The sequence below is a fragment of the Eurosta solidaginis genome, chromosome 3, assembly GCF_040869045.1.
Source record: "Eurosta solidaginis isolate ZX-2024a chromosome 3, ASM4086904v1, whole genome shotgun sequence".
Lineage (NCBI taxonomy): Eukaryota > Metazoa > Arthropoda > Insecta > Diptera > Tephritidae > Eurosta > Eurosta solidaginis.
In genome coordinates, this window is record NC_090321.1 from 122839210 (window position 1) to 122911298 (window position 72089).

Consider the following 72089-nt stretch of genomic DNA (forward strand, 5'->3'; position numbering starts at 1 on the left):
AGGGACGAAACAAATTAAATGGGGTTACACTGAAATGACAGTCCTTGGTCGGGAAAAATCCCGAGTCGCTCCGGTACATAGAACCGACTGCCTTGGGAAGCGAGAAGGACCCGGATTGGGGTCGATACCTTCCCGGAAGAGGAGAGTATGGCGCAGACCCGCTGCAAGGATCTGCTGGGGGTTGACAATTTGTGGGAGAGACGCAACAAATTAAACATGGAGTCCGCCTGCTCATTGCCCTCCACTCCCCTGTGGCCTAGGACCCAGGCCAACAGTACTACGTTGTGTGCTCCTAATTGATTCAGCTTTTCTACGCACTGAAGGACAAGTGCTGACTTTATTTCGAACGCCGCAAGTGCCTTTAGTGGAACCTGACTGCCTGACTGAGTATGGCAATTGTTTCATTGGGGTATCAGCGCTGAAGGTTCAGCGTAGCGCACTAACTTATGGCGAATACTTCCGCTCGAAAATGCTCGGATGTGCTTTTATAGTTACTGGTATTTTGGTTCTGGGTCCGAAAACTCTGGCTCCAATCCCCTCTGGCGTCTTCGAGCCATTTATGTACCTTCCGACCTTGAGCCTAGTAATACATTGCACCCGCCTATACCTATACAGCCGTACCAAGAGACGGAGCAGCCCATTACATATTGGCACAACCAGAGCACTGCTGGACATCCATCCTATATGAAAGCTATACATTCAAAAGTGTTTGTACCAGTGGCTGGTGCACACCGAACTGAACCAATGTATGCTATATTGAGGCCTGCACAAATACCAAGCTATGTTTATGTAAATAATGTTACTGCTAATGTCAATTTGCACGGTTGAGCACATACAGTACCTACGTTTATACAAGGTGGAACACCACACTACCTACATGGCGATGTAGCCACCGATCAGGTTGTTGTAAGAGATTAATTAAAATATGTTATTCATAAACACTGATTCTTATATTTTTATTATCATTAATCTGTAGACTAGACTCATGACGGGTATTCTTACTGGACACTGCCTTCTGGCGTCACATGCCTTTAAATTAGGCTTGGTCAGTGATAGCAGATGTAGGAAGTGCGAGTTGGAGGAGGAAACGATCGATTTCATTCTGTGCTCGTGCCCTGCGCTTGCCGGGCTAAGACTCCAGCTGACAGATGTCAGATCTAGAAGCAGCAAGTGGCTTAAGTTCTAGGAAGCCGCTAACCCGCTGGAGCCATGAGAAGCGTGAGTGCACTTTGGGTGCCCCAAGACAAGTTCCGTACCTGCACCGCATAATTTGATAGATAGATAGATTAGATAGGGATCTGTTCTAGGTCCAACTCTTTGGAATGCGGTGTATGGCGGGGTGCTACAAATCGACCTTCCCGGAGGCACGGAAATTGTCGGCTATGCAGATGATATTGTCGTAGTAGCAGTGGCCAAGAAACTTGATCTCCTCCACGCATTATGTAACGACGCCATGGGAAGAATAACGGAATGGTTGACGAACACGGGGCTGGAGATGGCTAGCAATAAGACAGAAGTGGTTCTGATGAGCTCAAAGCGGACTGTGGATGAGTTTCAAAATCCTCCTTGAAATATCTAGGAGTAATCATTGACTCAAAACTAACTTTTAGGGAGCACTTCAGGGCGGTGGGGGACAAAGTTTCTAGAGTTAGTGGAACCCTAATGCGAATAATGCCCAACATCGGCGGCACAAGCGAAGCTACCCGTCAGCGATTATCCAACGTAACCAGCTCTATAATATTATATGCAGCACCAGTATGGCACAGATCTAAAATGGTCCACCAAAAAGATATACTAGCAGCCTACCGCATTACTGCTATACGAATAGCATGTGCTGTTCCGACGACGCGATCCATGTTTTATCCAGGAAAATCCCAGTAGATCTACTCTCAGGTGAAATGGCCGATCTGTATGGCATTGGATTCAGCCGACCATCTGAAGATGCTAAGAAAAGCGCAAGGTCACGAACAATAGTTAGGTGGCAAGAACGGCGGGAAGATTCGAGAAAAGAGCGCTGAACCTTCATGCTAGTCCGGAATATAGCGGAATGGTACGAGCGAAAACACGGCAAACTAAATTACCATCTCACACAGATATTGAGCGGGCACGGTGGCTTGAAGGAATATCTACATAAGCGTGGGATAGAGGAGGATCCTTTCTGTCCAAGCTGTCCGCCCTCGTTTTCACGGCGAAAGACTGTAAACAGAGTTTTTGGAGAGTAACCTTCCATTAGGAATTTAGTGCAACGAATTTGCGGACAAATAGATTGTTGGATTGCTGTTACCAAGATGGCCTTTATAGTAATTACGAAATTGATGATGCATGCCGAAAGGGAGCGAAGAGAAATGCGCATACGAAGTAGTGGCGACTAAATCGCCTTTGAAGTTACTTTACCAGGTCCTGATTTTAGTTATCTGAAATTTCTCTTGTGCCTTTGGAAAAGAGCTATGTGTGGAGCCCTATTTATGGAACACTTTTCGGCTTATATTAAAAACTTTTAATCTATTCTTACTGATATGAGTTTCTTTTTCATTCTAGGTAATTTGATGTGAGGATAGAAATATCCCAATATTCCCGCTGTGGCTGTAAGAACATACATTTGCTCAAATTAGAAGAAAACTGCACGGTTGAGCACATCCAGTATCTACGTTTATACAAGGAGGAACACCACACTACTTTCACGGGGATGTAGCCACCGATCACGTTGTTGTAAGAGCTTATTTTAAATATGTTATTCATAAACACTGATTCTAATATTTTGTTTTGGTTTTTACTTTAGAGTCAACGTGTTATATAAGCGATGTCAGCTATGCCTGTAACTTAAGCGCCTTCAGATGTAATAATTACCGCGGATGCGGTCACAGGAATAGTTCACTACGTGGGGATTACACTAATCAAGGACTTTCAATATCGGAAGGTTTTCCAGCACTATAACACACCAACAATATGTGCAAACACCCGAATAAATTGTACAACAAACGTTAACACCACATCATCAGCCAGCAACAACAACAACAAACGCAACAAGTTGAAACTTCTAAACAATTAATGACTAGTGAACCACCAACATGTCCGCAATATGCGCAAACATCAACACCAACATGTGTCGCCTACTTTGCAACACGGTGAAGATGGCCAGGGCCATTCTGATTCTAATACTGATAAAGGCGAACCATTGGCAAATTTAAAAACTCAAACAGACCACGAAAAATGTTGATGATGGTATAAATTCTAGTACGGATAGTAAAGAATTTAAGCCTAGGAAAAAAGCTAAACTTGATAAAAACTTAACCGAAGATGACAATGTTTCTAATTCTAATACTAAGGAAGATGAACCTTTGATAAATATGAAGCTTCAAACAGAGTTATCAAAAAATGACGATGATGATAATGATGTTGATGCAAAGTCCAATGTTGAAAATGATGAAAATTATGAAACAGAATCTGAAAATAGTATGAGTGTGGATTATAACCTGAAGCAAAACTGTCATATCCGGTACGACCAGAATTAGATGTTAAGAAGGGAGCCTATGGAAAATTTATCATGAGACAATGCCCAATGTATGTATTTCAATTAAATTCAGCACATTGTTGGAAAAAGCATCTAAACATTATGCATCGTGTAGAGAAACCACAACATTTACAATTTCAATATAACGAACCTGGTGCAAAATGTAAATTTTGTGATATTCAAGCAGCTACACTAAGCTTCAACAAATTATTGGACCATGAGATTTCTCATATGCCTAATAGTCATTATTTAAAATGTAAATTATGCGATTGGAAGACGAAAATACATTCAAGTATGAATTTTCATTTACGTGTACAACACGCTGAAACAATTGATGTAACAACGAAAAGCTTAGAATTGAATGTTTGTCCATATTGTAATCACAATGGTATTTACGCAAACACTTAATACATCTTTTCTATGTTTAGAATGTGGTGAATAATTTAGAACAAATACAAGTTTACGTGTACACCACAAGATTTGAACGGAAATATCTTGAGGGTATGGTTACACCTATGTGGCATCTACAAGCTATTTATAATGACTAGTATGGAATGAATCCGGATATGGAAGAAAACGGAGGTGACGAAATGAATCACCATGCTTCTTTGGATTCTGGTGATACTCCTGACATGCTTCCTAATTTCCCTACGTCTGATGTTATTATACCTACCAAACTAATATGACTGCAAACTGATGAGCAACACTACCAGCGCAGGAAAAATAAGAACTTCAAAACAAGGTTTCGGAAAGGGCACGACTATGAATAGACGTTAATGTATTTATATAGTTTATAAATATAAAAATTCACATATGTAAAGTTCGCTAGAGTAATAAGGCAATATTTTAAATTGTAAAAAAACATAGTATATATGAATAATTTATAATTAAATATTATCTGAACATAAAGGACGCGTTTCATTCATAGAAAAAGCGATTTGACAGAAGGTAACCGATACGGGTAACCGATAGGCCAGTTACCCGTGTTGTTGTTGTTGCATATGTTTTGGTTAGCGATAACGAAAACATAACTGATGAAGTAACTTAAAAATGTAAATAACATCGAGCGAGAAGGAATGTCGAAAACACAATAGGTAAGAGCGAGAAAGCGAGTCACACGTACACTATTTTGAGAGAGCGCATGCGTTACCTTTTTCACGACAGCAATGTAAAAGTCATTAAGACGATAATTGGTGAACAAGTTATTGGTGACGATTAAGTAATCGATTAGGGAACGGGTACCTGTCTTGTAGGGAATTTGTATTGAGTTAATTTTTTGTTTAGTGGACAATTTGTGGATCTAAATAACTGCTGAAATCTATTAGTGCACAATTAAGCATTCCGGGCAAAATACACACAAGGAATTTTTTTACGAACTTTAGTGAATATATTGTAGATGACTGGATTTCTCTTTAGTACACCATTAGCAACTCCCTACCTCCCAGAGCGTGGTGCACTAATGGAAAACTTAATCGAATTCGGGAGGGGTATCAAAATACCCGAACTGACCTTGGTGTTAATAATCTGAAGGCGGAAATAAAAAATCCTTGATATTTCACAAAAACCTTTTAATGAACTACTTGTTTTTGCAAATATTTCCTAACGCAAGTAAAACTTTTATATTCCGACTTCGGATTATTAAAATCGAGGTCAATACGTGTCTTTTGGTACCTCTCCTAAATTTTTTGGGCGCGTTTTAGTGTGTTAGTAGTAGTCGACCGCTACCCTAGAACATTACCACAATTCTACTGACTGTTGTTGGTTGTTTTGACTATTTGCTGAAATTGAATTAAAACTTAATAAATAAGCATAAAAATCATAAAAAAGCTTCTTGAATTTTTAATAGTTGAATTCTGTATTGACGCGCTTGTCGTCACCAAAAATTGTCGACAAACTTTGTGTCGCGTCACGTCAACACAACTTCAATATTGTTTTGGCCAATACCAAGAAAGCGTCAACACCTATCAATAGTTATCGACGTTGACAACGCCGATACCAATTCATGAGCGTCGACACAACAACCGTAATAGGGGTGAATGACGATAAGGGTGATTGGGGTAGAATATACCCTTACGGTAAAAAAGAAGCCGACGAGCATTTGTTCGCTGTTACATCGTTTCTACGGTCATTACAGCTACGTAACGAAACTTTTTAGATATTCACCCTTATTGTCATTGTCGTCGTCGTCACTAAATTGACGACAAAAGGAAAATTTGTAAGTAAAACATTTCTTTTTTAATTAATTAAATATACAAGCATGTAATATGCATTGTTTTATAGATATTCAAAATGAAAATAACAAGTGCGCAACAATTCGAGGTTCTTATAGCTGAGCTAGAAAAAAATCCTTGCCTAACAAAAGGCTTCCAAAGAGGTATGGCACTAGCAAATTTTAAACAACAGTGGAAAGCGATCAGCATAAAATTATATTCTTTGGGACCACCTTTAAGAGACAGTGACGGTTGGCAAAAAGTAATTAAATTAATAGAGCATAGTTTTTAATCAAAATATACTCTGCAGGTATGGCGAGATTTAAAATTTAAAGTGAAGAAAAAACTGGTGAAAAATAGGGAAGAAAGCAATGCAACAGGTGGTGGCATGAATAAACAATTTACGCTAAGTCCGTTGGAAGAGGCAGTGGCCAACTTGCTGCAATTCGACAAGAAGCTGAGCCCGGAAGGGATTGTACAATGTGTGCAGCTGCCGGTTGAGCAAACTATAGAAGCTTAAGTAAATTGTGTTGTCGAGGATGATCAGCAATTAATTTCAGATGTTCAACTGCATCCATCGGATTTTCTTTCCGAATATGGCCCGAGTACTTCAGCGGTCGGAAGAAGCAGATCCCAAACTCCCGCTGCTACTAGGGTACGCAAATCCAAAAAGAAGGGGCACACGATATTTTAGAGAAACACAGTAGCATGCAAGAGACGGTCCTTACCGATGGCACGAACAGGCTAAATTCAATTAAGCACCATTTACGAGATACGGCACGGTACCAAAAAAACAATGCTCGCGATTGAGGAGGAAATGCTAAAGATGCTGAAGAAAAAAGAATGTAGGGAAGTAGAACTTCATAAAATGAATATGGTTTTAAAAGCCATAAAAATTAAAATAGCGAAAACTAAACTAAAGAATTTAGAAAAAAAAGAAGACTGATTTTTATGTACACACATATTTTATTTTTAAGAAAATTATTTTTTTCCGTTTGTTTGATGTACATAGTTATTTTATTTTAAGTACCTGAATTACTTTTTATTTCTGAAGAACTGAATTATTTTTTTTTGTGATATTAGTTATTAAGACGACTGAATTTAATGCATATATGTATACAATAACAAATGAACTGAAATTTTCAGTCTGAAACTATACAAAGCTGGTTTTGATTTGCTCTCTAATTTGTGATGCTTCCATATTCGCTATATTTTCTACATCATCAATATTTTCACAATCAATATTTTCACAATTCTCTAAGTTCTGCTCTTGACTGTGTACATCCTCGTTTGCAGAGCGAGAACAAAAATCAATGCATATGTTGTGAAGTGCTGCACATACATTAGCAATTTGCGTGGCTTTAGATGGCGTATAGTGAAGTTGACGTGCAGCTAGCAAACAGCGAAAACTGTTTTTTAGTACGCCAGTAGTACGTTCAATTATATTTCTAGCTTTGGCGTGCTTGGTATTGTAAATAGCCTTGGGACTTCCTTCTGTTGTGCTTCGATACGGTGTCATAATAAATTGTTCTAGAGGATAGCGCGCATCGCCTACAAATATAAAAAAAGTTTATATAACTTTTACATGATTTAAATTGTGTGTAATTGGTTTTTACCTAAAAGCCAGAAGTTACGCTCTCCAGCATCGTATCGTTCTCGCAGAATTCTTCTAGCATGGCTAATGTTCCATATGAGGGAACCATGGCCCGAACCCGCATGCCTAGCATCCATATACCTTATTCGCAACTTATGATCACAAACCTGTTAAATTGATTGTTAAAAAATTATTATTTAGCCCATTAAAAGTTTATCTGTTCTTACAATCATGGCATTTAAACTAAAAAATCCCTTTCTATTGTAGTATAGATGCTGGTATTGTTTTCTAGGAGCCAAAATTTTTATATGAGTTCCATCGACGCAGCCAATAACTCCTGGAAAGCCAGTTTTTTCGAAAAAATACTCCTTACATTCAGTGTATTCAGCTTCGGTCATGTGAAATTTTATTCAAAGAGGATATATAACGGATTCCAAAACGTCGAGTGTTTCAGCAAGTACAGCGCTAACGGATGGCTGGGAAAGTCCAAGATGGAAATCATTTCCCACACTTAGTTGATAGGAACCTTGCCCCAAAAATCGCAACGTTGCTGCCAATTTTATGGTTTTTGAAATCGCCGTTGTCCTGATTTCGTTTCTCATATGCGGCTGAATTGTTTCCAGAACATATCTGAAGGCAGCTTTTTTGAGACGAAAATAGTCTTCAAATCTGAAATAAAGTAAAATATTTCCAGCTGAAACATTAATACATTCTAAACCCCCGAAAGTTGTTATACATACTTGTCTGGCAAACAAAATACATCGGAGTTATTCTTTATTTTTTTTCTATTTAGTCTAAGCTCCTCTTTATTCTTTTCGTCACTAGAGCTCGCATAAAAAAAAAATAAAAAAACATTTTTGTAAAATCTTGAAATAAAATATTTAAAAAAATCTTAAATCGCGAAAAAAGATATAGTATGAAAAATCGAACAGCTGGTATATTTTCCTTTCGTTTTATCGATAAACTGTCGACGTCGTCTCAACAAGCACAGCCAATACCGATTTGGTGTCGAAGTGACGACGACGTCGATACGATGTGACGTCGACTGAAAAACGACGACGATGTCGACGACGACAATGACAATAAGGGTGAATATATAATGCATTGTACGGTTGACAAAGACAGATGGAGGGAGAACAGACACGCACATAAACATAAATTCAGCGCGTCTCCAATTACTATCACCGCCAAAGTGGTTGAGAACGCCATCGGTCATGCTAAACCATTCAAAGCAGTAGGCCCAGACGGCATAGCCATGCCGATGCTTAAAAGCCTAGGGAAAGAGGGTTTCAAATATTTAGCACATTTCTTCAACCTGCCTCTTGCCTCCTTTGTCATTTCCGAAAAGTTGGAAACGGCCAAGGTGGTCCCGCTAATAAAGCCTGGGAAGCCAGCTAACATAGGATTCATATCGCCCGATATCTCTCCTATCGCCAGTAGCCAAGAGGCTTGAAGCCATTTTGCTCCCCTACTTCGAAGCAAATTTGCGGCTAGCCTGTCATCAACATGGCTTTAGAAAACTCCATTGCACCACCACCGCGCTAAATTCCATTAGCACCCAGATGCATTGCGGTTTAAATCAAAATCCCCACCATAGAACAGTACTCGTTGCGCTAGGCCTATCAAAAGCTTTTGATACGGTCAACCATGGCACGTTACTGCAAGACCTGGAAGGGTCTACCCTTCCCCCATGTTTTAAAAGGTGGCCCGCAAATTATCAGGGTGGTCGGCAGGCATCGGTGCAATTTAGAAAGGAAACATCAAAACGAAGAAGAATTAAACAAGGGGTTGCCACAGGGTGGTGTCCTATCCCCTTTTGTTTAACTTTTACATATCAAAGCTACCTTCGCCACTATCGTTTCGTACGCCGATGACTGCAGAATAATGGGCACAGGCCCAGGCCCACAGATCGATTAGCTTTGCAACAGGATAAATGGCTACCTCCCTGATCTCTCCAGTTTTTTCGTCTCGCGTCCGCGACCTTATTTACAACATGGACTTCCCAAATGTCGACCATTTTGAACATCCACGTAGATGGCACTACCCTACCGACTGTCCTACACCTCAAAATCTTGGGTGTGACGTTTGATCAGGATCTACATTTTGGTGAGCATGCAGCCGCAATTTTACCGAAAATCCAGAGCCGTAATAAAATCCTCAAATCTCTTTCTGGCAACACTTGGGGAAAAGACAAATGAATGCTCATTGCCACTTACAAAGCAATTGGCCAGCCGAGTGCATGCTACGCGTCCCCTATATGGTCGCCAAGCCTAAAAACAACTCACTGGAAGAAGCTACGGGCCTTCCAAAATACTGCTCTCAGAACGGCCACGGGCTGTCTTCTTATGTCCTCAGAATACTATCTACATAATGAGGCGAAAATACTCCCAATCAGGGAGAGAAATGAGATGCTAACCAAATAGTTACTGTTGAATACCCACAAACCTGGGCATCCCAACAGATATCTGATTGATGAGCCAACACCTCCCAGGGGCTTAATGAGTAATCTCCGTAAGCAATATGAGGAAATACGGCACCTGAGAACTCAGCCGTGTGAAGCCAAAAAATATGAGTAGGTCCTCAGTGAATTCTACAAACAAGCACCGGACCTTTATGTCATTAATTGCCCGGTGAATCCAGTACTCAAAGAACAGTACCCAAAACTTGCGGAAGAGGAACCCATACTGCCCAGGGAAACAAGAGTCACTCTAGCTCAACTTCGTTCTGAATATTGTAACAGGTTAAACTCTTACCTATCCAGAAACAACCCCGACATATAAAATGTATGCCCCGCTTGCAATGTGTCCCAACATGCCACCACCCATCTCTTTAATTGTAATGTGGAACCAACGCTTCTAACACCCCTGTTGAAACACCAAGTTTCCTTGGACTCCCGTTAGAGGATATTGATGACAATTTGTGATCGGTCGCACCTATTGGATGGGGCGAAGCACTTCTACAACAACAACAGCATAGATAGTAAAGAGACATGGCAACTACCCTTGCGCTATGTTGACGGCGGGGGTAAAAAGTTCTCTGACCTGGGCAAGAAAAAATATTGCTGCCACCTCTACTGTCGAAGGTGCTGCGGCTTCCTCTGTCATCACAACACCGGCAAACCGGAAGGCGCCGACCTTTCCCAAGAGGAGAATTCTTCAATACAATACTTTAAACTATAGTATCGATAGTCATAAAACATAGATAATACCACCGATAGGTAAAAGCTATCGATATATCGATGCTATCGTCGATAGTTTTTCACCTCTACTAATACGCTACCAAAAATATAGAGAGGTCTCAAACGACGCGTCTTGACATCAGTATTAATAATCCAAACGTGGAAACTAATGTAATAGTGCAGTATACGGTACCCACCGAAATTTGGGCCAAAATTTTCGAGTGAGGTATCAAAAGACGCGTATTCACGTCTAGATCAAGAATCCGAAAGCGGAAGTTAACTTTTTTACCCGTTCAAAAGATATTAACGAAAAACCTAAAAAAGACCCCGGGTCCCTCCGAAACCGGGGGTGGGATCCATAGTATTTTTGCGCAGAACACCTTTCTGCGTTGGCGGCCTTCGGCCGCGCTTATAAAAAATAACCCTGGGCTACGCCATGCCAAGTCCGGGTGTGTGGTATAACTGTGGCTACCGCCACGGTGATGCACAATTTTTTTTGTGGGTATGAACACAACAACAACCACATTAAAATCGCCAACTTCAACTGCAAATATCTCCGGACAGAGATAAAATCTTTCTTTTCCACCTTCGGATTATTGTTCTCGAGATTAATACGCGTCTTTTGATACCTCACTCGAAAATCTTGGCCCAACTTTAGGGTGGGTACCGTAAACTGCACTACTACCGATACTAAAAATTTTAAGTCTTTCAAAAGATATTAGGGAAAAACCGAAAAATTACCCGTGGGCCACTCCGAAACCGGGGGTGCGCAGAACACCTTTCTGCATTGGCGTTAGGAAATATTTGCAAAAAAAAAAACAGTTGCAAGCTTTCAAGTAGTTCATTAAAATGTGTTTTGTGAATATTCAAGGATTTTTTATTTCCGTCTTCGGATTATTAATACCGAGGTCAATACGGGTATTTTGACACCCCTCCCGAATTCGATTAAGTTTTCCATTAGTGTACGACGCTCTGGGAGAGAAATGCAATCATCTACAATATATTCAAACAAATTCCTTGTGTGTATTTTGCCCGGAATGCTTAATTGTGCACTAATAGATTTCAGCAATTATGTAGATCCACAAATTGTTCACTAAACAAAAAAATAACTCAAACAAATTGTAAATAAACAACTATCAAAAATATAGGGATCGTATTTTTATCGATATCACGTCGACATCAATACATTCTGCCCTATCACACAATCCATCGTAGCAAATTTTCGAATGTAAATGTCCGATCCGAATCGGAGTGATTTTTTATCATGCAACCCATGTGAATTCGAAAGAGTTGTTGACATTCCCATGGCTCAATCCACATTTTGTGGCGTATTAAAAGACGTGTTATTCACTCTTCAATGTGATCTATGTCCTCAGTAGGTGAATCTTGATTTGAGCATCGAAGAAAAAAGGCAAGCAAAAATGGACTTTTATCAAAAATATGGATTTCCTGGTGCGATTTTATGTGTAGACGGAACACACATTAAAATTGTTGCGCCGGCTAAAGAAAAATTCCTGTATTTAATCGTAAAGGGTACTATAGCATCAATGCTATGATTGTAAGTCTGGCAAAAACTGATATTTCAAATTTCTTAAACATTTTTTATTTATTGCAGATATGCGATAATAAAATGAGAATTCGTTACGTGAATGCGCAGTATCCTGGCAGCAACCACGATGCTCATATTTGGAACGTAAGCAACGCGCGAAATTTTTTTGAAAATAAATACCTAAACGGCGAACGAAACACTTGGTTTTTGGGTATGTACATACACATATGGACTGTTTGAATAATTTTTTGCTAAAATGATATTATTTATTCCACCTACAACAGGAAGCGCCGAAGGAAACTACAATAAAATACATGCAAAAGCGAGAAGTACTATAGAAAGGACCATAGGTGTATTTAAGAGCCGCTTCAGATGCCTTCTGGGTGCTCGTGAGCTTTATTATGAACCCATGAAGGTTTGCCAAATAGTGAACGTTACCGCAGCATTGCACAATATTTGTATCCATTATCGCGTGGCTGATGATTTTTCTGAAAATGTTGAAGAAAACAATTTTAATCGAACGTATGAAGCTTCCCCTTCAACATATACTGATGCAGCTATTCGGATAAGGGAATCTATATCCTCAACATTAACACGACTATAATATTCAATTAAAAAATAGCAAGAATTATATGAATTAACTCATTCAACTTTTTATTGAAACTTCTGGTATATAAATAAATCTATGTACATATACATATACGTATTAATTAATTTACACTTTTTTATTGAAACTTTTGATAGGCACTTGTATTTAAATAAAGGAATGTACATATACATACTTACATATGTATAAATTTCAGTGTTTTTTGGAAGTCGCATTTAAGCTTTTTTCTTCAATTAATACCATTTGTTTTTTTATTGAATTTTCAGCACTGATCAAATCTTCCATGGATTGGTTGTGTACGAGTTTCTTCCACTTCTGCATTTTTCAGGTCACAGTGCTTTTCCATTGCCCGGTATAATAGTCGTATACCGGAACAAATATCTTCCAGCTTTTGTTCTTGTATTGAATAGTGTGCTATGGTCTTTTCCTGAAATTTCTTTTGAAGCAGAAAATGGTCTTGAAGTACTTCTGCTGTATTTGTATCAGTTGGCTTGCGCGCAGAGAAACACGTCTCGGAAGTGCTGGACTGCGGCTTGATGACGTCATTGACACGTCAGCCTCGATCTCATTTTCAGAGTCGGCTGCAACAGGTAGCCCAACGCTCACAGTGTTTTCAATTCCATTCGTGCTAGTCTCTAGTGATGTCAATCGGATGACAGCTTCCTCCATTTCATTAAAATAGTGCTGCCTGTTTCGACCGCCACCAGTAGTTGTCTGTTATTTTTTGTTTTCCGCTAGCTTCCTTTTAATATACGCCTTCAAGTCTAGCCATACCTAGTAAACACGATATATATACATATATACACACAAGCAAGGCACAGTAAATTACACATTTTACCTTTTTCAGGTAGTGATGTCTTTCTGAGGTGGGCCCATGCTGTTAAGCTCCTCCGCCAACTTTTTCCAAAACTCCGACGCTTCTTCCTTAGAGCACATTGAAAAGCCGTGTGCCATAGAGGGTTTTCTTGCAGGAACTCCAGCAAAGCCGCATACTGTTGCCTTGTTGTTATTTTGGACCTGTATTTTGACAAATTAAATACTGACTGCGCGTTTATTCAATAAATACTTACATTTTTATAATTTTTCAAATTTGTTTTAATTTATTTCAATTTTTCGTGGATTGTCCGCTTACAAAAACTTGTCGTAGAAATATTCACCCTTATCGCGAGTTTTATTTTCACCCGAAAATATTCACAGTTTTTGTTCACCCTATCGCAGAGGGTGGCGAAAAAATGTTTCGTCTTCGAAAAAGATTTCACCTTATCGGCAACTCTTTGTTCGGGCGAAATGAACAGCGGGGAAACCCAAATTTGTTCACTTATATTTTACAGGCGAACGAGAGGAAAACAAAATTTAAGTAATTTTTTGTTTTGAAATTTGATACTCTTGTTCTTTTATTATTAGAAATAAATCAATAAATAATGCACAATCGGAAGCTGAGTGGAAGAAGTGAAATTCCTGTATTGCAGTAAATTCTATTTTTTATGACAACGTATCAGTTGGCCAAGTTATCCATTGTGGACAAAGCAACGGTTCCAAAATATTGAGTACCTCACTGAAACAAGATTGGCTAAGACCCACTTCATGATCCTTTCCGACGCCTTTTCCCTATGCGAAAAAACGAAGACATGTACACAATTTTACAATTAGTGGAACTCCAAATTTTTGCTTCAATGGTGGCAACGAGTGGTAAGAATAACTAGCAAATATTAGAATGCCGACTTGTTTAGCCTGTAATATTGGCGAAAACTAATTGAAAAAAATTAACTTGTTATTCAAAAGTGCTGAAAATAATAATTTTTAGCTTGCAGTGAATGATTTAGCTCCAAAGGGTTAGAACTGTCCCTTAATTCCGAACCGCTTTCATATTTATGTATATTCTCCTCACGCTCAATCAATACCAACCTAAGTGCAATACTAAATATTATTTTATACATTTTTTATTTCTATTTTTGTTGTATTTTAAGGAAATATATGCTTGGTTACAAAATTTACACAATTGTAAGTAAATTATTTTTTCACTGCGAATTCGAATAGTTTCGAAGTGACCTTTTGTTCGCCCGAAATTGCCGATAGGCGGAAAAAGTTCACCCGAACAAAAGAAGTGAAGGCGAACACTTTTCCGCGTGAACTTCGCGATAAGGGAGATTGTGGGAAATTTGACAATTTGACATTTAGAGTGTGTTCAGTGAATGGTATTCTCCGAATTTCGAATTTACGTTCGGAGTTGTTCGAAATGCATGAATGGTTTTGTAGTAACTTTTCCGAAAAACAATATACGATGGAGTGCGTGATAAGCCCGATTGTCTTAGTAAATACCATTATGCATTGACGTGACGTGATGTCGATGACGATACGAAGTGATGGTTGACGTTGACAACCGTAATAGGGGTGGACTGTCTCTACCTATAAAGTGCGACCAAATGCACAGTTTCAATTTTTGTGAAGCTTTTCAGACACAAAATAAAATTAACATTTTCGAATTAAAGAAATACATACATGAATTTAAACCCGTTTCTACCTTAAAATGTTTTCCTATCAAAATGTACATGACATGAAATGTAGGTTGCCATTACTAAAATATTTTCATGATTGAATATTTATTAGCATGAATTTTCTACGTTTCGAGATTTAATTTTGTATGATTTAACGGTATTTTATTTAACTTTGCAAGAATTAACATTAAATCCTTTCAAATGTCTAAATCTTGAATAATGCTCTATGGTATGTAAATATTCGAATTAATACTACAAGTTTTTAAAATAGTATAGTAACTTATGGATGTTTATTTTAGATTTTAAGTTTCCGAAGGCTGCTTTTGTTGTTTTTTTCTTAACCGCTTGGCTCTTCTTTTTGCAGTCTTTTCGTCTGCAATTCTTCGGTTATCATCAAACTCTTGAAACTCTTGGTCTTGCTGCTCCTTCATATTAATAGCCTGTATGTTCTTTTGCCTAGAATATTCCTTTCTTCGCAAATGCCTATATATATGAAATTCACCGGGCTCGCACCAGCGCTGGATTCCGTAACGTTCCTTACGAAAGTAGGGACTGTTTGATTATAGTCCCTTTCCTTATTGAACTCGGGCAGCACAACTGATTTGTTCTGTCAATTGATGAAATGAAATATATAAATTTAATATATTAGTTGAAAAAAAAATATATATATAAAGTAGCACACTATTCAGCTTAATAAAGATATATTCATAGTGGTATAGCCAGGATTTTGTAAAGGGCGAGGACACATTTTTGGAGGGAAATTGAAATTGAGACAAACACCAACAAACTGTATACTTTTTATAAATTAGCATATAAAATAACAAAAAACCAGACAGAATATTCTGAAAAACAATGCTCAATCTTTTCGTGGGTAAAATGAGAGGACCGATAAAGTAAAATTTCATGTGCCTAAAAGGCACCTGCTTTCATTCTCACCATTTATTTTGCACGCTTGCAAAAAGTATTATTATCATTTTGACCCGACTTTTTGAGCTCTCAAAGACTCTTATAATTGATTGTTATATGTCGAAAAATAATTTCAAGTAAACTCTTGATTGAATTTTTTAAGAAAATTGTATGTACTTTTATAGTTCGTAGTGAACCAAATGACAGGATTAACCACCAGCGTGTTAGCGGGGGTTAGATTATACCCGCGGTAGGTATGCCAGTCGTAAGAGGCGACTAAAATACCAAATAGATTCTAGGGGTTGTCAGCGCAATATATAGCTTCTCCAACCCAATTGTCAACCTCACCTATCCGTGGCGAATCCCGTTTCATTAACAGCCGAGATTCTGGCTTCATGGATCTAGGGCGTGGGAGGGCGGTATGGCCTAGGTCGCATGTGGTCATACCAAATCGTTTCCGAGATTGTCGGGCTTCGTATCGGAACGTACTGGATCTGCATCCTGCAAAGGATCATAAACATCGATGTGACTCCCCAAGGCCTTCGGGGATAGATAGCAGAGCGCTTCCCAAGGCAGTCGGTTCTATGTACCGGAGCGACTCGGGATTTTTCCCGACCAAGGACTGTCATTTCAGTGTAACTCAATTTAATTTGTTGCATTCCTCCTACTACTTGTCATCCTCCCAGCAGCTCCTTGCAGCGGGACTGATCCATATTCTCTTGCTCCGGGAAGGTGTCGAACCCAATCCGGATCTGTCTCCTTACCCCGGTTCTGAGAAATGGTTTTGTTGCGTCTGCCGGAAAAGAATGTTTTAGGACGGTCATACTCCAATCAGTGTGTCTCGTATACGGAATGGTTGCATCGAACAGGTTGTTCAGACATCCACGTAAATTCTATAAATCTTTTGTGGCTGCTTGCTGTTCACGTCCAAGGGCGTTCCGAAGTCAACGCCCCCCCCCCCCCCTCGCCTCCCCCACCAGCAGCCGCGCAGCTCAGCAAGCCACAACAAGTACCCGCTGCTGCACCCAATTCATACGGCTGCTCCCACTTATACCTACGATCTCCGTAGTAGAGTCGGTAGCAATGCCGATTAGCCCCTGTCCCCGTCTTCTCCCCTTCTTTTCCGACAGCAATCGTGTAGGACATGAAAACAGACTCTTAGTCCCTACCTCCTTTTGCAACATTTGCCAGCACAGAATATATATGTTTGGGACATCCGCCCTGTTTAAGCGACTTAAACTATGAACATTTTTCGTTCGTTTGTTTCAGTAGCCATTGAGTGTGCTTGTAATTCTCAACTGGTTAGTGAAATATTCTAAAGACATAGTTTGAGTTTTTTTAATTAAAATCGAGGTTCTTTGGATGGTGTGCTAATACATCAGAGCCCAGTGCTCGCCTCCATATCACACTTTGAAGGGGTTCTTCAAATAGAAGATGAGGTGGCTCATTAGAGCGAAACCTCAGAGTGCCCAACTCTCGCCCCAAATTAAATAAATAGAGGTTTTTCTTGTAGAAAATGGGGTGCCAATACCTCAGAGCCGTCCCGTGCTCGCCTCCATATCACATTTTAAAGGGTTCTTCAAATAGAGGATGAGGTGGCTCAGTAGAGCGAAGCCTCAGAGCCCCCCAGTGCTCGCCCCCAAATTAAATAAATAAAGGTGTACTGATGCTATGCATCCTCCCATGACTTAAATACACCAATAACACTAAAACTACCCAACTCAATAAATGGAATACATTAAATCAAAAACCCCATAAACTCAATACAGTCCATTAATAATAATAATTTATAAATTTAAAAAAAGGAATGCTTGGTGGGAGTTGAACCCGCAACCCCGGGCGTTTGGTCGGGTACGTCAGCCACTGTGCCACGACTCATACGCTTACAAGCACATAAAATTACTCATTTATAACTCTTATTAAACTGCTCGCCCTCAATTGCCCAAAGCTTAGACACGCCCGATGCAGCTCCTTGGACGGTGCCACTTTCCTAGATGTTCTGGTCTCTGCGACGGCAACCTCCCGACGGGTTTCAATGCGCAATTTTGCCAGGCCGCATACCCAAATACACCGGGTACCCCAATGCTTACCCAAGGACGTCTAGTCCAAGGGCCACAACAGTAGCCGCGTCCCGGCCTTCCACAACCCAGGCGTAGTCACCCGTCACTTACCCCCACAGTGGCGACGTCTCACCCTATGCACTTCAGAATTCTGCAGTTAAATTGTAATTGATGAACTGGGAAGATCACGGAGATAGTCGACTTCATGAAGCGGCACAACATCCGCATTGCTGCGATTCATGAGACTAAACTCACAGAAGGATCTGCATTGCAGACCTGTTCTGGGTATAATGTCCACAGAAAAGATCGCGAGAGCAGAAATGGAGGCGGCCTCGCGTTTTTCATACACCACACTGTGCAATATCATATATTTGATCCCGACATCGACCGCAGGGACAGTATCTTAGAACATCAAGGATTATCTGTCCGGCCGGGCGATGCAAACCTAGAAATCATCAACATCTACATCCCTCCTGCCACCTGTTGCCCCAGTGGATACCGCCCTGATATCAGCGCTGTACTGGAAACAATCGCATTATCTTAGGTGATTTCATAGCCCATGACGATCTATGCCATTCAAACTTGCGGGTGGACAGTTGGGGTGAGATGTTAGCGGATCAAATAGAAGAAACGACGTTTTGCACAATAAACGGAGAGGCCCCACACGTATGGTAGGAAGCTGTCATAGTTCGCCGGATATTTCAATCGTGAGCGCAGAACTCGTTAACTGCGTCAACTGGCGGCCGATGGTAACATTGGCAGTCGACCACCTGCCAATACTTATATCGCTCGGGCGTTCCGTCGACTTCATCTTCGCAGAAAAACGCACTTTCATTAACTTTAAAAAAGGTAAGTGAGATGAATACAAATCCTTTACAGATAACCGCTTTGCTGCCCTCCCTATCCCAACTGATGCCCGCCAAGGGGAGCGTGCTTTCCGCAAGGTCATTGAATCCGCCACGGCTCGTTTCATTCCCGCCGGTAGAATTCCCGAAAGTCGGCCCACTTCCCGGCAGAGGCCGCAAGTTTAGCGAGAGAACGTCACCTTATAAGACAGGTCGATCCCGGCGACCCCTAAATAAGGGATATAATCCAACGCATCAGATTGCTTGTGGATGAACACAAGCGGGCGAAATTGGGAGGAGCACCTAAGCGGTTGTAACCTCTCTTCCGGTGTAGGTAAACTTTGGTCCACCGTAAAGTCCCTATCGAATCCGTCTAGGCACAATGACAAAGTTTCCATCGCCTTTGGCGATAAAGTGCTGTCGGATGCGAAAAAATGCGCGAGCGCTTTCTGCCGACAATATATAATATATTCTACGGTCTACAAAGATAGACGGAGGGCCAACAGGCACGCACATATACATAAGTTCAGCGCGTCACCAATTACCATCACCGCCAAAGAGGTTGGGGATGCCATCGGCCATGCTTAACCATTCAAAACAGTGGGCCCAGACGGCACAGCCAGGCCGATGCTTAAAACCTAGGGAAAGAGGGTTTCAAATATTTTGCACATGTCTTCAACCTGTCTCTTTCCGCCTTTGTCATACCCGAAAAGTGGAAAATGGCCAAGGTGGTCCCGCTACTAAAGCCTGGGAAACCAGCTAACATAGGAGAGTCATATCGACCGATACCTCTCCTATAGCCAGTAGCCAAGACGCTTGAATCCATTTTGGTCCCCCACTTCAAAGCAAATTTGCAGATAGCCTGCCATCAGCATGTCTTCAGAAAACTCCGTAGCACAACCACCGCGCTAAATGCCATCAGCAGCCAGATAAATTGCGGTTTAAATCAAAACCACCACTATAGAACAGTACTCGTAGCGCTAGACCTAACAAATGCTTTTGATACGGTTAACCACGGCACGTTACTGCAAGACCTGGAAGGGTCTACCCTTTCCCCATGTCTAAAAAGGTGGACCGCAAATTATCTGGGTGGTCGGCAGGCAAAGGTGCAATTTAGAAATGAAACATCAAAACCAAGAAGAATTAAACAGGGGGTGCCACAGGGTGGTGTCCTATCCCCACTTTTGTTTAATTTCTACATATCTAAGCTACCTTCGCCACCAGAAGGAGTTATTATCGTTTCCTACGCCGATGACTGCACAATAATCGCCACAGACCCAGGCCCAGGGATCGATGAGCTTTGTAACAGAATAAACGTCTACCTCCCTGATCTCTCCGGTTTTTTGCCTCGCGAAACCTGGCATTATCACCGGCTAAATCCTCCGCGGCCTTATTTACAACATGGACGTCCCAAATGTCGACCATTTTGAACATCCACGTCGATAGAACTGCGCTACCGACAGTCGTACACCCCAAAATCTTGGGTGTGACGTTTGATCAGGATCTACATTTTGGTGAGCATGCAGCCGCAATTGTACCGAAACTCCAGAGCCGTAATAAAATCCTCAAATCCCTTGCTGGCATTACTTGGGGAAAGACAAAGAAACACTCATTACCACTTACAAAGCAATTGGCCAGCCGATTGCATGCTACGCGTCCCCTATATGGTCGCCAAGCCTCTCCATCAGGGAGAGAAATGAGATGCTAACCACACAGTTCCTGTTGAATACCCAGAAACCTGGGCATTCCAACAGACATCTGATTGATGAGCCAACACCGCCTAGGGACGTAAGGAGTCATCTCCCTAAGCATTTTGAGGAAATACGGCACCTGAGAACTCAGCGGTATGAAGCAAAAAAAAGGACGTGTGGCACTCGGGGACTGCCGCGGTAAAGCTATTGCATATTATCAACTTATGCAATTATAATATTTATGCAACATTTTGTTTTCTTTGATATTAATTCAAGTTAACATTTTTAAGCGTGGTGGCCGATAAGAAAACAAATTTTTTACTTTTATTGAATAAATGAGAAGTTAATATTTAACTTTCACTTTAACTTTAACTTTATTTTTAACTTTAACTTGAACTTTAACTTTAACATTCACTTTAACTTTAACTTTATTTTTAACTTTAACTTTAACATTCACTTTAACTTTAACTTTAACTTTAAATTTAATTTTAACTTTAACTTTAACTTTAACTTTAAATTTAACTTTAACTTTAACCTTAACTTTAACTTTGACTTTCACTTTAACTTTAACCTTAACTTTAACTTTAACTTTAACTTTAACTTTAACCTTAACTTTAACTTTAACTTTGACTTTAACTTTAACCTTAACTTTGACCTTGACTTTAACTTTAACCTTAAATTTAACTTTAACATTAACTTTAACCTTAAATTTAACTTTAACTTTAACTGTAACTTTAACTTTAAATTTAACTTTAACTTTAACTTTAACCTTAACTTTAACTTTAACTTTAACTTTATCTTTAACCTTAACTTTAACTTCAACCTTAACTTTAAATTTAACTTTAACTTTGACTTTAACTTTCATTTTAACTTTAACTTTAACTTTAAATTTAACTTTAACTTTAACTTTAACTTTAACTTTAACTTTAACTTTAACCTTAACTTTAACTTTAACTTTAACCTTAACTTTAACTTTAACCTTAAATTTAACTTTAACTTTAACTTTAACTCTGACTTTAACTTTAACTTTCATTTTAACTTTAACTGTAACTTTATTTTTAACTTTTAACTCGCCTCCCCCACCAGCAGCCGCGCAGCTCAGCAAGCCACAACAAGTACCCGCTGCTGCACCCAATTCATACGGCTGCTCCCACTTATACCTACGATCTCCATAGTAGAGTCGGTAGCAATGCCGATTATCAGCCCCTGTCCCCGTCTTCTCCCCTTCTCTTCCGGCAGCAATCGTGTAGGACATGAAAACAGACTCTTAGTCCCTACCTCCTTTTGCAACATTTGCCAGCACAGAATATATATGTTTGGGACATCCGCCCGATGCAGCTCCTTGGACGGTGCCACTTTCCTAGATGTTCTGGTCTCTGCGACGGCAACCTCCCGACGGGTTTCAATGCGCAATTTTGCCAGGCCGCATACCCAAATACACCGGGTACCCCAATGCTTACCCAAGGACGTCTAGTCCAAGGGCCACAACAGTAGCCGCGTCCCGGCCTTCCACAACCCAGGCGTAGTCACCCGTCACTTACCCCCACAGTGGCGACGTCTCACCCTATGCACTTCAGAATTCTGCAGTTAAATTGTAATTGATGAACTGGGAAGATCACGGAGATAGTCGACTTCATGAAGCGGCACAACATCCGCATTGCTGCGATTCATGAGACTAAACTCACAGAAGGATCTGCATTGCAGACCTGTTCTGGGTATAATGTCCACAGAAAAGATCGCGAGAGCGGAAATGGAGGCGGCCTCGCGTTTTTCATACACCACACTGTGCAATATCATATATTTGATCCCGACATCGACCGCAGGGACAGTATCTTAGAACATCAAGGATTATCTGTCCGGCCGGGCGATGCAAACCTAGAAATCATCAACATCTACATCCCTCCTGCCACCTGTTGCCCCAGTGGATACCGCCCTGATATCAGCGCTGTACTGGAAACAATCGCATTATCTTAGGTGATTTCATAGCCCATGACGATCTATGCCATTCAAACTTGCGGGTGGACAGTTGGGGTGAGATGTTAGCGGATCAAATAGAAGAAACGACGTTTTGCACAATAAACGGAGAGGCCCCACACGTATGGTAGGAAGCTGTCATAGTTCGCCGGATATTTCAATCGTGAGCGCAGAACTCGTTAACTGCGTCAACTGGCGGCCGATGGTAACATTGGCAGTCGACCACCTGCCAATACTTATATCGCTCGGGCGTTCCGTCGACTTCATCTTCGCAGAAAAACGCACTTTCATTAACTTTAAAAAAGGTAAGTGAGATGAATACAAATCCTTTACAGATAACCGCTTTGCTGCCCTCCCTATCCCAACTGATGCCCGCCAAGGGGAGCGTGCTTTCCGCAAGGTCATTGAATCCGCCACGGCTCGTTTCATTCCCGCCAGTAGAATTCCCGAAAGTCGGCCCACTTCCCGGCAGAGGCCGCAAGTTTAGCGAGAGAACGTCACCTTATAAGACAGGTCGATCCCGGCGACCCCCAAATAAGGGATATAATCCAACGCATCAGATTGCTTGTGGATGAACACAAGCGGGCGAAATTGGGAGGAGCACCTAAGCGGTTGTAACCTCTCTTCCGGTGTAGGTAAACTTTGGTCCACCGTAAAGTCCCTATCGAATCCGTCTAGGCACAATGACAAAGTTTCCATCGCCTTTGGCGATAAAGTGCTGTGGGATGCGAAAAAATGCGCGAGCGCTTTCTGCCGACAATATATAATATATTCTACGGTCGACAAAGATAGACGGAGGGCCAACAGGCACGCACATATACATAAGTTCAGCGCGTCACCAATTACCATCACCGCCAAAGAGGTTGGGGATGCCATCGGTCATGCTTAACCATTCAAAACAGTGGGCCCAGACGGCACAGCCAGGCCGATGCTTAAAACTTAGGGAAAGAGGGTTTAACTTTAACCTTAACATTAACTTTAACTTTGACTTTAACTTTAACTATAACCTTAACTTTAACTTAAACCTTAACTTTAACTTTAACTTTGACTTTAACTTTAACTTTCATTTTAACTTTAACTTTAACTTTATTTTTAACTTTAACTTTAACTTTCGCTTTATCTTTAACATTCACTTTAACTTTAACTTTAACTTTTACTTTAACTTTAGCTTTAACTTTAACTTTAACTTTAACCTTAAATTTTACGTTTACTTTAACTTTAGCTTTAACTTTAACTTTAACTTTTAATTTAACTTTAACTTTAACTTTAACTTTAACATTCACTTTAACTTTAACTTTAACCTTAACTTTAACTTTGACTTTAACTTTAATTTTAACTTTAACTCTAACTTTAATCTTAACTTTAACTTTAACTTTAACTTTAACCTTAACTTTAACTTTAACTTTAACTTTAACTTTCGCTTTAACTTTAACATTAACTTTAACTTTTACTTTTACTTTAACTTTAGCTTTAACTTTAACCTTAAATTTTACGTTAACTTTAACTTTAACTTTAGCTTTAACTTTAACTTTAACTTTTAATTTAACTTTAACTTTAACTTTAACATTCACTTTAACTTTAACTTTAACCTTAACTTTAACTTTGATTTTAACTTTAACTTTAACTTTAATTTTAACTTTAACTTTATTTTTAACTTTAACTTTAACATTCACTTTAACTTTAACTTTAACTCTGACTTTAACTTTAAATTTCATTTTAACTTTAACTTTAACTTTATTTTTAACTTTAACTTTAACGTTAACTTTCACTTTAACTTTAACATTCACTTTAACTTTAACTTTATTTTTAACTTTAACTTTAACATTCACTTTAACTTTAACTTTAACCTTAACATTAACTTTAACTTTGACTTTAACTTTAACTTTAACCTTAAATTTAACTTTAACTTTAACTTTAACTCTGACTTTGACTTTAACTTTCATTTTAACTTTAACTTTATTTTTAACTTTAACTTTAACGTTAAATTTCACTTTAACTTTAACATTCACTTTAACTTTAACTTTATTTTTAACTTTAACTTTAACTTTAACATTCACTTTAACTTAAACTTTAACTTTAACTTTAACTTTAACCTTAACATTAACTTTAACTTTGACTTTAACTTTAACTTTAACCTTAACTTTAACTTTAACCTTAACTTTAACTTTAACTTTGACTTTAACTTTAACTTTCATTTTAACTTTAACTTTATTTTTAACTTTAACTTTAACTTTCGCTTTATCTTTAACATTCACTTTATTTTTAACTTTAACTTTAACATTCACTTTAACTTTAACGTTAACCTTAACATTAACTTTAACTTTGACTTTAACTTTAACTTTAACCTTAAATTTAACTTTAACTTTAACTTTAACTCTGACTTTGACTTTAACTTTCATTTTAACTTTAACTTTATTTTTAACTTTAACTTTAACGTTAACTTTCACTTTAACTTTAACATTCACTTTAACTTTAACTTTATTTTTAACTTTAACTTTAACTTTAACATTCACTTTAACTTTAACTTTAACTTTAACTTTAACTTTAACCTTAACATTAACTTTAACTTTAACTTTAACTTTAACTTTAACTTTAACCTTAACTTTAACTTTAACTTTCGCTTTAACTTTAACAGTCACTTTAACTTTAACTTTTACTTTTACTTTAACATTCACTTTAACTTTAACCGTTACTTTTACTTTTACTTTAACTTTAGCTTTAACTTTAACTTTAACATTAACTTTAACCTTAAATTTTACGTTAACTTTAACTTTAACTTTAACATTTACCTTAACTTTAACTTTAACTTTAACTTTAGCTTTAACTTTAACTTTAATTTTTACTTTTACTTTTACTTTTACTTTTACTTTTACTTTAACTTTAACCTTAAATTTTACGTTAACTTTAACTTTAACTTTAACCTTCACTTTAACTTTAGCTTTAACTTTAACTTTAACTTTCGCTTTAACTTTAACATTCACTTTAACTTTAACTTTTACTTTTACTTTTACTTTAACTTTAGCTTTAACTTTAACTTTAACCTTAAATTTTACGTTAACTTTAACTTTAACTTTAACCTTATCTTTAACTTTAGCTTTGACTTTAACTTTAATTTTAATTTTAACTTTAACTTTAACTTTAACTTCAACTTTATCTTTCGCTTTAACTTTATTTTTAACTTTAACTTTCGCTTGAACTTTAACATTCACTTTAACTTTAACCTTAACTTTAACTTTGACTTTAACTTTAACTTTAACTTTAACTCTAACTTTAACCTTAACTTTAACTTTAGCTTTAACTTTAACTTTAACTTTAATTTTAACTTTAACTTTAACTTTAACTTCAACTTTAACTTTAACTTTATTTTTAACTTTAACTTTAACATTCACTTTAACTTTAACTTTAACTTTAACCTTAACTTTAACGTTAACTTTAACTTTAACGTTAACTTTAACTTTAACATTCACTTTAACTTTAACTTTAACTTTAACCTTAACTTTAACTTTAACTTTGACTTTAACTTTAACTTTAATTTTAATTTTAACTTTAACTTTAACTTTAACTTTAACTTTAACCTTAACTTTAACTTTAACTTTAACTTTCGCTTTAACTTTAACATTCACTTTAACTTTAACTTTTACTTTTACTTTAGCTTTAACTTTAACTTTAACCTTAAATTTTACGTTAACTTTAACTTTAACCTTAACTTTAACTTTGACTTTAACTTTAACCTTAACTTTAACTTTAACTTTAACTTTAACTTTCGCTTTAACTTTAACATTCACTTTAACTTTAACTTTTACTTTTACTTTAACTTTAACTTTAACTTTAACTTCAACTTTAACTTTAACTTTAACATTCACTTTAACTTTAACTTTAACTTTAACTTTAACCTTAACATTAACTTTAACTTTGACTTTAACTTTAACTTTCATTTTAACTTTAACTTTAACTTTATTTTTAACTTTAACTTTAACTTTCGCTTTATCATTAACATTCACTTTAACTTTAACTTTAACCTTAAATTTTACGTTAACTTTAACTTTAGCTTTAACTTTAACTTTTAATTTAACTTTAACTTTAACTTTAACATTCACTTTAACTTTAACTTTAACCTTAACTTTAACTTTGACTTTAACTTTAACTTTAAATTTAACTCTAACTTTAACCTTAACTTTAACTTTGACTTTAACTTTAACTTTAACTTTAACTTTAACTTTAACCTTAACTTTAACTTTAACTTTCGCTTTAACTTTAACATTAACTTTAACTTTAACTTTAACTTTAACTTTATCTTTTACTTTTACTTTAACTTTAGCTTTAACTTTAACTTTAACTTTAATCTTAAATTTTACGTTAACTTTAACTTTAACTTTAGCTTTAACTTTAACACCTTAACTTTAACTTTAGCTTTAACTTTAACTTTAACTTTAATTTTAACTTTAACTTTAACTTTAACTTTAACTTTAACTCCAACTTTAACTTTAACTTTATTTTTAACTTTAACTTTAACATTCACTTTAACTTTAACTTTAACCTTAACTTTAACGTTAACTTTAACTTTAACGTTAACTTTAACTTTAACATTCACTTTAACTTTAACTTTAACTTTAACTTTAACTTTAACTTTAACCTTAACTTTAACTTTAACTTTAACTTTAACATTAACTTTAACTTTAACTTTAACTTTCGCTTTAACTTTAACATTAACTTTAACTTTTACTTTTACTTTAACTTTAGCTTTAACTTTAACCTTAAATTTTACGTTAACTTTAACTTTAACTTTAGCTTTAACTTTAACTTTAACTTTTAATTTAACTTTAACTTTAACTTTAACTTTAACATTCACTTTAACTTTAACTTTAACCTTAACTTTAACTTTGATTTTAACTTTAACTTTAACTTTAATTTTAACTTTAACTTTATTTTTGACTTTAACTTTAACATTCACTTTAACTTTAACTTTAACTCTGACTTTAACTTTAAATTTCATTTTAACTTTAACTTTAACTTTATTCTTAACTTTAACTTTAACGTTAACTTTCACTTTAACTTTAACATTCACTTTAACTTTAACTTTATTTTTAACTTTAACTTTAACATTCACTTTAACTTTAACTTTAACCTTAACATTAACTTTAACTTTGACTTTAACTTTAACTTTAACCTTAAATTTAACTTTAACTTTAACTTTAACTCTGACTTTGACTTTAACTTTCATTTTAACTTTAACTTTATTTTTAACTTTAACTTTAACGTTAACTTTCACTTTAACTTTAACATTCACTTTAACTTTAACTTTATTTTTAACTTTAACTTTAACTTTAACATTCACTTTAACTTAAACTTTAACTTTAACTTTAACCTTAACATTAACTTTAACTTTGACTTTAACTTTAACTTTAACCTTAACTTTAACTTTAACCTTAACTTTAACTTTAACTTTGACTTTAACTTTAACTTTCATTTTAACTTTAACTTTATTTTTAACTTTAACTTTAACTTTCGCTTTATCTTTAACATTCACTTTATTTTTAACTTTAACTTTAACATTCACTTTAACTTTAACGTTAACCTTAACATTAACTTTAACTTTGACTTTAACTTTAACTTTAACCTTAAATTTAACTTTAACTTTAACTTTAACTCTGACTTTGACTTTAACTTTCATTTTAACTTTAACTTTATTTTTAACTTTAACTTTAACGTTAACTTTCACTTTAACTTTAACATTCACTTTAACTTTAACTTTATTTTTAACTTTAACTTTAACTTTAACATTCACTTTAACTTTAACTTTAACTTTAACTTTAACTTTAACTTTAACCTTAACATTAACTTTAACTTTAACTTTAACTTTAACCTTAACTTTAACTTTAACTTTAACTTTAACTTTGGCTTTAACTTTAACAGTCACTTTAACTTTAACTTTTACTTTTACTTTAATATTCACTTTAACTTTAACTTTTACTTTTACTTTTACTTTAACTTTAGCTTTAACTTTAACTTTAACATTAACTTTAACCTTAAATTTTACGTTAACTTTAACTTTAGCTTTAACTTTAACTTTAACTTTAACATTTACCTTAACTTTAACTTTAACTTTAACTTTAGCTTTAACTTTAACTTTAATTTTTACTTTTACTTTTACTTTTACTTTAACTTTAACCTTAAATTTTACGTTAACTTTAACTTTAACTTTAACCTTCACTTTAACTTTAACCTTATCTTTAACTTTAGCTTTGACTTTAACTTTAATTTTAATTTTAAATTTAACTTTCACTTTTACTTTTACTTTTACTTTTACTTTAACTTTAGCTTTAACTTTAACTTTAACCTTAAATTTTACGTTAACTTTAACTTTAACTTTAACCTTATCTTTAACTTTAGCTTTGACTTTAACTTTAATTTTAATTTTAACTTTAACTTTAACTTTAACTTCAACTTTATCTTTCGCTTTAACTTTATTTTTAACTTTAACTTTCGCTTGAACTTTAACATTCACTTTAACTTTAACCTTAACTTTAACTTTGACTTTAACTTTAACTTTAACTTTAACTCTAACTTTAACCTTAACTTTAACTTTAGCTTTAACTTTAACTTTAACTTTAATTTTAACTTTAACTTTAACTTTAACTTTAACTTCAACTTTAACTTTAACTTTATTTTTAACTTTAACTTTAACATTCACTTTAACTTTAACTTTAACTTTAACCTTAACTTTAACGTTAACTTTAACTTTAACGTTAACTTTAACTTTAACATTCACTTTAACTTTAACTTTAACTTTAACTTTAACTTTAACTTTAACCTTAACTTTAACTTTAACTTTGACTTTAACTTTAACTTTAATTTTAACTTTAACTTTAACTTTAACTTTAACTTTAACTTTAACCTTAACTTTAACTTTAACTTTAACTTTCGCTTTAACTTTAACATTCACTTTAACTTTAACTTTTACTTTTACTTTAGCTTTAACTTTAACTTTAACCTTAAATTTTACGTTAACTTTAACTTTAACCTTAACTTTAACTTTGACTTTAACTTTAACCTTAACTTTAACTTTAACTTTAACTTTCGCTTTAACTTTAACATTCACTTTAACTTTAACTTTAACTTTAACTTTAACTTTAACTTTAACTTCAACTTTAACTTTAACTTTAACATTCACTTTAACTTTAACTTTAACTTTAACTTTAACTTTAACTTTAACTTTAACCTTAACATTAACTTTAACTTTGACTTTAACTTTAACTTTCATTTTAACTTTAACTTTAACTTTATTTTTAACTTTAACTTTAACTTTCGCTTTATCATTAACATTCACTTTAACTTTAACTTTAACCTTAAATTTTACGTTAACTTTAACTTTAGCTTTAACTTTAACTTTTAATTTAACTTTAACTTTAACATTCACTTTAACTTTAACTTTAACCTTAACTTTAACTTTGACTTTAACTTTAACTTTAACTTTAAATTTAACTCTAACTTTAACCTTAACTTTAACTTTGACTTTAACTTTAACTTTAACTTTAGCTTTAACTTTAACTTTAACTTTAACCTTAACTTTAACTTTAACTTTCGCTTTAACTTTAACATTAACTTTAACTTTAACTTTAACTTTATCTTTTACTTTTACTTTAACTTTAGCTTTAACTTTAACTTTAACTTTAACTTTAATCTTAAATTTTACGTTAACTTTAACTTTAACTTTAACTTTAGCTTTAACTGTAACACCTTAACTTTAACTTTAGCTTTAACTTTAACTTTAACTTTAATTTTAACTTTAACTTTAACTCCAACTTTAACTTTAACTTTATTTTTAACTTTAACTTTAACATTCACTTTAACTTTAACTTTAACCTTAACTTTAACGTTAACTTTAACTTTAACGTTAACTTTAACTTTAACATTCACTTTAACTTTAACTTTAACTTTAACTTTAACTTTAACTTTAACTTTAACCTTAACTTTAACTTTAACTTTAACTTTCGCTTTAACTTTAACTTTAACTTTAACCTTAAATTTTACGTTAACTTTAACTTTAACTATAACCTTAACTTTAACTTTAACTTTGACTTTAACTTTAACTTTAATTTTAACTTTAACTTTAACTTTAACTTTAACTTTAACTTTAACCTTAACTTTAACTTTAACTTTAACTTTCGCTTTAACTTTAACATTCACTTTAACTTTAACTTTTACTTTAACTTTAGCTGTAACTTTAACTTTAACCTTAAATTTTACGTTAACTTTAACTTTAACTTTAACCTTAACTTTAACTTTGACTTTAACTTTAACTTTAACTTTAACCTTAACTTTAACTTTAACTTTAACTTTCGCTTTAACTTTAACATTCACTTTAACTTTAACTTTTACTTTTACTTTTACTTTAACTTTAACTTTAACTTCAACTTTAACTTTAACATTCACTTTAACTTTAACTTTAACTTTAACCTTAACATTAACTTTAACTTTGACTTTAACTTTAACTTTCATTTTAACTTTAACTTTAACTTTATTTTTAACTTTAACTTTAACTTTCGCTTTATCATTAACATTCACTTTAACTTTAACTTTAACCTTAAATTTTACGTTAACTTTAACTTTAGCTTTAACTTTAACTTTTAATTTAACTTTAACTTTAACTTTAACATTCACTTTAACTTTAACTTTAACCTTAACTTTAACTTTGATTTTAACTTTAACTTTAAATTTAACTCTAACTTTAACCTTAACTTTAACTTTAACTTTGACTTTAACTTTAACTTTAATTTTAACTTTAACCTTAACTTTAACTTTAACTTTCGCTTTAACTTTAACATTCACTTTAACTTTAACTTTAACTTTATCTTTTACTTTAACTTTAACTTTAGCTTTAACTTTAACTTTAACTTTAACTTTAATCTTAAATTTTACGTTAACTTTAACTTTAACTTTAGCTTTAACTTTAACTTTTAATTTAACTTTAACTTTAATTTTAACTTTAACATTCACTTTAACTTTAACTTTAACCTTAACTTTAACTTTGACTTTAACTTTAACTTTAACTCTAACTTTAACCTTAACTTTAACTTTAGCTTTAACTTTAACTTTAATTTTAACTTTAACTTTAACTTTAACTTCAACTTTAACTTTAACTTTAACACTAACTTTAACTTTAACTTTGACTTTAACTTTAATTTTAACATTCACTTTAACTTTAACTTTTACTTTTACTTTAGCTTTAACTTTAACTTTAACTTTAACTCTAACTTTAACCTTAACTTTAACTTTAGCTTTAACTTTAACTTTAATTTTAACTTTAACTTTAACTTTGACTTTAACTTTAACTTTAACTCTAACTTTAACCTTAACTTTAACTTTAGCTTTAACTTTAACTTTAATTTTAACTTTAACTTTAACTTCAACTTTAACTTTAACTTTAACACTAACTTTAACTTTAACTTTAACTTTCGCTTTAACTTTAACATTCACTTTAACTTTAACTTTTACTTTTACTTTAGCTTTAACTTTAACTTTAACCTTAAATTTTACGTTAAGTTTAACTTTAACCTTAACTTTAACTTTGACTTTAACTTTAACTTTAACCTTAACTTTAACTTTAACTTTCGGTTTAACTTTAACATTCACTTTAACTTTAACTTTTACTTTTACTTTAACTTTAACTTTAACTTTAACTTTAACTTCAACTTTAACTTTAACTTTAACATTCACTTTAACTTTAACTTTAACTTTAACCTTAACATTAACTTTAACTTTGACTTTAACTTTCATTTTAACTTTAACTTTAACTTTATTTTTAACTTTAACTTTAACTTTCGCTTTATCATTAACATTCACTTTAACTTTAACTTTAACTTTAACCTTAAATTTTACGTTAACTTTAACTTTAACTTTTGCTTTAACTTTAACTTTTAATTTAACTTTAACTTTAACTTTAACATTCACTTTAACTTTAACTTTAACCTTAACTTTAACTTTGACTTTAACTTTAACTTTAAATTTAACTCTAACTTTAACCTTAACTTTAACTTTGACTTTAACTTTAACTTTAACTTTAACTTTAACTTTAACCTTAACTTTAACTTTAACTTTAACTTTCGCTTTAACTTTAACATTCACTTTAACTTTAACTTTTACTTTTACTTTTACTTTAACTTTAGCTTTAACTTTAACTTTAACTTTAACTTTAACTTTAACTTTAATCCTAAATTTTACGTTAACTTTAACTTTAACTTTAACTTTAACTTTAGCTTTAACTTTAACTTTTAATTTAACTTTAACTTTAATTTTAACTTTAACATTCACTTTAACTTTAACTTTAACCTTAACTTTAACTTTGACTTTAACTTTAACTTTAACTCTAACTTTAACCTTAACTTTAACTTTAGCTTTAACTTTAACTTTAATTTTAACTTTAACTTTAACTTCAACTTTAACTTTAACTTTAACTTTAACATTAACTTTAACTTTAACTTTAACCTTAACTTTAACGTTAACTTTAACTTTAACGTTAACTTTAACTTTAACATTCACTTTAACTTTAACTCTAACCTTAACTTTAACTTTAACTTTAACTTTAACTTTAACCTTAACTTTAACTTTAACTTTCGCTTTAACTTTAACATTCACTTTAACTTTAAATTTAACTTTAGCTTTAACTTTAACTTTAACTTTAACTTTAACTTTAACTTCAACTTTAACTTTGACTTTATTTTTAACTTTAACTTTCGCTTTCACTTTAACATTCACTTTAACTTTAACCTTAACGTTAACTTTAACTTTAACGTTAACTTTAACTTTAACTTTAACTTTAACTTTAACTTTAACTTTAACTTTAACTTTAACTTTAACTTTAACTTTAACTTTAACTTTAACTTTAACTTTAACTTTAACTTTAACTTTAACTTTCAGTTTAACTTTAACTTTAACTTTAACTTTAACTTTAACTTTCGCTTTAACTTTAACATTCACTTTATCTTTAACTTTAACTTTAACTTTAACCTTAACCTTTAACCTGCCTATACTTATATCGCTCGAGCGTTCCGTCGACTTCATCTTCGCAGAAAACGCACTTTCATTAACTTTAAAAAAGGTAAGTGAGATGAATACAAATCCTTTACAGATAACCGCTTTGCTGCCCTCCCTATCCCAACTGATGCCCGCCAAGGGGAGCGTGCTTTCCGCAAGGTCATTGAATCCGCCACGGCTCGTTTCATTCCCGCCGGTAGAATTCCCGAAAGTCGGCCCCACTTCCCGGCAGAGGCCGCAAGTTTAGCGAGAGAACGTCACCTTATAAGACAGGTCGATCCCGGCGACCCCCAAATAAGGGATATAATCCAACGCATCAGATTGCTTGTGGATGAACACAAGCGTGCGAAATTGGGAGGAGCACCTAAGCGGTTGTAACCTCTCTTCCGGTGTAGGTAAACTTTGGTCCACCGTAAAGTCCCTATCGAATCCGTCTAGGCACAATGACAAAATTTCCATCGCCTTTGGCGATAAAGTGCTGTCGGATGCGAAAAAATGCGCGAGCGCTTTCTGCCGACAATATATAATATATTCTACGGTCGACAAAGATAGACGGAGGGCCAATAGGCACGCACATATACATAAGTTCAGCGCGTCACCAATTACCATCACCGCCAAAGAGGTTGGGGATGCCATCGGTCATGCTTAACCATTCAAAACAGTGGGCCCAGACGGCACAGCCAGGCCGATGCTTAAAACCTAGGGAAAGAGGGTTTAACTTTAACCTTAACATTAACTTTAACTTTGACTTTAACTTTAACTATAACCTTAACTTTAACTTAAACCTTAACTTTAACTTTGACTTTAACTTTAACTTTCATTTTAACTTTAACTTTAACTTTATTTTTAACTTTAACTTTAACTTTCGCTTTATCTTTAACATTCACTTTAAATTTAACTTTAACTTTTACTTTTACTTTTACTTTAACTTTAGCTTTAACTTTAACTTTAACTTTAACCTTAAATTTTACGTTAACTTTAACTTTAACTTTAGCTTTAACTTTAACTTTAACTTTTAATTTAACTTTAACTTTAACATTCACTTTAACTTTAACCTTAACTTTAACTTTGACTTTAACTTTAATTTTAACTTTAACTCTAACTTTAATCTTAACTTTAACTTTAACTTTGACTTTAACTTTAACTTTAACTTTAACTTTAACTTTAACTTTAACTTTAACCTTAACTTTAACTTTAACTTTCGCTTTAACTTTAACATTCACTTTAACTTTTACTTTTACTTTAACTTTAGCTTTAACTTTAACCTTAAATTTTACGTTAACTTTAACTTTAACTTTAACTTTAGCTTTAACTTTAACTTTAACTTTTAATTTAACTTTAACTTTAACATTCACTTTAACTTTAACTTTAACCTTAACTTTAACTTTGATTTTAACTTTAACTCGTAACATTAACCTTAACTTTAACTTTAGCTTTAACTTTAACTTTAACTTTAATTTTAACTTTAACTTTAACTTCAACTTCAACTTTAACTTTAACTTTATTTTTAACTTTAACTTTAACATTCGCTTTAACTTTAACTTTAACCTTAACTTTAACGTTAACTTTAACTTTAACGTTAACTTTAACTTTAACATTCACTTTAACTTTAACTTTAACCTTAACTTTAACTTTAACTTTAACCTTAACTTTAACTTTAACATTCACTTTAACTTTATCTTTAACTTTAACTTTAACTTTAACCTTAACTTTAACTTTGACTTTAACTTTAACTTTAACTTTAAATTTAACTTTAACTTTAACCTTAACTTTAACTTTTTTTTTTTTTTTTTTTTTTTTTTTTTGCGGGGAAGCTGAAAAATGCCTAATGCACCATAATTGCTGCCGTCGCAGCAACCGTGTGTCCGTAGACTAAAAAACAGCCCCGTTCTGGAACCGTCGCCCACCCCGGCACCACTTTACTTCAGGGTGGCGTTACATATTTCTCATTTTTTAAGAGCCTACTGTTGTCCCTGCGTCCAGGTTCCCGCTATTTGCGCTGAGTGTCCATTTAATCGCCACTGCTTCGCATGCTCATTTCCCTGCGCTCCCTCTCAGCATCCATCAGGCGTGTCATTACTATAAATGCCATTTTGCTCACTGCAGTCCAGCATTCTTTCCTGCTGCACATATGTGAAACTAAATTTCTCGTGGTAGGTTTCTCCCCAAAGACTCCATGCAAGGTGAGTCTTTCTTCGTGGAAACGGGGGCAGTAGAACATGACGTGTTCTGCGTTTTCTAACTCTGTGGTACACATTGGGCAATGAGGATCTTCCTCTATCCTACGCTTCCATAAATACTCTTTGAAACCGCCATGTCCACTCATTATCTGCGTGAGATGCTAGTTCAGTTCGCCGTGCTTCCGCTCATTCCATTGAGCTACGTTCCAAACTAGTGTGAAAGTCCAACGCCCTTTACTCGAGGCCTCCCACCGTTCTTGCCACTTAGCTATTGTTTGTGTCCTTGCTCTTTTCATGTCTTCTTCAGATGGTCGCTCGATATTAGTGTTATACAGATCGGCCATTTCGCTTGCCAGTAAGTCCACTGGGATTTTCCGGGTTAGAACCACGATCGCGTCGTCGGACACCGTCCGATAAGCACTTGCTATTCTTAAAGAAGCAAGTCGGTACGTTGCTAATATATATTTTTGATGGGTCTGTTTAGATCCATACCACACTGGTGCTGCGTATAGTATTATTGAGCTGGCTACTGTGGACAATAGCTGACGTATAGCCTCGCTCGGACCACCAATGTTAGGCATTATTCGCATAAGTGATCCATTAACTTTGGTAATTTTCTCCCCCACCGCTCTGAAGTGCTCTTTGAAAGTTAACTTAGAGTCAATGTGCACTCCTAAGTATTTTAAGGAATCCTTTGAGGTGATTTGATGATCCCCGACAGTTAAGACTAACTCGTTCGCCGACCGTTTGGAGCTTACTAATACCACTTCCGTCTTTTGGCTATCCAACTCCAGTCCTGTATTGGTCAGCCATTCCTTTATTCTTGCTACGGCGTCATTACATAATGCTTGAAGCAGGTCCAGTTTCTTGGCCACTACTACCACTGCAATATCATCAGCATATCCCACAATTTGCGTGTTTTCTGGTAGATCAATCTTTAGCACCCCATCATACATTACATTCCAAAGCGTTGGACCGAACACAGATCCCTGTGGGACGCCTCCTGTGATTTTATACTCTTTAGCTCCTTGATCCGTGTCAAAAAGAAGTACTCTGTCTTTAAGATAGCTACCTATAATTCTGCGTAATTAAGCTGGAGTGCCGAAGCTTTGCAGCGCTGCCATTATCTGCATCCAGTTCGCAGTGTTAAAAGCATTCTTGATGTCCAACATAATCAGTGCACAGAACTTCCTTTTATTTTGGCCTCCAGAGATAGCTTCTCTAGCTATATTGACGACTGTTTGTATTGCATCTACGGTGGATCTTGATTTGCGAAATCCATATTGACTATTCGATAAGCCACCTGGTCTTTCTAGAGTCAGCTGTAGGCGCTCACTAATTATACGCTCGAAAATCTTCCCTAGGGAATCCAGCATACAAAGTGGCCTATATGAGGATGGTTGGTCCGGCTGTTTACCACGTTTCAGCAATAGGACAAGTCTTTGTCATTTCCACGGGCGAGGGAACACGCCTTCTTGCATACAGGCATTAAAAAGATCAGTAAATAATGTAGCCCTAGTTGTAATCGCGGCTTTAGGGGCTATGTTTGGTACTTCGTCGGGTCCTGGGGATTTGTTATCAGCAACTCTTTTTGCAGCGTCCAGCACCTCTTGCTCTGTAATTTGCGGAATTTCCGTACTTTCTAGATCCTCGCTTGGATAAGTCCAGCGATCTTGCGCCGGGAAAAGTGTTTCAACAATAACATTCATCAGTATCGGGCACGTAGGTTGCTGTGATATCGGTCCTTTAACTTTGGCCATCACAGTTCTGTACTAACTTTAACTTTGACTCTAACTTTAACTGTAACCTTAAGTTTAACTTTAACTTTAACCTTAACCTTAATTTTAACTTTAACTTTTACTTTAACTTTAACTTTTACTTTAACTTTAACTTTAGCTTTAACCTTAACCTTAACATTAACTTTAACATCAACTTTAACTGCAAGGGAAAAAGCGTCGGTCAGCTCACCCAGTGTCGTTGGACAGCGCGCTGTGGGTAAGGAGAAACGTGCGACTCCGCCAAGAGGCTCACTCTCATACACAAGCCTCGAGGGGAAGAGCCAAGGCGAACTGCTGGAGTACGCGGTATCAGTGCTGCGCGAGATGCAGGAAACCGCTCTTAAGCAGAAGACCGTGTCCAAGGACATAAAAACCGGTATGGCTCTTCTCGAGGAAGCGTTAAGCTGCATAGGATCGTTAAGGGGCCAAAAGGTAGATGAGAGCAGAGAATCGGGCCGAAAAAGCAAGAGGGCGCGAACGAGCTCAGATTCCCACTCAGAGGACTTGGAAGCCAAAAAGAAACGAGATGAAAGAACAAATACGCTTTCACAAGGTGAGTCTTGGTCCAATGTAGCGCGCCGGAGGCTGAAACAGCGGGCCCAGCCAGCCAAGCAGGCAACCCCCGTCCAAGCTCATATAGCTCAAAAACGGGCGAGAAAGAGGAGACAAGCAGCAACTTTTGTGGTAAAACCTGTGGAAGGCAAAAGCTATGCCCAGGTAATAGGGGCCATACGCAGCCAGCTCCGCCCTAATTACACAGGTACGGTGGTAGGGTCAGTACGAAAAACCAAATCTGGTAACGTACTGATTGAAACGGCGCGCTGCAGTGACCAGACGGCCTTCAGAGCAGCTATAGGTAGTGCAGTAGGAGGGGTCGGTGAAGCACAACAGCTTTCCAAGTGGATGAAGTTGGAAGTACTTGGCATGGACTATCTCACAACTGAAACAGAAATCGAAGATGCAATAAGGAGGGAGGTCGGAAAACAAGAAATCACTAGACCTCTCCGTGTCTCTGTGTTCGCAGCAAACCAAAGAGAACAGAAAATGACGGTCGTCGAAGTGGACGAGAATATTGGCAACGCCCTACTCAAAAAAGGTAAAATTCCTATCGGATGGATACATTGCCGAATCAGACAGCGAGCAGAAGTACAACGCTGCTTTAGGTGTCTCGGCTACGGACACCGGAAGGCTGAATGCAAGGGTCCATACAGGGGTAACGCCTGCTGGAAGTGTAGGCAAAGCGGCCACAAAGCTTCGGCCTGTACCGCAGCTCCAAAATGTTACATGTGTAATACACAGAAGCTCGATCATGTCCCTGGATCTGGAACATGCAGCATTTTCAGAGCGGCACTCGCTGTTGTAAAGGCCAAAGTCTCAATTCAATAGTGATTAGTTTTATCCAAGGCAACCTAAACCGGAGCAGACCTGCTGATGAGCTACTACAACAGTTGGTCTTAGACCATAAAGCTAACTGCGTTATCATCAGCGAACCCTATAGAGCCCGAAATGATTGGCATATAGACAACACCGGCACCGCCGCAATCTGGATGACAGATGCAAACGCCAATATTGTGAACCGTGTTGCCGGACAAGGCTACGTCCCCCTAATTACGAATAATACCACAATAGTAAGCTGCTACTTGTCCCCGAATGATCCCATTCAAACGTTCAGGGACAAGCTTTAACTTATTGAAGACGACCTGAGGGACTTAACTAGTAGCCTGGTTGTGGCGGGAGACTTTAACGCAAGAGCCGTCGAATGGGGAATGCCGCAGACTAACACCCGTGGAAGATGGCAGCCAGGCTCGGTTTGAACGTGCTTAACACTGGTACGACCCCTACATACCGACGGCCAGGCTTTGGATACTCGATCCCCGATGTAACACTAGTGTCAGAAAGCCTGCTGCTGACCGCTGCTGGATGGAGAGTCATAGAGGATCTGACTGGCAGCGATCACAACTACATCACTTTCCACCTAAGCGATCCCGGTCAGAGGCAGATTCCGAACGGGCCACGTAGAACAAAAGCATGGGACGCATCCAAGGTCGACTCTGCCACGTTCTCCGCATCAGTACTGGGGGATGCCCGACGGATAATCAACAACTCCAGTCCGACGGAAGAGATGATTGAAAATACAATGAGCTGTCTTCGCCACGCTTGCAACCTCTCTATGCCACGGAGGGGAGTGTGGAGGGGTAAAAAGCAGGTATACTGGTGGAATAGCGAAATCGCGGAGCTGCGGAAAATATGCCACAGGATTCGAAGGCTAGGAACTCGCGCGCGCGGCAGGCCTGAGGCTCTAGAAAAGTCGGAAGCGTACAAAGGAGAGAAGAAAGCTCTTAGTGCTGCCATTAAGCAAAGCAAGCTTAAGTGCTGGAAAGCGCTTTGCGAGGAAGTGGATCGAGACCCCTGGGGGCAGGGATATAAGATAGTAATGAAGAAGTTCCGTCCGCCAAACCAGCTGATGGACGAGAACCAAATAATGAACATCGTGGATGGCCTGTTTCCCACCCAACTGCCTAGGAAGGGCGGGTACGTTACCCATGAAGATCGCAACGTGGAACCATTCCAAGAAGAAGAGCTTAAAACTGCCGTGCGAACTATGAAACCTAGGAAAGCATCTGGGCCCAACGGAATACCCGCGGAGGCAATTAGACTAGCTGCAAATAACTGCGCAGAACTTATGTTGCACATGTACAACAAATGTCTCGAAGAAAGAACTTTCCCCACCATATGGAAGACAGCACGACTGGTTCTCATTCCAAAAGGGAAAGGAGATCCCAACTCTCCATAATCCTTAAGTCCTCTATGTGTTGGACACAGCAGGGAAATTGATGGAGAGTCTCCTGAAGCAACGCCTCACCAGAGCGTTACAGGACGCCGGAGGACTGTCGCCCAGACAGCATGGTTTTCGGAGGGGGCACTCCACAATCGATGCCATAGCAGAAGTTATAGGCGCAGTCAAGAAAGCCGAGACAGCGTGCCACAGAGCAAGACCTATAGTGTTGCTGGTCACGCTAGACTTCAAAACGCTTTTAACTCAGCTAGGTGGGAGGACATGCTTGAGGCAATAGAAAGCACTTTCAAAGTACCGCAATATTTGTAAGAAATTTTAAGGGACTACCTAAGAGGGAGGTATCTAATATATGAAAGTACTCACCGCCAAAAAAAGGTAAAAATAACAGGTGGAGCAGCCCAGGGTTCGGTACTAGGTCCCGATCTCTGGAATATAACTTACGACAGTCTTCTTCGATTAGACATGCCAGAAAGCACCTTCCTCGTTGCCTTTGCAGACGACGTGGCAGCTGTGATAACAGCACCAAGCTGCTAGCTGGCACAGCTAAAATTAAACCAGGTCATGCGTAATGTAAATAGGTGGATGGCTGAGCACGGTCTCCAGTTAGCAACAGCCAAGACGGAGATCGTCATCCTCACAAAGAGACGTATTCCCACTACCAGGAACATGATGGTTGGGGACCAGCCAATAGAAACACTCGCTTCAACGAAATATCTGGGAGTGAGGTTAGACAGCAAACTCAACTTCTCGGATCACATACGAGGGGCCTGCGAAAGAGCTGCGCGCATAATAGCGCAGTTGAGTAGATTAATGGCAAACACAGGTGGTCCAAAGCCATGCACAAGGAAGTTGCTTGCATCGGCCTCGGATTCTATACTCTTATATGGTGCAGAAATCTGGGCGAACGCAATGAAATATTGGAAGAACCTAGTCGCCCTCACCTCGGTCCAACGCAGAGGGGCGCTGCGAATATCTTCGGCTTACCGCACGGTATCAGCTGAAGCTGTCCTGGTCGATGCGGGAACCATACCGATATATCTTCACGTTGAGGAAAGAAAAACAATATATGACAACGGATCGCAAGCAAGTAGAGCTGCTGTTGCCATGCAGGCGTGAGAAGAATCGATCCGACGCTGGAAAGATCAGTGGAGCAACAGCATCGTAGGAAAGTGGACTAGGCAACTAATCCCTGAACTGAATCCATGGTTGAAGCGACCGCACGGAGAGGTAGACTTTTACCTGACCCAGTTTCTAACGGGACACGGTTACTTCCGCAAATACCTACACAGAATGGGTAAGGTTGATAGCCCGAGCTGCCTGTACTGTGGGAAAATAGACGATGTACGCCACACCTTCTTCGAATGCAGGCACTTCTCCCATCAGCGAAGGAGGGTAGAAGAGGTACTTGGCGACCTATCCCCGGGCAGTGTCATTAATAACATGACCTGTCGAAGAGACAGATGGGATACGGTCAGCACATATGTGAGGCATATACTTACCAGTAAACGAGAAGACGGATGCCTAGCCCATTAGCGTGAGAGTAGCCATAGGGCTCACGTAGCGCGCACCCGTACCCGCAGTAATGCTAAACGCCGTCCCAGGTACGGGGATTTGCGCGGGCCGTGGGAGGTTAGGTTTTAGTGGGTAGGCCTTCATGGAAGAAGGAGTCCTACACTCGGAGATTTTCGCAGTGAGGCTTAAATATCCCGGTCAGTGCATAAAGCATTTCCTCCTTCCACGAAACACAACATTTTAACTTTAACTTTAACTTTAACTTTCGCTTTAACTTTAACATTCACTTTAACTTTAACTTTAACCTCAACTTTACCGTTACCTTTAACTTTAACGTTAACTTTAACTTTAACTTTCACTTTAACTTTAACATTCACTTTATCTTTAACATTCACTTTATCTTTAACTTTAACTTTATGATCCGGGGTGGGCGTGAGCTTAGCAACTGCTAACAAGCCAACCTAATATAAACGCACGCAAGTCATTTTCTGTCAAAAATGTCTCATGCACATACAGCTTGTATGAGAGCAACTTAAATTGAATTTGCTGCGTGAAAACCTAACTCGATTTCCAATTTTTGTTCTGTATGACATTTAGATTTGACGTTTGCACACATGCTTTACATTGTCGCAACGCATGCTTATTTGGGTTAGGGCAAAAAACGCCGGTTGTTTGCGTGCGCTAAAAAAACGCAGTGCGGTTTTATTAGGTTGGCTTGTAAGCGACCATATATGTATACGATAAGCGATAGCACAATGGCTACTACGTGAAAATCAACGACAGCTCTTTTAGTTTGATTTCGATGGTCGTACGTTGAGGAAGTGTCGCACGCGCGCTTAAAACAGAGTACCAAAGAGTGCGTGTGACACATGTTCACCGTTAAAGCATTGAAATCAAACTAAATAAATCATTGATTTTGCTTTCGTGCTCGCTACGCGTTCGTGTTTACTAAAACATTCTCAATTTGGTAACCGTGTAAATGTAGTGGTGCCCACCGCTGTTTATGATAGATATCCAATTTTATGTATTTGTCCTGTTGCTAACACCGAACTTTTACGAACCTTTTCGAATCTTTTCGAACCTTTTCGAGCCTTTTCGGATCTTTTCTGACAAATATCCGTTACGGTTTTTTTTGATTTAGTCGCCAAGCCCGCCATAAAATCTATGCAATAGCTTAAAAACACAAGCAGGTCCTTGATGAACTCCACAAACAGGCGTCGAACCTTTATGCCAAGGATTGCCCGGTGAATCCAGTACTCAGGGAACAGTACCCAAAACTTGCGGGAGAGGAACGCATACTCCTCAGGGAAACGCGAGTCACTCTGGCTCAACTTCGTTCTGGATACTGTAACAGGTTAAACTCTTACATATCCAGAATCAACCCCGACATACAAAATCAGCCGTATGAAGCCAAAAAACATAAGCAGGTCCTTGATAAACTCCACAAACAGGCGTCGAACCTTTATGCCAGGAATCCAATACTCAAAGAACAGAACCCAAAACTTGCGGAAGAGGAACGCATACTCCCCAGGGAAACGCGAGTCACTCTGGCTCAACTTCGATCTGGATACTGTAACACGTTAAACTCTTAGCTATTCAGAATCAACCCCGACATACAAAATGTATGCCAGTTAGAGGATATTGATGACAATTTGCAGGGCATTTTTTAAGTAATACGAACGTGGCCAAATGGCCACGTAGTAGTCCGCCGAGGCCACGTAGTAATCATAATCTGGCCACAACTAAATTTCGAAAATGCGTGAACAACATCTAACTGAAATAATGTCAGAAATTTTCTGAACATACATGATTTCCCCAAAATGTCAAAAAATATATAACTTGCTAATTCTAATGAAGTTTTTGGTACTAATCGAAGAAATTTATCAACGAATGAATGATAGTTAGAGATGGGAAAGGGGTAAATACCCAAATTGTAAATACACGGTAAATTGGTTATACATGGTAAAAATGGGTAAAGTCCCAAATATTTACCCAAAATAAATACCCACGACGGCCACCGTGGTGTGATGGTAGCGTGCTCCGCCTACCACACCGGATGCCCTGGGTTCAAACCCCGGGCAAAGCAACATCAAACATTTTAGAAATAAGGTTTTTCAATTAGAAGAAAATTTCTCTAAGCGGGGTCGCCCCTCGGCAGTGTTTGACAAGCGCTCCGGGTGTATTTCTGCCATGAAAAGCTCTCAGTGAAAACTCATCTGCCTTGCAGATTCCGTTCGGAGTCGGCATAAAATCATGTAGGTCCCGTCCGGCCAATTTGTAGGGAAAATCAAGAGGAGCACGACGCAAATTGGAAGAGAAGCTCGTCCTTAGATCTCTTCGGAGGTTATCGCGCCTTACATTTATTTATTTATTTTTAAGGGTAAAAATAATCTTTTGGAAAATATGGGAAACCAACACACAAATTCATTCCAAAATGTATCCAATTTGTCCTATATTGGTGGGTAGTTATCCATTATGCTATCGGTTGAATTAGTTTTAATCTGTAATCCAGCGTTTTTCAAAAATATTTAGCCAATAATGCATGCCGTTGCAAATATTTAAGTTTACCCAGTAAACATTTTGAGTCGAAAAAGGGTCGGAAAAATATCTAAATTGAAGCCTTTACAGCCGGTATGTGCTCATTTGGGAGGCCGAAACCAATGTATTTCCTTCTTGCAATGGTCGTCCTATATGAGCCTATTAACGTAAATCATTTGAGCCTAAAAAAGATGCTTATACAATAGGGCGGGTCGATTTAAAAATCGCTCATTGCTCTGTGAAAATCGTATTCTAGGGATCAAAATAAGGAACTTTGACGAAGGAACCATACCTCTAAAACGAATTCTGATGTCCCCCCCTTTGGGTCGAACTTTTGGGTAGGGGAAATTTTAATTCTACCTGCTGTGTCTTGTGGTGGCTTAAAAACAACAACACAAGTAATTTTACGATCTGCAATTGTGTCACAGTGATACCTTCATTTTTTAAAATGGTTGAATAAAAAACCCACACAACTATGTTTACGACATGCAAATGCATCACAGTGATGCCTTGCTTTTAAAAGGGGGTTGTAAAAACGCTAATTTCTAATAATTTTTTAATTTCTTTTCTATTACTAAGTTAAATTCATTTTTTCATTTACATATGTTCTGACTAAATAAATTTCTAAAGAGAAAAATAAGCTCCAAAAAGAAAAAAAAAACATAGGCATTTCAAAGTGGGATTTTTCAAAATTTGCAAGTTCGACCCAAAGGGGGGGCATCAGAATTCGTTTTAGAGGTATGGTTCCTTCGGCAAAGTTTCTTATTTTGATCCCTAGAATATGATTTTCACAGATCAATGGGCGATTTTTTTGCCTCCCCATAAATCGACTCGGCCTATTATACAATAAAAGAATAGGCAGGGTAAAAATAATGTACATATGTAATTCATTTTGTATTAAAATGAACAGTGATCGTAACAAAGTTTCAAAATTTGTTCCAAACTCGCTGTGACGAACATAAATAGTTGATAAATGATAATTTTTGCATGCAAGATTAGGAGCTTTTAGGCCGTTAAATAAAAGGCAAAAATTAAATTTTCTTTTACCCTCCTACGCGTTTCAACGCTTTTCTGATTCCTATATTGCCCACTTATTTTGGATTCGTTTCGGATTCTTAAATTATGAGCGCCGTGAGCCTGTTTGTTTGGGTAAATATGTGTCCCTTATAAATATTTTCTTACAGTTCTGGAGTTTAATATGGTTCAAAAGCTTCAAAAATGCTATCACCTTAGAGTCTTTTATGACTCCGATTTGATGAAATTATAAACAAACGAAAAATATTAGAATTAGTAAACTAGGCAGCTCCGGAAAAAAACTCTGAAATTTTTCTGCGACAATTTATTCTAAATAAATAATTAACTCAACTAATACTTATTTCATTTCTATCTTATCCTCATGTGAGTTTTATGACATTCTCACCTATGTTTTCCGCTTCGGATATATGTCAAAAATTCTTCCTAAAAGCCCTGAAGTAGTGTCATTAAAAGGCTCAAAATTAGCAGTATATGACGCCAATAAGGCTCATATATGATATCGGAAGAAGGTCTGTATAAGACTTATGTTAGAGGCAAAATATAAGCATATAGCATTCGCTTCAGGTTCCTAAATGAGTTCATAACGAGTGCAAGCGATCCAAAGTTTGGACTCCTTTCAGACTAATTGTTGACTCCGAGTGTTTGCTGGGTTGTTTGTTTAAAATCAAAACGAAATTTTTTTAATTTCAAATGGCGTATAAATTTAATTGCTGAATTGTAATTCCGAGCAGCCTCGATTCAAACGATTTTTAAATACGCAAAAAAAGATACAAAAAAGGAATATTCCGGGTATTTTCCCGGTATTTACCCATGAAAATGGTAAATACCCGGTAGAATCCCAACTCTAATGATAGTTCATCAAATATACTTTCAATGAGGATTTATATGGAAAAGAACATAGGTACTCACGACTTCCGTGACATATATAAATTCTACAAATTCAGCACGTGCTCGAAGGTTTTTTGTCAGCATATAATAAAAAAATTTTGGCCAAGTATGTAATAAGTTGGATATGAAAAATAACTATTCCTGGAATTACTTGTTTTATTGCAAATGTTTTGGTATGAGTGAGTCACAACCACGGTTGCCACAGCATGTTTTTTTTCTTTTTTTTTTTCTTTTGGCCACCTAGTGAAAAATCCTTAAAAAATGCCCTGACAATTTGTGATCGGTCGCAAAATCAATAGCAAACGGTAAAACGGTACGGTTGTGTTTATTTCTGCTCCTTGAATTTTACATTTTAAAATGGTAAAACTATATTCAAATACTTCTTAAGAATAAATAATGTGTGAGACAGAGACTCAAAAAGCGGAAGCAGAAGTTGGTTTCAAGAATATTATACCAAATAAAGTTTGATTTTTTAAATTTAATATATTTGGGAGAAAGTGACTCTAAATAAAGAAAGCAAAACGCATACACTTACAAAGTTTGATACATATATATACATATATTCATTCTATATAAAATATGGAGAGTAAATGCGACAAGTGCAAAAGTACAATACGTGGAGAAGTGTCAAAAATTCGTTGCGAAGGGGTATGTGGGAGATATTATCATTTAGCACCAAAATGCTCTGGCATAGACCAATACAGTGTTAATAAATTAGACGAATGTGAAATGCTTAGATTTATGTGTAATGATTGTGTGCAGTATGTGCATAACGTAGATGACATTCTAAAAGATATGCAGATGGTAGTGAGCAAAAATGGCAAACAACTATCTGAGTACAGGAATGAATTTGATGATGCTCTCAAGAAACATGAAAGAGAAATAAAGCAAGTTTTAAAAGCAGTGGAAGTTGCATTTAGCGACAGAATTAAGGCAGTGCAAAAAGCGCAAGAATCATGCGAAAAGAGTGTTGTAGAAGTGAAGAAAATACGGGAAATTGCTGAAGGCTTCAAGCGAAGCAGCGAGCAGGTCTCTGATAAGTTGAAAACAAACAAGGATGACAATAAGAAAATGATTGAAGAAATAAGTAAAGAGAATAAAAAATGTGCAATGAAATAAAGAAAAATGTTAATAGTGTTGAAGCCAAAGTGTCATACGCAGCGATAACAAAAAATGATGGACAAAAAAAAAGAAGTGTTACCAGACATTAGAAAGAAGCATCCCCTAATTGTCAAGCCGAATAAAAAGCAAAATATGGAAATAACCAAAACTGACCTAAACTCGAAAGTTGATCCTAAAGGGCTGCAAATAACTAATATAGTAGCAAGGCAAAGCGGAGTTGTTATTGTTGAAAGCGAAAATTACCATGAGCGTGACAAAATAAAAAATGCCATTGAGAACAATCTGGGAAATAACTATGAGGTTAAGATTCCCAAAAAAGTGAAACCAGCAGTCATGGTGACTGGTATAAATTTTAAATATAGCGACGAGGAACTGGTGCAAATAATTAAACGACAAAACATTTGTTTAAGTGAAACGGACATCAAAATTGTTAAGCAATATGAAGTGAAAAAGAACGCGAAAAACTATTATAATGCTGTGATAGAAATGAATGTTGAAGCGTTCGCAAATGTACTAGCTGGAGAGAGGCTTAATGTAGGTTGGGAACGTTGCCGAGTGTATGATGCAGTGCAGGTATTGTGTTGTTTTAAATGCAAAGGCTTCAATCACAAAGCGGCTGACTGCAAGGAAAAGGAAGTATGCACAAAATGCTTGGGTGAGCATAAGCATACACAATGCATAAAGGATGCAGTAAACAAGTGCATTAACTGCATACGAGCAAACAAGCAGCTGAATCTAGGACTTGACGAAAACCATGATACTCTGGATAGAACTTGTCCCGTATACCAACAAAAGCTAGATGCAAGGAAAAGGAAAGTTGTTTATTAGCAACCAAAGAAAATCCTTACAGCAGCGCAAAAGTCAAAATATTATTCAAATCGAGATAGCAATATATACAACTTGGAATGCATTTATCTTAATATTAGTAGTATCATAGCAAATAAAATCGAGCTGGAACGTCTTATTGAAATAAGAAGACCAAGTATTGTGTTATGTACGGAAACGTGTACAACAGAACATATCTTGGATTCTGAACTTAGTATTCCGACATACAAATGCATTCGTTGCGACTCTCAAAGTAGGCACACTGGCGGTGTTGTCATGTATGTGAATGAAAATATACAATTTAGCATAGTTTGTAATAAAGCTATCAACATGAATGTGTGGTGCATTATTGTAAAAATAAACAAATGCGCGTTAAAATGGAAAATCGGTGTACTATATCACTCACCAAGTAGCAGTGACTCCACCTTTATTACTTATCTAAATGAAATCATCACTGAACATCTCAAGGAGGCGGATAATAATTTAATAATTGGTGATTTTAATATCAATGTAAATGTATCGTCAACATACTCAAACCAGCTAACAAGTTTATTTGCACAAATGGCAATGATACAAAGGATAAACTTCGACACAAGGATAACAGAGTACTCGTCTACAAGAATTGATTTGCTATTCAGTAACAATGATAAAGTTAAAGCAGTAAATATAGGTGAACATCGCATTTCTGACCATGAGACAATCCACTTCGAAGTGCCAACAACAAAGCTTTGTAAAATGAGAAGGTATGCTACTGTTACATGTTAGGAGTACTATAGCGCTGAAAATCTTTTAACTTTGCTACGAACATGCGATTTCAGCTTTATGTCAATTTCCGGAGTAGAAACTAAAACTAAAGCCCTAAACGAAGTTTTAACTGTGGCTATGCAAGCACTGACTTATATAAAGAGGACCCAAATACAGATAAGAAATAAGTGGTATGACCGAGAATTAACAAACCTGCATAAAAGAAAAATAGAATCTTATAAAACTGCTCGAAATACTGGATTTTGGGACGAGTATAACGTCATTAAGAAAATATATAAAAGAACCATAATTTATAAAAAAAAGAAATACATGGAAGATAGAGTAAATCATAACAATGGCGATATGAAACGTATGTGGAAGTGTCTAAAAGACCTCGTCGAGCTTAATGATGTTAAAAAACATATCACTAAAATTGTAATTAACGGTGAATGCCTGGAAAATGAATATGATATAGCTAATGCCCTAAATAACTTTTTTATACAAAGTATTGTTGAAATTAATGATAGCATCGAAGAAATTGTAAATGGGGATGAAATAAGCGCAAATCATAGTAATCCATTTGAAACATTTAAATTTACTGACATTGTAGTGGACGATATTATTATTATCACAAAATCACTTAAAAACAAATATGGCGGCGACAAGCTTTTATCGGAGGGTATACTGCTAATTTCTACAAAGACATAATTAACGAATCCTTAAACAGCAGTATTGTACCTAGTTACTGGAAAATTTCAACAATAATACCTGTTGAAAAAGTAAAAAATACAATGAAACCCGAGGAACTACGTCCAATTAACACGTTACCTACAGATGAAAAAATTATGGAGACAGTGGTGAAGGATCAACTTGTGACATACTTAGAGAAGCACAATGTGATTATCCCAGAACAATCGGGATTCAGGACGAGCCATTCTTGTGAAACAGCGTTGAATATGGTAATAGCAGACTGGAAAGAAGACATGGCGGACAAAAAATTTACGGTGTCTGTCTTCTTGGATTTAAAACGGGCTTTTGAAACTGTCGATAGATCTGAGCTATTGGACGTTATGTTTAAAATTGGTATAAGAGGAAAGGCTTTGGAATGGTTCCGGAGTTATTTGGGTGACAGAAAACAGAGAACGATAATTGGAAAGGAGGTTTCATCAGTGGTGGATGTTAACATTGGTTTGCCACAAGGCTCGGTCTTGGCGCCAATATTGTTTACATTGTATATCAATGATATCAAAAGATGCTTAAAATATTGTAAAATACGTCTATTTGCGGATGATGCATTGCTTATCATAAGTGAAAAATATGCAGAATGTGCCATGCTGAAAGTACAAGAAGACCTGGACTCGCTATACAAATGGTTATGCCTTAGAAAACTGAAATTAAATGTCGAAAAAACTAAGTTCATGATATTTTGTAAAAACACTAATATCATAAGTAACAATAGTTTAAATAATATTACGCTGAAGGTAAAAAACATGGAAATCCAAAGAGTAGACAAAATTAAGTATTTAGGAGTTTTGATTGATGATAATCTAAATTTTGGAGGGCATGGCCCCTATTATGAGCATCTTTCGATCTTCGATCTTCGTTGGCTATCGAACATCGAAAATCGAATTAGAAGTTGGTATTATGACACCTCATCTCTGTCGAAATTTTCGTTGTGTACCGAATTTTGTAGCGAATAGAAATTTGTTGTCGACGCTGTATCGAACAGAAAAAGAATTGTTTAAAATGTAAGTTTTTTGTATTTATGTTCTAATTTTTTACTACCTAGTAGTAATTTTAAAATATTTGAATTAATTTTATATAGGTCCAAGGTCGTGAGTACAAAACAACAGCTTGAAAGACTGGTTTCAATTATGGAAAAAAATTCCCATATAGCAAAATGAACTTGCACAAAGGTTCAGGTGACAAAAAAGTGGGATCATATAACAGTGGAGCTGAACTGTTAGGACCACCAGTAAGAACGACGGAAAAGTGGATTAAGGTGAACTAAAGAACCATAGAAGTCAATTCTGTATAATACAACTTTATTTTTGTCGTCTCAGGTGTGGGCTGACATGAAGTCAAAAACAAAAACAAAAATGTCGGAGAACATAGTGGAATACCGTGGAACTGGTGGTGGACCAAACAGGTTAAATATCTTTACGCATTCAGAAGAGTCTATAATGGGTTTGTTAAGTCTTCAGACCAGTGTAGATCCAATGGACAAGAGCATGGCCTTAGTACTAATGCGAATGAAGAATGTGAAGATATGATTGTGGAGCGATTATATAGTGATAACTTAGAATCGGATGAGAATTTGGAAGTAAGTGGACAAAGTGGTGCACCTGATGAGGAGAGGCCACGAAAAGCAAATCGAAAAAGTGCAGCAAAAACGATAGGCTCAAACTATTGCAAGAGCAGACAGCAAATCAAAAAAATGTTTAAGAAGAGATGCTGAAAACATTGGAAGAGATCAAAAAAGTGCTCTTGAGACAGAAAAGTATGCGAAGAGAACGTATAGCTTGGAGTACTATTATAAACGTGATTTTTTGAAATTGAAACAGGAAAAGCTGGAGTTCTATAAAAGCCAAATGAAAAAATAAGGCCATCACAAATTTATGCTTTAAGTGCTGACCAATACCTGATTTTTTTTTTTAAAGAAACATATGAAACTGAAGTGATATTTTTTATACCAAATTTATAATAAAATTTAAGACCGTATTATGAAAACTGAAAATCTTTAGCTTTTAAGAACCATAATGAATTTACCAAATATTTTTTTATATATATACATGTATATGAATTTTTTATTTCAATAAAATGAATTATCTACAAAACTCGCAATATTTAGTTTCTGATTTCTTCTTCTTCCGAGTTGGTTGTGGATTCAATTTCGGCGAATGGGATATCATGGTCGTCCTGTTCATTAGATAACTCTTCTACAGAAATTTGTATTGTGCAAAGCCGCACACACGTTTATAATTTGTATTGCTTTTTGTGGTGTGAAGTGAAGGGCTCTTGCTGTTCCAAATGTGATTTCAAGGCCGACATATTGAACACACAAGAATCATGTGTTGCTCCCGGATATTTTGCATTTATGTATCGTATAGTAATAGAATGGTCACAAACCTAAAAAATATTTGTATAAAGATGTAAACTTATGTATTTACAACCTGAAACTAATATCAAAATGGTATACTTACAAACATAGCATTAATGCTGTAGAATCCTTCTCTGTTGTAATATAAATTCTGTAATTCTTTTTTGGCAGCAACAATTTTAATGTGTGTGCCATCAACACAGCCAATAATCCCTGGAATTCTGCTAACATTATAGAAATGCAACTTTGATTGATGTAGCTCAGCCTCCTCATAGTTGAATTTTATCCATCATTCACAAATAAAATTTTCCAAGACATTCAACACCTCTGTTATAACCATAGACACATTCGGCTGGGCAAGTACGAATGCATTTTCGTTCCCAATGCTCAGTTGGTAGGATCCCCGAGCACAAAATCGGAGAACTGTTACATATTTTAGAATATTAGAAATATGCTTGGCTCTTGTGCATTGCTGAAGCAGTTCATCTGTACTGGACAACAAGTCCATGAACGCTTCTTTGGACAGTCTGAAGTTTTGAATAAATCTATAAAAAAAACTTATAATTTCAACAATTTAACAACTTATTTAGAAAGCTACACTTACGTGGTGGAATTCATTTTCAAAGTATTTGAAGCATCCCTCACGCGTCTTCTACTTCTGGCTAGCTCCAGTAAGCTTTTCTCTTCATCTGACGAATCATAAAACCACAATTCCGTCGTAATCATACTTTTATTTTCAATATTTGCATTTAATAACTAGTTCTGCTTTTGTCTATTTATTTTATTTTATTTGAAAGCTGAAGGAAATGTGCAATTGTGAACTTTTGAATTTATCGAAATTCACAATAATGCTTGCCTTCATCGAAAGTGCGTCATAATACCGAATGAAAATTCATTCGATCAGCTCTTTCGACCACAGTCGAAGATCGAAAGATGCTCATAATAGGAGCCCATGTAACTTATCTGGAAAGGAAAATTGCACAGAAAATAGGCTTCATGTATAGAACATGTTAACATAAAATATTGGTATATCGTTCAATTATTGAACCACACTTTATTTATTGTCCTACTATTCTGCTATTAAGTAATGATATATATATTAAGAAACTTCAAATACAGCAAAACAAGGCAATGCGATTTATTTTAAAATGTCCTCCAAGAACGCCAAAAATTGTAATGCTCAATAGATTAAACTGGCTTAGTATTAAACAGTCAGTTAGTTATTTCACATTGAAATTTATACACCAACTTAGGTTAGGAATGTTACCGAATTACCTGAGTAGTAAAATACATTATAATCATGAAATCCACAATTAGGGAACAAGAAATTGCAATAATATAAGACTGCCTAGAATAAGAACTGAGTTCGCCAAAAGGTCTCTTGAATATTTAGGGTATAAAATGTATAATGAGTTACCTTCTGATTTGAAAGACTGTGAAAATATTAGTAAGTTCAAAGAAAAATTGTTTTTATATTGTACGTCACTAAATGTGACATGAGTATTTATGTTTAATCTCTTATTTTAACCTAAACTAGGTCTTAAAGACCGTAATAATAAATAAAAAAATAAATAAATAAATAAAATATTGGATGGGGCGAAGCTCTGCTACAACAACAACAACATAGATAGCAGAGAGGCTTGGCAACTCCCCTTGCGCTATGTTGACGGCGGAGGTAAAAAGTTCTCTGGCTTGGGCCAGAAAAAACATTGCTGCCAAGAACAACAGTAATAGCACCCCTGCTGTCGAAGGTGCTGCAGCCTCCTCTGCCATCACAACACCGGCAAACCGGAAGGCGCCGGAAGGGATCCACGGTATTTTTGCAGCAGAACATCTTTCTGCATTGGCGGCCTTCGGCCACGCTTATAAAAAATTACCCTGGGTGCGTCCAACACCGCTTTTGAGACCAGAACTATATCCGCCCAAAACACTTATGTTCACAATTTTTTTTGTGGGTACGACAACATTACAACAACCGCACGAAAATCGCCAATTTCAACTGCAAATATCTCCGAGCAGAGATAAAATTTTTCTTTTCCTCCTTCGGATAATTGTTGTCGAGGTCAGTACGCGTCTTTTGACACCTCTCGATATTTTTTGACACGTATTAGCAGTCGACCCATCAACTACACTTTTACCATTCTTTCACTCAAGCTGGAAGCGCAATACAGGATTAATAACTTATCTCCACCTAGAGCTTTAACTGGTAAGATTTATTGGATCTCACATTTTAGCCTGCACTCACCCCTATTACGGTTGTCAATAGTGAGAAAATTAGTGTCGCGCTCATGAATTGGTATCGGCGTAGCCAACGTCGGGTGTTAACGCTTTTTTTGGTATTGGCTAAAATAATGTTGAAATTGTGTTGACGTGACGCGACACAAAATTTGTCAGCACAGTTTTTGGTGACGACAAACGCGGCGCTTCCCAAGGCCGTCGTTTCTATGTACCGGAGCGACTCGGGATGCCATTTCAGTGTAACCCCATTTAATTTTTTGCGTCACGTAGTCTGCGCCTTAGCGCCCCCCCCCCCTCCTCTACCACTACCTTCCAGCAGACCTGCTGCTCAGCAAGCCACAACAAGTACCCGCTGTTGCTGTTGTTGTTGTTGTTGTAGCGATAAGGTTGCTCCCCGAAGGCTTTGGGGAGTGTTATCGATGTGATGGTCCTTTGCCGGATACAGAGCTGGTACGCTCCGGTACCAAAACACCTTTAAGGTGCTAGCCCGACCATCTCGGGAACGATTTATGTGGCCACATTAAACCTTCAGGGCATTCCCTCCCTCCCCACCCACAAGTTCCATGAGGAGCTTGGGGTCGCCAGAGCCTCGCCTTTTAGTGAAACACGATTCGCCGCGAATAGGTGAGGTTGAAAATTGGGTTTGGAGGAGCTATATATTGCGCTGGCAACCTGAAGGGTTGCGCTACACAGCCCTTTGAATCTGGTATTTTAGTAGCCTCTTAAGACAGGCATACCTACCGCGTGTATATTCTTATCCCCTAATCCGCTGGGGTACCCGCTGTTGCTCGCGCCCCACGATGCCACAAACTCACACGGCTGCTCCCTCCCATAACTACAATCTCCGTAGTAGAGTCGGGAGCAATGCCGGGCATTGTGTAGGTCAGGGAAACAAATTCTTAATCCCTACCTCCGTTTGCACCGTTTGCCAGCACAGAATATATACGTTTGCGACATCCGCCTAATGCAGCTCCTGCCATGGACGGTGCCACTTTCCTAGATGTTCTGGTGTCTGCGACGGCAACCCCCCGACGGGTTTCATTACGCCATTTTGCCAGGCCGCATACCCAAATACACCGGGTACCCCAATGCTTACCCAATGCTTACCCAGGGCCACAACAGCAGTCGCGTCTTGGCCTTCCACAACCCAGGCGTAGTCACCCGTCACTTACTCCCAGAGTGACGACGTCTCCCCATATGCACTTCAGAATTCTGCAGTTAAACTGTAATTGATGAACTGGGAAGATCACATAGATAGTCGACTTCATGAAGGGGCACAACATCCGCATTGCTGCGATTCAAGAGACTAAACTCACAGCAGGATCCGCATTGCAGACCTGTGCTGGGTATAATGTCCACAGAAAAGATCGCGAGAGCGGAAATGGAGGCGGTCTCGCGTTTATCATATGCCACATTGTGCAATATCATATATTTGATCCGGACATCGACCGCAGGGACAGTGTCTTAGAACGTCAAAGATTATCTGTCCGGTCGGGCGATGCAAACCTAGAAATCATCAACATCTACATCCCTCCTGCCACCTGTTGCCCCAGTAGATACCGCCCTGATATCAGCGCCGTACTCACTCGAAACAATCGCATTTTCTTAGGCGATTTCAATGCCCATCACGATCTATGGCATTCAAACTTGCAGGTGGGCAGTAGGGGTGAGATGTTAGCGGATCAAATAGAAGAAACGACGTTCTGCACAATAAACGGAGACGCCCCCACGCGTATGGTAGGAAGCTGTGATAGTTCGCCGGATATTTCAATCGTGAGCGCAGAACTCGTTAACTGCGTCAACTGGCAGCCAATGGTAACATTGGCATCCGACACCTGCCTATACTTATTTCGCTCGAGCGTTCCGCCGACTTCATCGTCGCAGAAAAACGCACTTTCATCAACTTTAGAAAAGGAAAGTGGGCCGAATACAAATCCTTTACAGATAACCGCTTTGCTGCCCTCCCTATCCCAACTGATGCCCTGGTGGGAGCGTGCGTTCCGCAAGGTCATTGAATCCGCCTCGGCTCGTTTCATTCCCGCCGGCAGAATTCCCGAAATTCGGCCCCACTTCCCGGCAGAGGCCGCAAGATTGTCGAGAGAACGTGACCTTATAAGACAGGTCGATCCCGGCGACCCCCAAATAAGGGATATAAACCAACGCATCAGATTGCTTGTGGATGAACACAAGCGGGCGAAATGGGAGGAGCACCTAAGCGGTTGTAACCTCTCTGCCGGTGTAGCTAAACTTTAGTCCACCTGAAAGTCCCTATCGAATCCGTCTAGGCGCAATGACAAAGTTTCCATCGCCTTTGGCGATAAAGTGCTGTCGGATGCGAAAAAATGCGCGAGCGCTTTCTGCCGACAATATATAATGCATGCTACGGTCGGCAAAGATAGACGGAGGGCCAACAGACACGCACATAAATATAAGTTCAGCGCGTCACCAATTACCATCACCGCCAAAGAGGTTGAGGATGCCATCGGTCATGCTAAACCATCCAAAGCAGTGGGCCCAGACGGCATAGCAATGCCGATGATAAAAATCCTAGGGAAAGAGGGTTTCAAATATTTAGCACATTTCTTCAACCTGTCTCTTTCCACCTTTGCCATACCCGAAAAATGGAAAATGGCTGTTATAAATACACCTACATACTAGCCTTAAGTATTAAACTCAATACTATTAATAAGCATAATAATCGATACTAGCATTGAACTGTTATCTCTATTATTGAAATAAAGTAAGTGATTCTACAGCACTACAACAAAGTGGCGCCGAGGACGGTAGAATTACACGTTATTTATTATTGTTCATTTTTCGAAATTTATTTCCTACATCATTATACAAAATTAAAATGACTCAACCACAGCAAAGTCCTATAAATGTTGACAACACGAGGAAGTCAGCGTTTTTTCAACTCGAGGAATATGACAAGGAAAAAATACAATGGAGTCGTTGGCAAAAACGCTTAGAAAGCGCGTTTGCTATAAATAAAACGCAGGAAAACAAAAAAGTTCATTTGCTTCTACATCACATCGGCTATGCAACGTACAATACATTGTGCGACGACTTAGCGCCGGCCGAAACTGAGAAGAAAAAATACGACGAAATTTGTAAGACACTGGCTGAAATATTTGAGCCAAAGCCGCTAGAAATCGTGGAAAATTATCGTTTCCACCTTAGCCGGCAACATGACCATCAGTCGGTGGACGAATTTTTGATTGAACTGAAGAAAATAGCTACGAATTGCAATTTCGGTTCATATCTCGAGACAGCCTTAAGAAATCAACTAGTTTTCGGGTTGAAAAGCAAAGTTATGCGAAATCGGTTGCTAGAAAAAACGGATTTAACACTCGAGAGCAATGGAATTGTCTGAAAATGGTAATGCCGAAATGAAACATAACCTCAAAGATGTTTGGCAAGTATCACTCAAGGAAAGACAATTCGTGCATCGGGAGGAAATCGGTCGAAGGATACCAATAAAATAAAAAAACCAGGAAAAGAATCGAAAAAAGCTGTTATCGTTGTGGCGGACCACGTATTTCGCGACAATGTACAGAAAAAAATGTATACTGTACGGAATGCCGCATATCCGGACACACAAAAAAGTTTGCATCAAAACGAAACGGAAGCAGAAGGACCAAACGGAGGCTAACTACGCTGAGCATCGGGAAGTGGAGGAGATCTGCCATATCATCGGAAACAAAGCTAAGCACACACCAAGGGACAAATTTTGGATTACAATGCAAGTAAACTCTTTCGTTATAGATTTTGAAATTGACAGCGGCGCACCGGTCGCAATTATGAGCAAACTCGATTACAATCAGCAAATTGGAGGCATTGAAGAACAACAACTACACGAACCGGACATAGACCTGGTCAGCTACACTGGAAATTATATCAAAGTATTCGGTTTGGTATATGTCAAAGTCGCTTCTAAGGGGAGAACGTATGAGCTACGATTATACATTGTCGAATCAAAACGCCATCCATTATTGGGGCGTGAGTGGCTAAACCTATTGCCGTTGGACTGGAACAAAGTTTTTCGTGGCGAGCATACACTCGCGAAAATCTATGACAAAATATCTTTAGAAAGATTGAAGCACAAGTATCCACGAGTGTTCGACACAAGATCAATGGGCAAACTAGCCGGGTTGAAAGCACGTATTCACTTGAAATAACGTAACACCAATTTTCAAGAAAGCAAGGCGACCAGCGTTCTCAATGCGAGCACGAATCGAAAAAGAAATTGACGACTTGGTACAAAATGGCGTATTAAAAAAGTTGACACCAGCGAATGGGCAACACCAATTGTTCCAGTACCTAAAAGTAACGACAAAGCTAGAATTTGCGGCGATTATAAGATCACCATAAACCCTTGCATTCTCATCGGCGAACATCCATTGCCGTCTATCGAAGTATTGTTTTCACAAATGTCTGGTGGTCAGAAATTCACGAAAATCGACCTCACCAAAGCGTATCTTCAAATGGAAGTGCACGAAGAAGATCAAAGGATTCTCACACTTTCAACACATAAAGGACTATACCAGCCGACTAGACTAATGTACGGAATTTCAACAGGGCCGGGAAAATGGCAATGCGAGATCGAGAACCTTCTTAAAGACATCTATGGTGTTACGGTTTTTCTGGGAGACATCAAAATAACAGCACCAAACGCTACATTGCACATTCAACGTTTAGAAACCGTACTACAACGCCTTGAAAAACACAACATGAGGGCAAATTTCAATAATTGTGAATTCATAGCAGACTCGATCACATATTGCGGTTATAAGATCGATCGTCACGGCATCCACAAAATAAAAGAAAAAATGGAGGCAATACAAAAGATGAAAGAGCCAACAAACAAGGATGAGGTACGTTCCTTTATCGGTTTAGTAAATTATTACGGCAGATTTTTTGAAAATTTAAGCACGGTACTGTATCCGCTAAATAACTTACTCAAAGACAAAGTGCCATTGGGATGACAAATGCAAATTACCTTTTAATACGGTCAAACAAAAAATGTAATGTCCAATTTATTTAGTACATTATATTCCAAAGTTACCCTTAGTACTGGCAACAGACGCAAGCCCGGTAGGAGTTGGAGCGGTGTTAAGTCACATTTACCCATACGATACCAAACGACAAATACAATTCGCCTCGCAAACTCTGACAGCTGCGCAACAACGTTACATCCAGTTCGACAAAGAGGCATATGCTATAGTGTACGGCGTAAAGAAATTTTACCAGTACGTCTATGCCAGACACTTAATTCTACAATGTGACAACAAACCAGTTACACATATTTTTTCAACACAAAAGGGTCTCCCTATATTATCAGCAACACGGATGCAACATTACGCAATTTTTTTCTCTTCGTTCGACTACGAAATCAAGCACCGAAAATCAGCCGAGCATAGCAATGCAGACGCATTCTCCCAGTTACCACGAGCACACTCGGTAGCAACAATTTCTGAAATTGATATTATAGAATTAAACTGCATACATAATATGCTTGTCACAGTGGACGATTTGGCTAGAGCTATTAAAGACGACAAAATAGTAAGCAAACTTGTGCAAGGACTAGAAACAGAAAGAACAGTTGCTAAAGAACAGCGTTTTGGAATAGACCAACATGAATTTGCACTTCAAGAAGGAAGTTTGTTGAGGGGGACACGCGTTTACATTCCACCACTACTGGGAAAAGCTGTGCTTGAGGAACTACATCAGGCACATTTTGGTACATAAAAAATGAAAACACTGGCACGTAGCTACATTTGGTGGCCTGGGTTAGATTCGGATGTTGAAAATATCAGTCTAAACTGTAGCCCATGCCAACAAAATCGGAAAAATCCCAGCAAAATTTCAACACACATTTGGGATCCACCATCAAGTGTCTTTGAAAGAGTTCACATCGATTTTGCAGGACCGTTTTTGGGGAAGTATTTCTTCATAGCAAATGGCCAGAAATACATATATTGAATAATATCACAACACAGTCGGCAAGCAAAGTTTGCTGCCAAATTTTCGCATGAGTTTAGGCAATTTTTGCGAAGCAATGGTATTACACATAAACGAAATGCACCATTTCATCCAGCGACAAACGGACAGGCCGAAGGGTCTGTGCAGACGCTGAAAGATAAGCTCAAAGCTATGCAGTACGAAAGACATAGACACAAAATTCGCACACATTTTAATGTGTCACCGTCGAATGGTAAATACATCCACGGGCGTATCACCAGCACAGCGAATGTTTGTAAATACACCTACATACTAGCCTTAAGTATTAAACCCGTTACTATTAATAAACATAATAATCGATACTAGCATTGAACTGTTATCTCTATTATTGAAATAAAGTAAGTGATTATACAGCATTACAACAATGGCCAAGATGATCCCGCTATTAAAGCCTGGGAACCAGCTAACATAGGAAAGTCATATCGCCCGATATCTCTCCTATCGCCAGTAGCCAAGACGCTTGAAGCCATTTTGCTCTCCCACTTCAAAGCAAATTTGCAGCTAGTCTGCCATCAACATGGCTTCAGAAAACTCCGTAGCACCACCACCGCACTAAATACCACTAGCAGCCAGATAAATTGCGGTTTAAATCAACACCCCCACCATAGAACAGTGCTCGTAGCGCTAGACTTAACAAAAGCTTTTGATACGGTCAACAATGGCACGTTACTGCAAGACCTGGAAGGGTCTACCCTTTCCCCATGTCTTAAAAGGTGGACCGCAAATTATCTGGGTGGTCGGCAAGCATCGGTGCAATTTAGAAATGAAACATCAAAACCAAGAAGAATTAAACAGGGAGTACCACAGGGTGGTGTCCTATCCTCACTTTTGTTTAATTTCTACATATCTAAGCTACCTTCGCCACCAGAAGGAGTTACTATCGTTTCCTACGCCGATGACTGCACAATAATGGCCACAGACCCAGGCCCAGGGATCGATGAGCTTTGCAACAGAATAAACGGCTACCTCCCTGATTTGTCCATTTTTTCGCCTCGCGAAACCTGGCATTATCACCGACTAAATCCTCCGCGACCTTATTTACAACATGGACGTCCCAAATGTCGACCATTTTGAACATCCACGTCGATAGAACTGCGCTACCGACAGTCATACACCCCAAAATCTTGGGCGTGACGTTAGATCAGGATCTACGTTTTGGTGAGCATGCAGCCGCAAATGTACCGAAAATCCAGAGCCGTAATAAAATCCTCAAACCCTTGCTGGCAGTACTTGGGGAAAAGACAATGAAACGCACATAACCACTTACAAAGCAATTGGCCAGCCGATTGCATGCTACGCGTCCCCTATATCGTCGCCAAGCCTAAAAATAACGCTTTGGAATAAGATACAGGCCTGCCAAAATACTGAGCTCACAACCGCCAACAGCACTGATACAACAACAACAACATAGATAGCAGAGAGACTTGGCAACTCCCCTTGCGCTATGTTGATGGCGGAGGTAAAAAGTTCTCTGGCCTGGGCCAGAAAAAATATTGCTGCTAAGAACAACAGTAATAGCACCCCTGCTGTCGAAGGTGCTGCAGCCTCCGCTGCCATCACAGCACCGGCAAGCCGGAAGGCGCCGGCCTTTCCCAAGAGGGGAATTCTTCAATACAATACTGTAAACGTTAGTATCGATAGTCATAAAACATGGATAGTATCATCGATAGGTAAACACTATCGATATAACGGTACTATAGTCGATAGTTTCCCACCTCTACTAATACGCTACCAAAAATATCGAAAGAGGTCTCAAACGACGCGTTTTGGCATCAGTATTAATAATTCAAACGGGGAAAATAAAAATTTTAAGCCGTTCAAAAGATATTAAGGAAAAACCGAAAAATTACCCGTGGGTCCCTCCGAAACAAGAGGTGGGATCCATAGTATTTTTGCGCAGAACACCTTTCTGCATTGGCGGCCTTCGGCCATGCTTATAAAAAATTACCCTGGGTGCGTCCAACACCGCTTTGGAGACCAAAACTATATCCGCCCAAAACACTTATGTTCACAATTTTTTGTGTGGGTACAACAACATTACAACAACCACATGAAAATCGCCAACTTCAACTGCAAATATCTCCGAACAGAGGTAAAATGTTTCTTTCCCGCCTTCGGATAATTGGTGTTGAGGTCAATACGCGTCTTTTGACACCTCTCGATATCTTTTGACACGTATTAGCAGTCGACCCATCAACTACACTTTTACCATTCTTTCACTCAAGCTGGAGGCGCAATACAGGATTAATAACATATCTCCACCTAGAGCTTTAACTGGTAAGATTTATTGGATCTCATATTTTAACCTGCACTCACCCCTATTACGGTTGTCAATAGTGAGAAAATTAGTGTCGACGCTCATGAATTGGTATCGGCGTTGCCAACGTCGGGTGTTGACGCTTTTTTGGTATTGGCTAAAACAATGTTGAAATTGTGTTGACGTGACGCGACACAAAATTTTTCAACACAGTTTTTGGTGACGACAAACGCGGCTCTTCCCAAGGCCGTCGGTTCTATGTACCGGAGCGACTCGGGATTTTTCCCGACCAAGGACTGCCATTTCAGTGTAACCCCATTTAATTTGTTGCGTCCCTCCTACAAATTATCATCCTCCCAGTAGCTCCTTGCAGCGGGACTGTTCCATATTCTCTTGGTCCGGGAAGGTATCGAAACCAATCCGGTTCCGTCTCCTGGCCCTGGTCATTTGGTTTGCTGCATCTGCCGGAAAAGCATCTTTTTAGGACGGTCATAATCTTGTCAGTGTGTCTCGTGTAAGGGATGGTTGCATCGGACAGGTTGTTCTGGGCTAGACCCCAAAACCAGACGTCACGTAACTTCTATAAATCTTTTGTGGCTCCTTGCTTTTCACGCCCTAGGACGTCGCGTAGTCTGCGCCTTAGCGCCCCCCTGCTACCTTCCAGCAGCCCCGCTGCTCAGCAAGCCACAACAAGTACCCGCTGTTGCTGTTGTTGTTGTGGTTTTAGCCATAAAGTTGCTCCCCGAAGGCTTTGGGGAGTGTCATCGACGTGATGGTCCTTTGCCGGATACAGATCCTGTACGCTCCGGTACCACAGCACCATTAAGGTGCTAGCCCGACCATATCGGGAACGATTTATGTGGCCACATTAAACCTTCAGGTCATTCCCTCCCTCCCGACCCTCGCCAGAGCCTCGTCTGTTAGTGAAACAGGATTCGCAGCGGATAGGTGAGGTTGAAAATTGGGTTTGGAGAAGCTATATATTGCGCTGGCAACCTGAAGTGTTGCGCTACACAGCCCCTTGAATCTGGTATTTTAGTCGCCTCCTACGACAAGCATACCTACCGCGGGTATATTCTGATCCCCTAACCCGTTGGGGTACACGCTGTAGCTCGCGCACCACGGCGCCACCAACACGGCTGTTCCCACTCATACCTACAATCTCCGTAGTAGAGTCGGGAGCAATGCCGAGCATCAGCCCCTGTCCCCGTCTTCTTCCCCCCTCTTTTCCGACAGCAATTGTGTAGGTCAGGGAAACAGACTCTTAGTCCCTACCTCCCTCTGCCCGTTTGCCAGCAGAGAATATATACGTTTGCGACATCCGCCCAATACAGCTCCTGCCATGGACGGTGCCACTTTCCTAGATGTTCTGGTCTCTGCGACGGCAACCCCCGACGGGTTTCATTGCGCCATTTTGCCAGGCCGCATACCCAAATACACCGGGTACCCCAATGCTTACCCAAGGACGTCTAGTCCCAGGGCCACAACAGCAGTCGCGTCCTGGCCTTCCACAACCAAGGCGTAGTCACCCGTTACTTACTCCCAGAGTGACGACGTCTCCCCCTATGCACTTCAGAATTCTGCAGTTAAATTGTAATTGATGAACTGGGAAGATCACAGAGATAGTCGACTTCATGAAGCGGCACAACATCCGCATTGCTGCGATTCAAGAGACTAAACTCGCAGCAGGATCTGCGGTGCAGACCTGTTCTGGGTATAATGTCCACAGAAAAGATCGGGAGAGCGGAAATGGAGGCGGCCTGGCGTTTATCATATACCACACTGTGCAATATCATATATTTGATCCCGACATCGACCGCTCGGACAGTGTCTTAGAATGTCAAGGATTATCTGTCCGGTCGGGCGATGCAAACCTAGAAATCATTAACATCTACATCCCTCCTGCAACCTGTTGCCCCAGTAGATACCGCCCTGATATCAGCGCCGTACTCACTGGAAACAATCGCATTATCTTAGGCGATTTCAAAGCCCATCGCGATCTATGGCATTCAGACTTGCGGGTGGACAGTAGGGGTGAGATGTTAGCGGATCAAATAGAAGAAACGATATTCTGCAGAATAAACGGAGACGCCCCACACGTATGGTAGGAAGCTGTCATAGTTCGCCGGATATTTCAATCGTGAGCGCAGAACTCGTAGACTCCGTCAACTGGCAGCCGATGGTAACATTGGCATTCGACCACCTGCCTATACTTATTTCGCTCGGGCGTTCCGCCGACTTCATTGTCGCAGAAAAACGCACTTTCTTTAACTTTAAAAAAGGGAAGTGGGACGATAACAAATCCTTTACAGATAACCGCTTTTCTGCCCTCCCTATCCCAACTGATGCTCGACAAGGGGAGCGTGCTTTCCGTAAGGTCATTGAATCCGCCTCGGCTCGTTTCATTCCTGCCGGTAGAATTCCCCAAATTCGGCCCCACTTCCCGGCAGAGGCCGCACGTTTAAAGAGGGAACGTGACCTTATAAGACAGCTCGATCCCGGCGACCCCCAAAAAGGGGATATAACCAAACGCATCAGATTGCTTGTGGATCAACACAAGCGGGCGAAATGGGAGGAGCACCTAAGCGGTTGTAACCTTTCTGCCGGTGTAGGTAAACTTTGTTCCACCGTAAAGTCCCTATCGAATCCGTGTAGGCACAATGACAAAGTTTCCATCGCCTTTGGCGATAAAGTGCTGTCGGATGCGAAAAAATGGGCGAGCGCTTTCTGCCGACAATATATAATGCATTGTACGGTTGACAAAGACAGATGGAGGGCCAACAGACACGAACATAAACATAAGTTCAGCGCGTTACCAATTACCATCACCGCCAAAGAGGTTGAGGATGCCATCGGTCATGCTAAACCATCCAAAGCAGTGGGCCCAGACGGCATAGCCATGCCGATGCTAAAAAGCCTAGGGAAAGAGGGTTTCAAATATTTAGCACATGTTGTTGTTGTTGTAGCGATAAGGTTGCTCCCCGAAGGCTTTGGGGAGTGTTATAGATGTAATGGTTCTTTGCCGGATACAGATCCGGTACGCTCCGGTACCACAGCACCATTAAGGTGCTAGCCTGACCATCTCGGGAACGATTTATGTGGCCACATTAAACCTTCAGGCCATCCCCTCCTCCCCCACCCCCAGGTTCCATGAGGAGCTTGGGGTCGCCAGAGCCTCGTCTGTTAGTGAAACAGGATTCGCCGCGGATAGGTGAGGTTGACAATTGGGTTTGGAGAAGCTATATATTGCGCTGGCAACCTGAAGCGTTGCGCTACACAGCCCCTTGAATCTGGTATTTTAGTCGCCTCTTACGACAGGCATACCTACCGCGGGAATATTCTGACCCCCTAACCCGCTGGCACATTTAGCACATGTCTTCAACCTGTCACTTTCCAACTTTGTCATACCCGAAAAATGGAAAATGGCCAAGGTGGTCCCGCTACTAAAGCATGGGAAACCAGATATCGCCCGATATCTCTCCTATCGCCAGTAGCCAAGACGCTTGAAGCCATTTTGCTCCCCCACTTCAAAGCAAATTTGCAGCTAGCCTGTCATCAGCATGGCTTTAGAAAACTCCATAGCACCACCATCGCGCTAAATGCCATTAGCACCCAGATAAATTGTGGTTTAAATAAGAAGCCCCACCATAGAACAGTACTCGTAGCGCTAGACCTATCAAAAGCTTTTGATACGGTCAACCATGTCTCGTTACTGCAAGACCTGGAAGGGTCTACCCTTTCCCCATGTCTTAAAAGGTAGACCGCAAATTATGTGGGTGGTCGGCAGGCATCGGTGCAATTTTGATATGAAACATCAAAACCAAGAAGAATTAAACAGGGGGTGCCACAGGGTGGTGTCCTATCCCCACGTTTGTTTAATTTCTACATATAAAAGCTACCTTCGCCACCAGAAGGAATTCCTATTGTTTCCTACGCCGATGACTGCACAATAATGGCCACAGACCCAGGCCCACAGATCGATGAGCTTTGCAACAGTATAAACGGCTACCTTTCGCCTCGCGAAAACTGGAATTATCACCGACTATATCCTCCGCGACCTCATTTACAACATGGACGTCCCAAATGTCGACCATTTTGAACATCTACGTCGATGGCTCTACACTACCGACAGTCCTACACACCAAAATCTTGGGTGTGACGTTTGATCAGGATCTATATTTTGGTGAGCATGCAGCCGCAATTGTACCGAAAATCCGGAGCCGTAAAAAAATCCTCAAATCCCTTGCTGGCAGTACTTCGGGAAAAAACAAAGAAACGCTCATTACCACTTACAAAGCAATTGACCAGCCGATCGCATGCTACGCGTCCCCTATATGGTCGCCAAGCCTAAAAATAACCCACTGGAATAAGCTACAGGGCTGCCAAGATACTGCACTCAGAACCGCCACGGGCTGTCTTCTTATGTCCCCAGAACATCATCTACATAATGAGGCGAGAATACCATAATGAGAGAGAAATGAGATGCTAACCAAACAGTTCCTGTTGAATACCCAGAAACCTGGGCATCCCAACAGACATCTGATTCATGAGCCAACACCGCCTAGGGACTTAAGGTGTTATCTCCGTAAGCATTTTGAGTAAATACGGCACCTGAGGACTCAGCCGTATGAAGCAAAAAAACACAAGCAGGTCCTTGGAGAACTCCACAAACAGGCATCGAACATTTATGCCAGGAATTGCCAGGTGAATCCAGTACTCAGGGAACAGCACCCAAAACTTGCGGAAGAGGAACGCATACTCCCCAGGGAAACGCGAGTCACTCTGGTTCAACTTCGTTCTGGATACTGTAACAAGTTAAACTCTTACATATCCAGAATCAACCCCGACATACAAAATGTATGCTCCGCTTGCAATGTGTCCCCACATGACACCAACCATCTCATTAATTGTAATTTGGAACCAACGCCTCTAACACTCCTTTCATTATGGTCCACCCCTGTCGAAACAGCAAGTTTCCTTGGACTCCCGTTAGAGGATATTGATGAAAATTTGTGATCGGTCGCAGCTATTAGGTGGGGCGAAACATTGCTACAACAACAACAACGACAAAGGCGGCTATACAGAATTCAGCTATTAAAAATTCAAAAAATAAGCTTTTTTTATGCTCTTTATTAATTTTTTATTCAATTTCAGAAAATAGCCAAAATAACCAGCAACAGTCAGTTTAATGTAAAGTTTTAGGACAGCGGTCGACAGCTAAAATACGTCCAAACAACTCAGGAGAGGTATCAAAACACACGTATTGATATTGATTTTAATAATCCGAAGCCAGAAAATAAAAATTTTACTTGCGTTAGGAAATATTTGCAAAAGAACAGTTGCAAGCTTTCAAGTGGTTCATTAAAAGGTGTTTTGTGAATATTCAATGATTTTTTATTTCCGTCTTCGGATTATTAATACCGAGGTCAATACGGGTATTTTGATACCCCTCTTGGATTCGATTAAGTTTTCCATTAGTGCAAAACGCTCTGGGAGAGAAATGCAATCACTACAATATATTCAAACAAATTCCTTGTGTGTATTTTGTCCGGAATGCTTAATTGTGCACTAATAGATTTCAGAAATTATTTAGATACACAAATATTTCACTAAACAAAAAATTAACTCAATACGAATTGTAAATAAACAACTGTCAAAAATATAGGTGTTAAGTATTTACGTATTCGTTTATTAATACATCATAAAATATAAGATGTGGCAACCTCATGTTGCAGACATACAGGTTGGCAACTTCTAAGACTTATAGTAGACTCCTTAAAATGTTATATAATCGTGTGCACATGCATGGCGCTAATTTTTCATAAAATTGTATATTGTACTTAATAAAATAAAACCTGAATTACTATATTAAACTCCAACAATAGGGATTGTATTTTTATCGATATCACGTCGACATCAATACATTGCCTTAGTAAATACCAATAATGCATTGACGTGACATTGATGTTGATACGACGTGATGTCGATGACGATACGAATTGATGGTTGACTTTGACAACCGTAATAGGGGTGACCATTGTAAAGGTCTACAAGTAGGATATGTGGCAGCACGCACATACACAGCCACACTCACCTGATAAAATGCTTGTTCTTGTTCGTTTTTTTTGTGGATGCTATTTGGCACTGTTGTACTTCTTAGGTCCAAAAAAAATGTAGTAGCTGCTAACGAAAACTGCGTAAAATTTTTATTGTAAAATTACAAAGAAATATCCTTATTTACTTTCAAACCAGAACATAATTATATCTTTCTTTAAAATCCATATGTTTTGGACAATTTTAATTAACAAATTGTGATACTTTATTACCGGGGACGATTGCTAAAACACGACCAAAACCGTCGGGGGAGGTATTAATAAACGCGTTTTTGCCTCGCTTCCAATAATTCGAATACTTTTTCTCTTTGGACTATTAATAACAGGACAAAACGCGTCTGTTCATTTTTCTTTCCACATTTTTAGACGGGTTATTGCAGTAGACCTCGGTTTCAAACTGTTGTTCGCGGAGAACTTTTGAAAGGGTAGAAAAATTTAGCACCCGTGGTAAACAGTTTATCTCGAAGGAAATGAACCAATTTTTGGAAAATTATGGGGTGACACGCGTGAGGACGGGGTTATATTCCCCTCAAGCGAACGCCTCAGAACGAGTAAATAGAGGAAATTGTTTCTAAAATAAGAATTTTCCTGAAGGATATACCAGACCGTACTGATTGGGATAAAAATATACCCGAGATTTTATCAGTTCTGAGAAGCGACTTCCATACGGCGATTCAGTGGCCTCCCTACTTTGCATTATATAGCCAAAATATGGTCCAACATGCCTCATCGTACAATACTTTAGAGAAACTCGGCAGCCTGCGGGAAGACCAGGTTACGATAGTAAGCAGAGCTGACAAGTTGACTACTATTCGTGAGCAGAGCCGTAGAAATTTAGATCAGGCAAAAGATTTGGGAATAACCACCTATAACAAGCGCTCTAGGCAAGTCAACTACAAGGAAGCTCAGGAAGTTTTCCGGAAAAACTTTGCCTTGAGTAACTCCAAACAGGGTATTAACGCCAAATTCCTTCCGAAATATTTTAAGTGTCGAGTACTCCGAAAAATAGGCAATGCATTGTATGATCTCGAGGACCTAAACGGGAAATTGATAGGTCGCTTCCATGCTTCGGATATTCGTCCACAATAAACCCTCAAGAACGCTCTTGATAAATTATTTTTAATTTTTTTTAAACCTACCAATTTGACTTTTTTTGTCTGGGCGTTTTGACGGTCGGGGACATCTCGCCCAATATTATCCCCGAGCAACGATTTCATAGGGTGTTCACACGCGTTCTCACCGAGAACCGTGAACAGCCTGGCAGTCCACGCCTGGGTTGGACTAGCCTTACGGAGTTTTGACGAGTTCTGCATGACAAATTTCAAATTGCCGAAAATTTTAGGAACAGCGTATCATCAAGCACGCTCTTTAAGTGTGCTTAGCGCAACCACCACCAACTGCGCCAACCACCATCGCCAGTGGCCACAACAACCACTTCGACAGCGCAACCACAACCGCAACCCCATCGGCAGCGCCAACCAACCGCGCCGCATCCACCAGGCTTACCACCAGCATCAGCTTCAACAACCACAGCAGGGCCGTTAATCGCCTTCATTATCCACCAACAAATCTAACGCCGAAAAATTTGGTCGCAATTTTGCCAACAAATACCAAGCCAAGTCAAATAATCGCGATACAAAATTATTTAATCAGCAACAAAAATCACGATTTAAAACAATTCAACAGCAGAACTTTTTTTATATAACCAGGAAAATCAATTAAATCCATTTAAACGGCCTTTGCCGCCAAGAGCTATACGTACAAGTACGAGTGGTGTCAGTTCGCCATCGGTGACTAAGAGTAGCCTTACAACGAGTCAGTTTATACCACAGATTCAGATCAAGAAGCACATCTCTTGGACTTCCCGCTGTTGGGGGATGATCTCTTCTGGGTCTTGGCGCATATGGAATTGAGATGTAAATTTAAAACAAAAATTTGACAAGGTATTACAAAGTGGACTCTGCGTATCTGGTCAAACTATTGGCGCAGCTATAAAGCATATACGGCGCTTAGAAGATCAATATAAGAGAATTTTTGTTAATATTGTTTCGGTGGATATAATTAAAGGGCCGCTACACATAGGCCTGCTCCAACAACGCCAGCTGCAACAACAGCTGGGCCGCCGAACATAGGCCTGCTGCAACAGCACCAGCTTCAGCAACAACTGCAGGTCGCCCAACATAGGCCTGCTGCAGCAGAACCCGGCCACAACAACAGGAGCCACATCCGTTCCAACCAAAAATACATACTTAGGTGCTTATATTAGATATAGTTATATATATGTATCAGGGCATTTTTTAAGGATTTTTCACTAGGTGGCCAAAAGAAAAATATCTCCTCGACATGACTGACCATACCGGTCAGCTTTTGAATATTGCCATTTTTGGTCCAAAAAAAAACATGCTGTGGCAACCGTGGTTGTGACTCACTCATACCAAAACATTTGCAATAAAACAAGTAATCCCAGGAATAGTTATTTTTCATATCCAACTTATTATATACTTGCCCAAAATTTTTTTATTATATGCTGACAAAAATCCTCGAGCACGTGCAGAATTTGTAGAATTTATATATGTCACGGAAGTCGTGAGTACCTATGTTCTTTTCCATATAAATCCTCATCGACAGTATATTTGATGAACTATCATTAGAGTTGGGATTCTACCGAGTATTTACCATTTTTATGGGAAAATACCCGGAATATTCCTTTTTTGTATCTTTTTTTTTGGGTATTTGGGCTGCTTGGAATTACAATTCAGCAATTAAATTTATACGTCATTTGAAATTTAAAAAATTTCGTTTTGATTTTAAACAAACAACCCAGCAAACACTCGGAGTCAACAATTAGTCTGAAAGGAGTCCAAACTTTGGATCGTTTGCACGCGTTATGAACTCATTTAGGAGCCTGAAGCGAATGCTATATGGTTATATTTTGCCTGTAACATAAGTCTTATACAGGCCTCCTTCCGATATCATATATGAGCCTTATTGGCGTCATATACTGCTAATTTTGATCCTTTTAATGACACTACTTCAGGGCTTTTAGGAAGAATTTTTGACATATATCCGAAGCGAAAAACATAGGGGAGAAAATTGTTGTGATAAAACTCACATGAGGATAAGATAGAAATGAAATAAGTATTAGTTAAATTATTATTTATTTAGAATAAATTGTCGCAGAAAAATTTCAGAGTTTTTATTCCGGAGCTGCCTAGTTTATTAATTTTAATATTTTTCGTTTGTTTATAATTTCATCAAATCGGAGTCATAAAAGGCTCTCAGGT

General features: G+C 38.2%; 1 protein-coding gene and 1 long non-coding RNA gene across 4 annotated transcripts; one reads left to right on the forward strand and one right to left on the reverse strand.

Moving 5' to 3' along the window:
- Positions 1–6856: 6856 nt before the first annotated feature.
- On the reverse strand, positions 6857–11421 carry LOC137246628 (putative nuclease HARBI1). 3 transcript variants are annotated; one of them, XM_067777677.1, is made up of 4 exons: positions 11398–11421; positions 7543–7984; positions 7338–7482; positions 6857–7272 (listed from the first exon to the last, which is right to left on the reverse strand). In XM_067777677.1, the coding sequence occupies exons 2-4, from the start codon at positions 7711–7713 to the stop codon at positions 6875–6877; spliced, it is 714 nt and encodes a 237-aa protein (XP_067633778.1). In that variant the 5' UTR covers positions 7714–7984; positions 11398–11421; the 3' UTR covers positions 6857–6874. The 3 variants fall into 3 exon arrangements, with proteins under 3 accessions (XP_067633778.1, XP_067633779.1, XP_067633777.1); XM_067777678.1 differs by lacking the exon at positions 11398–11421 and adding an exon at positions 8056–8195 and having other exon boundaries at positions 6857–7251; XM_067777676.1 differs by lacking the exon at positions 11398–11421 and adding an exon at positions 8056–8195.
- On the forward strand, positions 11267–12630 carry LOC137246630 (uncharacterized). The gene is made up of 3 exons (XR_010951615.1): positions 11267–12051; positions 12109–12253; positions 12327–12630. It is a non-coding gene; the product is annotated as an uncharacterized lncRNA (long non-coding RNA).
- The last annotated feature ends 59459 nt before the right edge of the window (positions 12631–72089 follow it).

Excerpts from the sequence above, each read along its gene's own strand:
- LOC137246628 (XM_067777677.1), bottom strand. The coding sequence starts at position 7,713 with ATGACCGAAGCTGAATACACTGAATGTAAGGAGTATTTTTTCGAAAAA. Across the intron at positions 7,483-7,542 it reads TTAGTTTAAATGCCATGATT|GTTTGTGATCATAAGTTGCG; the intron begins GTAAGAACAGAT and ends TCAATTTAACAG. Across the intron at positions 7,273-7,337 it reads GCGTAACTTCTGGCTTTTAG|GCGATGCGCGCTATCCTCTA; the intron begins GTAAAAACCAAT and ends TTATATTTGTAG.